The following is a 72,089-nucleotide window of genomic DNA, read 5'->3' on the forward strand; positions in this document are numbered from 1 at the left end:
ACACATGGGGTGGGCGGTATCCAACTCTGCCCAAGTTGACCAAGGCCTGAAGAACATTTGGGGTGTCCTGCTCTGTCCCTCTCTCATTCCTACAAACAGGCAACACTTCAGGTACTAGTGTGTCCTTCTTGCACAGGGGTCATGCTAATCTCCACTGTATCATCTTACTCTAGGGCACAGTCACAGTGTGTGAAAAGAAGAGTCCTTCAAAAGTACTTTCTTTAGTATGAAAATCAGAATTAAAAATGCATTTTTAAAAGATTTAACTTTGTGCATGAGGGATTTGTCTGCGTATATGTAGGTATACCACGTGCTTGCCTGGTACCAGGGGAAGCTGGAAGTGGATGTGGGATCCTCTGGAACTACAGTTAGGGTTGTAAGCCGCCATACTGTGTCAAGGAGCACACCCTTCCTCTGAAGAGCAACAAATGCTTCTGTTAAGCCATCTCTCTAGCCCCACATTTTGTTATTAATTGACAAGATCTTATTCATCAGTTAAAGACATCAGGGATTGACAATTTCAGATAAAAAAACAAAATTTCAACAAAAATATAATGTTGCATTTCTTCTAACCCATTGCTATTCAATAATATTTGAGGTTGGTCCTATAAGAAAACAACTCAAATCTTTCAAACCAAAATGTTGAAGGAACGGTTCTGCATCCCCAAACTGGAAATAATGTTCTACAATCCCAAAGTCTTTTAGAAATCTAAGTGGCTCACAAAAGTCAGATTGCCCTCTCTGAGTGTCCCAAAGCATCCTGTCCCGGGCTATGTTTAGGCCCTTCTATTAATGTATCCTAACTTGCCATGAGAGTGTCTCTACAGCAAAGACATGCAGATGAGACAGAGAAGAAACCAGGGACAGCAGCGTGGTGCTCTTGAGGTTTGATTACACCTAGGTTGAGTCCCGGCTTGGTCCCTTGCCCTTGAGTGCCCTTGGCAATGACTTAACTGAAGATTTCCACAATGAATAAGTTCAGTTTGAGAAAGAGAGAAGACAGCATGTACCTGGAGATAACTGAATCACAGGCTGGTTTTTATTTTCTTTTTAAGCTTTATAATTCTCCAAATTGTGACCCTTAGTACCTTAATTTTCCGGATGGCCACATTAATAGCTAAGGAAACTAACCAAGAATAGACAGCTTCTAAATAAATAACACTTCCTAAATTCAAACCCCCATTTTACCTTGCTAAAAATCAATGTCAATCTTCATAGTGCCATTTGTGAAGATTTCTTAAGTTCAGGTGGTACTCATTGTTTACAGAGAAATTTGGGGTTGTTTTATTTTATTTTTTAGTTCTCTTCTCTTTGTATTTGTCAGTAATTTTAGTTTTCCCAAAACAATTTAGACTTCTTTCTGTCGATTTTCAATGATATATAAACTGAGGAAATATAGTGTTGTGACAGCAACATGTTGCCATGGACCCTATTTCTAGGGTCTAGGCTGTCCCTCTTCATATTCTTAACCCTTTCTCTAGAGTCTTTCAACAAAATGCTTTAATAACAGACTCACATTTTACAGCTCCTCTGAGGTCCCCCCTTCCACTTCGGGTTCTCAGGAGACAGGCACATGTTTACTTTCATAAACAGTTTAGTGTCTAATGTTACAGAAGGTGGTGGTGACACACTTAAATCGGGTATTTTGTGAGCGAAAGATTGGACCCTCTCTGCCGGAAGGCCACTCACAACAGGACTTTCTCACCCACCCCTTGCCGTGACAAGCCTTAAAGGAATCTGGCCTGCGGAGTGTCTGGGTTCTGTGTGAGGCTGGTGTCAAAGCAAGTCCAAGCAAGTTCTCCGAAGTGCAGCCTTCACAACATCGATCAACTCAAAAACATTTCTTCAAGGCACCACCCATCGTTTCCGGTGGGAATCCAGGGAAACGATCCTCTTGGAATTAGCGTGTAAGTGGGAGAGGGTGTTAGATTTGTGCCATCAGAAGATTCATGGGGGAAGGGCAAGGCCAAGATGGGAAAATGAATGCCATTACCACCAAAATATTCTTTTCAAGGATGAGGGAGTATACCCTGCAGCTGCACTACTCAACATATTTTGCATATTTACATACACCAAGTATTTCCTCACAGGCCTATGTTTGTTTAAAATCCCCCACAGAGCTGTCTGGTAAATCTGTCATTGTAGAAAGTTATTTGCTTAGTGAAGTTTACAAAGCTGTTTTCAAAATCACACACATACACACACACACACACACACACACACACACACACACGCACACACATGCACATACACACACGTACACACATGCACACGTTTGTGCATAATCAAAAGCGTCACTGTCATTAACCACATTGTAAAGAGATCTGGATTAATCTTATTTTTCGTCTCATGCTTAGAAATAAAATGACAGAGCCTAAGATCAAAGAAATGGAGAAGAAAAACATTAGTTGAAGCTAAATTCTTTTTTCAAGTTAAAAATTCTGTACAAAACAAAATACAAATTAACATCATTCAGTAATCCTTGGTTAGTCCTACACTGTCAAAATTGAATTTTCTTAATTGCTATTATCTTTGATCTCTGACTTATAAATACTTTCACCCAACTTTAGTAAGATCTAATTGGCAAAACAAAAATTGTATATATTCAGTGTATACAGGATAATTTGATACACACACATTGAACAATAATTACTACAGTCAAATTCATTAACACATCTATCACTAAATGTGCTTTGGTTTTTGTAAGAAAACCCAGCACTACATAGATTTCTCATATAACTGATTTCTTTTGGAAACTTAAAACACCACAAAACCACACATAAACACATAACTCATTCGAAAAAGGCTAGGGAACTTTCAACAGAAGAGATTGGGTATTTTCCTTTTAGCAAGATCCACAAGAAAAGGATAGAGTATCATGCTTAAGAGGGAACAGATTTTGTGTTTTTTGGCAACATACTAAATCCTCTGTTGCTATATTTGGTTCTCTGTAAATAGTGGCTTGTACAAGTGCAAGGCAAGGATCAATGCTGGTGTTCTTCATTCAGCCACAGCCAAACTTGGTATGGAAAGTGGAGCTCTTGTGTTTGCCTGTTGATTCCAACAGGCTTGCAGCTCATTTATTGATCAGCAGCATTCCACAGTATGGATTCCTGCTTTGCTTTTTAAATCTATCAATTCATGCATGCTTTTCTATAATAGTTTTCCTCTGCTTAACTGACAGCAGATGGAATGATTCAATCTGGACAGAAGTGTTAAGACTTCACCACATCAATGTGGTTATCTTCCACTATTTAGTCAAATAGATGCTTGGAGAACTGGCACATCACAGGATGGGCATAAGCCCCAACCCCCAAGCAAAAGGCCTAAATGGTTGTTGGTTGTCCTCAGAGAAAACACTTCAGTAAGAAATCTAAGACTGTTGTCCACTCCTTTGAGTTCTGGTTGTGACCTCTTGGATTCTCCAGCTCCACAAAAAGTCCCAAACACTTCATGAGACATTTGAAGAAACAGCAGAAATGTCTTTGATGCCCAGTTATCTAAAGGGAAGACCCATACAAACACCTAAGCAAAGATAATTATCCGTTAATTTCTGATGAAGTTGTAAGTCTTCTCTGGTCATAAACTGACTTTAAGAAAACCACTAAAGGCGATAAATAATTGTGGTAGAATAAGATGTGTTTACATTCTTTCCCCCAAATTTGAGAACACATATCTCATACAGAAATAGGGATCTTACAGATGAGGGCTGTGAAATAACAAACACTAGTCTAAATTCTACAAGTAGAGCTAATTTGTAACCACAAAGGGGCCTTACCTATGCAAAGAGGAGGTGGAAGAGAATGGGAGAGTACCACCAGGTGAGGGGGACTGGTTTTGAATAAGGATGAAGGGACCAGTGCTGAAGGACTGTGGAAACTGAAATCAGAAAGGACACAGATGTTCTCTAGGAGCTTGTGAACAAGCTGCAGCCTGTGCTTTGTAGCCCACCATGACAAATCCTGTGCAAGATGCCCAACAGGTGCAGAACTGTAAAATAATCTGTTTGTGTTGTCTTAAGTCATTATATTTGTAGTAAATTTTTAGAGCAGCCATAAATCCCTCTTATACTACCCTAATCTACGTCGGACTGTAATGGCAGCTGTGCCAAGTTATTTCACCTGCATTGCTGGAGGATATTCTGATTTAAGACTGCTTTCCAAATTCACATTTCCATATTAAAGAACAATTAATAAGAAAAAAAGAGAGTCTACGTAGTGAGTATTATTCCTTCATAATAGAAACTCTTAAAAACATCTTCTCCAGGGCCACTTCTTTCACATCAGTCAATTGCACAAAAGTTCCCTTGTTTGTTGTTGATTTGTCTTTTGATATTGCTTATAGAAAATTCTATGCTGACAAATGTGGAGATAAAATTGTAAGGACATGTTCCCCAAAGGGTCAAACAAATACCTTAGAAGCATCATACTGAAAAACTTCTCAAGACTCCTGCTGTTATGTCATTAATCCATTTCACTTGCTCTTCCATTATAAACATCTGTTTCCTAATCCACTCCAAACTGTAACAAATAAATGTCATGGCTCTGGAAATTAACCTCATAGTTTATAAAATCTAAGATGTGATTTTCAAATGATATCTACAAGTATTTTAAACACAGAGGAAGCAGGTTTAGTTACTAGAAGTGCAGACCCAATCATTAAAGTCACATTAAATTATTTATTGAGCAAATTACAGAAAATGACATCTGTTTTCTCTTACAAAGGTTTCCATGATTTTATATGAGTGACACAGACAGGAGTCCTGCTTTTGAAGTATAACAATAAAAAAATCACATGATTTTACAATAATAAAGTCAAGATTTAAGAGATATACATTATTCATTAGTTAACAATGACAGCATAGTAGAGATTACTCGACTTCCCTTTCTGGACATGTGAAATCAAGGTGTGGTGATTTCTCACAGAACTAACAAACCTGGAATCTCACTGTATGTCAATGCTGTAAGATATGAGTCCTATTATTAGTTTTCAGTTTACCTTATTGAGTGATAAATATAAAGTTTATCATATTGTGTATCTTTCTCTTTACAAAAGCATTTCACCTTACCTAGCTGTACACAATGAAAACAAAAGGAATCCATGTTTCCCTTTAAATATATGCATTTTAAAATGAAACCAAGAACTCACATGAAGGTTTCCCTACATCATACATCTTGAAAAATACCTATATGGAATAGTGTTTGTAAATCGGATAGGATGTCCACAAGTATACATCTCCTACACATGAAACCAAGAGTGTACAAATCATTACCTTTGGCTCTAGCCACAGCACAGAACAAAACAAAACAAAACAAAATCTACCTCTATTGTATAAAGAGAAAAGTTCACATCTTAGGTAAAAAGGAAGAAAACCTAATTAAGAATTTTATATTCTAAAGGAACTAATCTTAGGCTAAAATTTAGTAGTCAGAAATCATTCAAAAAGAAACTTATTGGGGCTGGTGTGGCCCTTTCTAGTAGAGCAGGTGTCCCTGTTGACTTACACAACACAACAAAATTGGTAAATTACATTTAAATCTATTATAATTCCTTGTAGTTTAAAAGGCAAATGTAGAAAATGTCATTGGATCAATATAAACTGGTCAAAACTTCAAGAATATTTCCTTGATTAATCACTTCACATCACAAAATGTTTCAAGCAAATAAAAGCTCATAACAGAAATTTAAAAGTTAAGACATTTAACTATAATGACTAATTTTATAGTTTAAAAATTCCCAGAAAGCACTAAGAGTAAAAATGCTATGCAATATTCTACAAGTCTGACCTGTGACCTACTGCCATGACTACGTGACCATGGCAATTAGCATTGTGAAGCTCTCGAAACTGAGCTTGCCTGGCTGGCTCCATTCATCCCCCAAACACGAAAGCCATCCTTCTTTTATAGTTTATATATGAGTTTCAGCTAGTTTGTGACACAAGTGTTAGCCTATTCTTTCTGAAATCATTTTCATCAAAGGTTTCACGTTGGGATGGTGGATTTAAAGGATTCCTCAAACTGGAGATTTTTTTTTTTTAAAGAGATTTGGTTTTCACTTGTCCCTCTTGCCTTAATATTATCTGAAAGATGTCCATTATGCACTCTGCAGGAGAGGGTTAAAAAAAAAAAAAAGACACCAAACAAGCTTAGTCCTCGGTGTCTCTTACACATTGATATCCCAGGCTGACTTCAGTTTGGGTTCCATATAGCTTCTGCTGTCCTGCCACAGCTGGGAAGGAGATCCATCACAGGAACCCTGCCTGCCATCAATACCCCTTTGTAACTGCAGCGATTGAGTGAACTCTTTCCATCTTCAATAACCGACACAGTGTCGACATCTGCTTCCAATAAAGTTGTTTCTTTTTTTTTTTTTTCTCAAATAGAGTAAATCCGCTGACTGAGATCGTAAAGGGGGTGCTTCCCCCTCCCTTTCCATGCAAGCGATTTTTTTTTCCACCATATTGTGCAACTTTTCCTCCCAGGCAAGTCAAAACAAGGGGGAGGGGGAGCTGAAAAGGAACATTCTTAGTCCGGTGCCACGGAAACACAATGTATATCTGTCAAATACAAAGTTAGGTGGCTTGATGACACCGTCCTCCTAACTTCAGAGACAGCAATGTATAGAGTTGTGAATGAATATGACTCAGACTCAGCCTGCATACCACTAAATGTTGAATTAACTTTCCTTCAGAAACACCATGTTAAAAACTCAGAGTCAATTAAGAAGTTAATACTCCGCCCCCCCACACACACACCATAAGATGAGAGAGATGCATTCTCTTTGCAATGACTCCTTACAGAAAAGCCGTCACTGGTTTATTTGGCTGCTGAAGAATGACTATGCAACATGAAGAAAAAAGGATATTTGTGAGTTCAATTTAATAAGCAACTTGTTGAACTGATGGTCATTTGTGGAGGCTGTGAGTTATTTGAACATCTATACTGTAAGTCAGGTACATCTGTATGTTTTCAAACTTTCACAGTCTTTCTTATTAGGTAGGATTATCCCATTTTTATCATGAGGTAAATAAATGAAGTTCCAAATCACACAATAAACCATGGCTAAGTCAGCATTCAATGAAGAACCAAGCTTACACTAACCCTCCTGTTCCCCTCCTCTCCTATCAGTCAAAACATGTGTCCCTGCCTTGTCCATCACTACTGCCACTCCCACTGGCTAGTTCAGCAAACACTACTTCACACGGGACAGAAATCAATTTATAAAAATGTAGTCCCTGTCACTTGAATTACAGCTACCCCTGTCAGTCACATAGTGAGCCTAAAGCTGCTTCCTTTCTCATATTCTGCAAGCTTAGAAATGGACAAACACTATTTGTAAAATAAATGACAAGCTCATATAGGCATCCTCTAGAATATTCTTTTAATCCTCCAAAATCAAGGAATGTATTCTTCAGTATTTTGGGGGCAATATAACTATTTTGGGGAGTTAGGATAATGCAAATTTTAAAAAGAAGTGGCTAAGAGAAAAATTTGAAAAGTTAGCTAACTTTCTTGATTTATAAAAATGTTTAGAATCTAAACATTAGAAGTTCTTTACAAATTCACAAGGAAAGATCAAATATCCTGTGTGGACTCTGATAGTCAACACTATGCTGTTTCTTACTTTAGATAGTCCATTGGTGGAATAATAGATTACATACAGAATTATAAAGTTTTCCAGTGTCAAGTTTATAGGTTTTCAGACAGACTGAAAGAAATTGACACTGTAAAACAGGCAGAGGAAGAGTGGATCTAATGAAGTGAGTGTGGCAGGTGGTGGATCTAATGAAGTGAGTGAGGCAGGTGGTGGATCTAATGAAGTGAGTGTGGCAGGTGGTACCCACCCTGCAATATAGCAGTCATACTCTGAAGTGAGAAATCCAGGTCCAGAGTGTAATAGCACTTTACATGCACATGAATTCAGATTATTTATTATGCTATGTTTTAGCTCCCTTTATTATTTCTGCTTGTTACAGTAATGTCAAAACATTGAGTGATGCTGGACAGTAGACAGGTTACCTCTCCTTTTACTAGATTTTGATGTATTCCTTTGATGACAGTGTACCATTGATACCCATGCTTGTTCTCTAAGGAAGAGCATATGTCTATGTTGCGTGCAATAGAAGTCAGATTTTTCATTTTCCTTAGGCCTCATGCCAAATGTGTTGCCTGTAGTTATGAGGCGATAAGAGCAAAATCACTAAATTACCTGTTTTCTCTTTCAATCTAATTTGATGGCAAAGAAAGAAGCAGAGAGTTGGCTCTCTCAGCCTCATCTCAACTTGGAATAGCCAACAGAAGAAGCTCTTTGAGTTCTCACTGTGGCACTGTTCTAAGAGACTGCAGTGTAAGTCAGTATGTTCGAAGGCAAGACCAGATAACAGCCAGTGATTCTCCCCGCGGGAGTTGCTGAGAACTTGGTTCTCAAAACTTAGGAGGACTCAAGCCAAAATGAATTTGACAGATTCATTCAACTCTGTGGTCCACATATTTGTGCAGATAACAAATAAAACAATTTTTGTTATCAAAGTCCAGATAAAAATGCACAGAATTTAATTAGGCCACTGTCTGGAAATTTAAGTTTATATACCAGCGAGTGGAAGGTGCCATGAGTCTAGACTATATTGGGAAAAATATGAAGACTGTGTTAAGTAAAATCAAGATGAAGAAACGATGGAGTCTATGGAGACAAGCAAGGACATGGGTTTATAATGCAAACACAGCTGGAGGAGAAACTAATGTCCCCGATACAGCCAAGGAAAATGTCAGGAAACGAGCTGTGAGAATTCTGCCGAACCGCTTGTTTGGTCGTTAATGTGTAAAGTATTCACACCCATGACGTACTCAATTAAAACCAGAAAGGAGCACGTTTCTCAACATTCTGTTTCGTGTGGGTTGAGAGAGATGGGGAAATTTGTGGAACATTATCAAATGAGAGCATCAGCACTACAATCACTTCCAATGTCAACGATGGCTGGGAGCAACTGAAAGGAAGAACAGACTGTGTCTTTGATTTGGTAATCAGCACTCCTTCTTAATCCCAACCTTGGCTGAATCTCTTAAGGTTAATCCCAACATCACTTTCTTTTTATCTGTGTGCCATGCGAGGCTCACTCCTCAAGCTTCCCCTTTCTAATCCAGTTTCTGTAATTAAAGTATAAACTTACATCTATTGCCCCTTTTACTTTTCTGTAATTTTTGAGAAACTAATTACACTTAGAAGAAAATTAAAATATTGCCAAATCCTCCAATTATAACATTACATACAGAATACATGACTTGTCAGGTCACAATGGTGAGGGACAGTCAGCACTTTGTCACATGTCTACATCCTCTCCTAATATGGCTCATTTGAATTCATTCCAGGAAATGAATTCATTCAAAGTATGACTTCCAAAACTTCCACGAATGAGTGGTTAGAAATTAGAAAAAATCAGTTACTGGTATCCACAGGTATCATGGCTAAATGCATTGTCTTTCCTGTGTTGAGCTATGCATAACCTCTATTCTAAATTATTAAGATGGGATGGACTGTAAAGTTTGAGTTCATTAACCTAAACTTTCTTGTTAGCCAACCTCCTAGAACTCTTTGGGAGACATCAAAGTAATAAAATACCCTATCATTTGTGGCCCTTCCAAAGAAAGTGCCTTTTCAAGCTGCACATATGTGTCTGCAAACTAAGGGAGATAGCATGGAATTAAATCTTCACTGAGATTCAATATAAATGCATTGCTGCACTGGTTTGTCTATGGCAGTGCCCCTGTTACAGGCTGAAACCCTTGAGGTACCCTCGGAAGCACAGACCCAGCGCATCACCGACACTTGGAAGATCTGTGCTTCAACACGTTTTGGCCAGTGCTTTTCTGAGAGCAAGTTCTTTAAACAGAACTCAACAACTGTTACAATATTTAAAAAAAAATTACATCCCTCCAAAATATCCCCTCCATGCTCAACCAAAGTTTCTGTATTTCTACAAAAAAAAATAGATGAAGAGAGAGCTACAAAATGGTTTTCCTGAAAGAATGAGCATTTTCCTTTGGTGGCTCATCTTTTGACAAGGCGGCTGGTTCCAAAAGAAAAAAGAAGAAACAAACAAAAACTACCCAACGTACTGGTAAAAGGTGAGTAATGAGACGTCGCACAGCTGACAAAGGCTCAGATGAGGGAAAACAGACAAAATGCTTCTCCTCAATGACTAGGACCCACTCTGTTTTCTCCAGAAAAGGTTCAAATGGAAAGACAATGGCCTCATATGTCCTCTTCTCCATCCATGCTTCCTGTGTCCCATTGCTGGATAGGAAATCCCCATGGCATCTTTTCCCAGTGGGACCTGGGATTCAGGCTGCAACAGGGTCTGCTAATACCATGCTTCAGTACCAAGCTGATTCTTTGCTCTTGTCCTGATGCTGAAGACCTAAAAATGATGAGAATGGAAAATGATGAAGAACAAGCATACACATGTAGCAGTCACAAATGCTCATGACCTACAATACACTGACTACAGAAAGTGAAATCCTGGCAATCATGAGAAATGACCAAAGGATAACCTGGTCTCTAAAAAGGAACACAGAATATGAGAAGAATGCTGTACTAGAACAATGCTTTTAATACAATAGAAATTCTTTGCTGTGTTTTATTTTTTATTTTCTTGGATTAGGAGTGCATTAAAATTGGAAATTGTACCTTAACTTTAAGAGGAGATGATAGTGTAAAAGAAAACAGACATAAACAACTTGAACATTTGAACAATGCTTCAGTTAAAACTTCCAGCAATTAGACTTGTGGACTAATATATTCAGTTGTTTTAAAATGTATTTCATTCAGAGGAGCATCATTAAAATCACAGCAAGTGGTTAAATATGATTAAACATGGAGTTTAGCACTATTGATAAGCTAGTAGGCCATATTGTGACTAGTACAGACCGATATTATATTTATTAATTTCCTTCTTTTAACATCTTTCTCATCATGAATTCAAAGTGGGCTCAGGAAAGCCTGAGGGACATTGCAATCAAATGAGATTAAATTAAGTATAAAACGGATGTGTAAACACATCTAACGTACAACTGATAGGTAAAATAGAAAGTTGATTAAAGAGGGTATATATAAAATGTGATTCTGACTTAGGTCTACTACAGTCATTTAACTCATTTCTGATACAGGCAGTTTGCAGAAGAATTGTCCCTCAAACCCACCTGAAGTCAAGTTTTAGTTTTGGTAGATACTCCTTGCTTTTTTTTGAGATGTTACTGATAAACACACACATAGATATTGAATGCACATATTAAAATATTTTTACATACATATATATATTGAAACAATTACCACAGTCAGTTATGTCTACCACAGCTTTCAGTTTCCTTTATTTTTATATCAGAGGCATATAATTTGGAAGGGTAAACACTCTTGATGAATTCTTCAGTCATTCAGAACCAAATATCAAAATGTAAAGTGAGGCCTCCAAGTGTGGGTAGGAAGATATGACAATTGTTATATGGGTGTCAGGATATTAGGCTTTTTTCCTGACCCTTTATTTAAAAGTGGTATCAGTCTTTGTTGAATATTAGAAATCTAAAAAAAAATCAAAAAAGGATAGTTTTACATTTTGATTGTTACTATAACAGTATTTCTTGTCCTTCCAAATATCAAGGAATTTTTTTTTATCAAATAATGATATCATTACAAACACTGTCATTGGATGCAGATATTAAGACAACAACATAATATGACGGAGAATAAATAGAAGGAACACAGGAAGCACATCAGAATTGCAAGGACCAGTCTACCCAGAAGAAAGCACTAGAGTATGGACTAAAGGCAACATGGGTTTCAAAAGAATGGTCTATTATTTTCTAAGATTACTGGCATTTCACCTAGGGCAGAATGTCTACTCCAGTTTCCAAAAAGGGAAGAGGAGGATAAAAAAGATGGTGAGGGGAAAGGAAGAAAAATAAAGGATCAGGAATGTATCACGACACTTGTTTGCTTTACTCATTTTCAAATAACTGTGGGTAGAATAATTTGCAACCTGACGTAGTCTCTGTGGGGTGACTTGTATAATCTAAGCCACCTTTACTGACAATTTGCTGACTACATGAATATTTTTTTCATTATTAGTACTTCTCATCTTCGAGGTGACACAGTATTTCCAGCTGAAGACTGCATCAATCTATAGAATGTCAGCACTACAAGTCATGAATACCATTGTAATCATCAAATGGTTTGACTTTTTTTCCTTTTAAAATCAAGGCAATTCCTAGTTTGATGTGCAAAGATATATGACTCCTTCAGATCATGTGAGCATTTTGTCACAGCTAAGTATGGTATTACTTAAGATGGACCCCAAATTTTCAGCCAGAATAGCAGAAATCATTCTCTCATTATAAATGCATCTCTTCCATGTTTGATTCCATGTGTCAATGTCACTCCAGAGTATAGTTTAAAAAAAAACCAGTCCATCTGCCAATTCATCTATAACCTCACAGGCATTAAACAGCTATTGGATCCTGATGGTTTAGCTTCTTCTTGGTGGAAAGACATAAATAAAATCTTTGCTTTAATTTCCACGCATAATTTTCTGTAAATTTCAAAATAAATATAATTTTAAAAAGAACAGTGAGAAAAGACCTTACTAATACATTGATTGCATCATAAATGCAGGACTGCCATTTTTCTAGTAAAGACGATTGCAGGAGGTGATTCAGGATACTTAAGAACCAGTCACTTAGTTTTTACCCAACAAAATGAAGGGAGACAAAGTTGTTAATTATGATCCTTAGGTGGTCTACATATGTACCACCATTTTCCAAAACTTCTTGCAAGCTACAATCTTTGCTCCTATTTGGACTCCCTTTGCTTGTCCAATTCCAATCAAATCTATAGAAAATTAGGTCCTAACACATTCTGAAATGTGGTGGTATTCTAATTGTACTGAAATGTGATTTTGATTGTATGTTAATAAATAAAGTTGCCCGGGGGTCAGAGCTATTAGAGCCATAGACAGAGTGTGGAGGTGGTGGCGCACGCCTTTAATCCCATAGATCTCTGTGTGTTCAGGGATACAGCCAGCATTGGAGACATATGCCTTTAAGACCTGGGGGGCTGTACATACAGACAGTGACGAGGCAGTCACGTGTTTGGGTTTACAACCAATGAGAAGGCAGAATGACTATGAAACGACTTACACACAGGGAAATAGCTCTCTTTTGGAAAGCTGGAATCACGACAGGAGGAAGGGTGAGATTTTAGCTCTGAGCTCTGACCTCTTGGCTTTCTCTTTTACATTGGTTCTGTGTTTCTTATTTAATAAGACAGTTGGTTACATCTACACTGAAACTTCCACTGGCTATCAGGAATCCCCAGGTTTATTTTCCTTGTGATATCAATTCTACTTTGGTTTTATTCTTCAGTCCATAGGCTATTTTTGTAGGAAGGAGAATGAAAAGCATGAGGACAAGGCTAGCTAACATTCTTAGGATTTGCATATGCCAAGCTCTGTGCTAGGTATTTTACATGAAACGACTCAGTCATGCTTTGATATGCATCTTACTCAACAAGATTGTAGAAATCAGGGGAAGCGATGGCAGAGGCAGGTTAGTAAAGAGGCATTCTGATGTCAGAGACGATAGTCTTAATGACAGCATATATGTGCACCTTATATGAATGGTGTTGGTTGTAAGTATTGGCAGTATGACAGTACCCACACTCAACCTAACTCCTAAGTAAATAGCGTCTCACAAAATAAGAACACAAAATGCTAAGCGATTTTTATAATCCCCTTTCAACTCTTTAAATATACATATACCACATTTTTTCTGAACCGATATCAAGACTAGGATGAATCTCTTTTTAACAACTACATTAACTTGATGTTTGTTTCTCAAACATAATAAAGAATTACATTATAGTCGGTTTTGCTTTAGACCATTACATTGGTATAATAGGCTATGTCACATCAACTAATGGACTCTTCTGTGTTTATTTGTAATGTAATTGCTCCAGACCCATCCACTTCCCTAGTGTGAACTTTTTCAAAATAAAGGACATTTGATTCATGGCCTTTTGCTTGTTTATTATAAATCAGAAGTAAACAAGGAAACAAAATATCACATTATTGACTTTGGAGACTGAATGGGAGATGTACTTAGGAAAAGAGCCTGAAAGAAACTAAAAGCTCAGAAACACATTTCCTCATTTCAGTTCCAACACCAACACCACCTGATCACCACAGAAGAGAAGAAAATATCCATACCCAAGCAAACAAACTTGGAGTAATTAGGACGGGAGAGAAAAATGGTCACGGTAGAGGATCACAGTTTGCTTTCATTTCAACGTCTGTGAGTCTGGAAGTCTGTCTGCTCAGGGTCTTGAAACAAATGCTGCAAACCGGGAAGCTGATTGACAGCAGAGGTTGCTCCAATAGCATTCTAGAGGCTCAGATCTAAGATCAAGACACCAGAAGACTCTGTGTTGGATGAAAGTTTGCTTCCTGGTTCATAGTGGTTCCTTCTCACTGTATCCTAAAGGGGAAGTGTGTGTGTGTGTGTGTGTGTGTGTGTGTGTGTGTGTGTGTTTTCTCAAGCCCTTCAGAAGAGAATGGATCCCATTCCTAAGGACTCGGCCCCTGTCACTTATCTCATCCTCCAAAGGCCTCACTTAATACCAACAACATAGAAGTCAGGATTTCAACACAAACTTTGGAGAGGACACCAACATCCAGATCACAGCACTGACTGAATCTTACAAGGATGTTACTGGGACCAACTTTCCCACCCCTGGGGGGAAAGTCATACTCTAAATTTCAAGAGGCAACAGTTTCACAGGTTGGATGGTATCTGGCAAAGGCTGTGGACATAAGAATCAGAATAGCAACTATCTGTAGGTAAACATGAGAAGTCTAAAGTCTTCACCCTCCCTAACTTCTTTCAACTCCAAAGAATTTTGTGAAAATATACTGAAGCTCCCAAAAACTCCCATGGGGGACACAGGAATTGGCTCAGTGAGGATTCTGTTAAGTTTACAGGAACATCTGCACCCCACAGTGGAAAAGGTGGCATGGGCAACTCTGGATGAGCATCTTGGAGGGATCACAACTGCAAAGATGAGTTTGCTGCCAAGTTTAATAAGCAGTAGAGAATGCATAAAGAACAGGGGAGAGGAGGGAAAGATTTGAAATCAGGGGTAGAACAGGAATGAAACAGCAACACCAAAAGGCAGATTGCAAACTACTAATTAGGTGTTTGCATAACTGTCTAGAACTAAGAGCTAAATCCCATGGAGAGAATGAAAGAATAACTTGAAAAGTTTCAACTGTAAACGGGCTTTTTGTTTCAAAGTGGGAGCAATGGCAAATCACTAGATTAATTAAAGAATAGCTAGACTATCCAGCATGGAGGTTGGAGGTGGGCACAAAGTTCCACCCCTAGCTGAGGAGCTACTGGCGATTGATAGCAGCATGAAGAGTTAGCTTTCTTTAATGGTGTGTCCCTTGGTAGGTCTAACACACTCCAGAGGATGCCCATATTCTGAGGAGTGTAAAGGTAAAATAGGACTTGATAGGATTTTTAAAAATGAGAACACAAAGTTGGGTGGGTACTAAATGAGGTATGGACCTTGAAGGAGTTGGAGGAGGGAAATGAATATGATCAAAATACAATGTATGAAAGTATCAAAGAATTAACAAAATATTTAAAAGAAGAGCTGGACAAAAGAAGATATCATTTTTCTGCTATTAGGAAGATGTCATAAATAATAAACTGAAGTGAGCATTCCACACTGCTGCAGAGCTGGGTTTGGGGAACTCTCTGGTTGCCAGTCATATCCCGCTAGATGAACATGTTCAATGTATAAGGAAGCATGATCATTTGAAAATGCTATCCACCACACCTCTTTAAATAAAAAAAAAAAAGTTTCCAATTTTTTGTTGTTGTTTTTGCTAGAGATAAAAGAAGTAACTATACAATGGAAAACATACTATTGAAATAAGGAGAGAAATTATATATATAAAACACAAGAGTGGGGATGAAATATTATGACCTTAAAAGGAAACAAAGTAATTAGTAAGTATAAACTGTTCATCTCACAGACTTTAAGGGGTTACATGCAAGTCATTTACATAATAATGACACTTGCTATTAGATTAACAAGCTGGCAACTTATTCCTGTATTCAAAACTAAAATAAATACCCAGCTCTGCTATGCTAAAAGTAAATAGTACATATTACAAACTTAAATGCATACAACACTGTGTTGGATGCTGTGCCAAATATCCAACTTGCACCCACTTGACAAAATGACAAATGACTACAGAGACATTCAAGAGACAGTCATATGCATTTCTATGACTTTATAAAATTAGCACTGCAAATGATAATACAACTGCATCTGCTTGCCTGAGGCTGGGGTAATCAGGTTAAATGTAAGTTAAAGCTTCCTAAATAAGATCCATGTGAACATAGCACCTTACTATTAACTTTGAGGAGGGATGGAGAATACAAGCAAAAGCTACCCATCTGGTGAACTGTAATGTGATTTCAGGTGGATATCAAAACAGATGAAGTATAATCACCATACATCTTTTATAACTTCTTAAACAAATCACTTAAATCTCAGCGCATCTCAGAATTCTTATTTTTAAAACTATGATCAATAGTATTTAGAGAGTAAAAGGTCTAAGTAATAGTTTATTCCACCATTGTGCTCAATATCTTTAAGGTATGTTTAGATCTGTGAGTAATCACCAGTCTTTATACTGAAGAGCAGATCACAGCAGCATTATCTTTGGGAAACTGCATATGTACCTTTACTTTATTCCTTTGGGAGGCTTCCTAGCAATTATTCTTTAGTGAGACAATCCTCTGCAGATATATATCATTTGAGTGCAAATGGACATACATACACATATGCACATGCATTTACATAAACATATACATAAGCATGAATATGTTTGCTATCGGCATGAGTTCTTTAGGAGTTACAAACTTCTTTTTGAAAACTTACTTGTATTATTGCTGAAACCACATATACAGACACTTATAATTGCATATTTAATTGTGGTGTCCAAATGTGCTCAAGATGATTATAACACTCACTTTTTAAATATTTAATTTATTTTTATAATTATTATTATAGATTTAGCAAGTCTAATTGTATACATTATTTCACTGTTAATGAATATGGACACCACGTGATTATGACTTTCTCACCATTTTATCTTTAATCAAATTTTGTGCTTTTCAAAGATTAAAGTTCTCCTTGATTATTATGTGCTTTTTGAGCATTAGATAAGAGTACTTTTTCTCATATGTTATAAGTATTTTTGTCTATTTGATGATTTAACTCCGTACTTAATACATAAAAGATGCATTCTTGAACCAGATATAAAGTTAAATTCATTCCATATGACATTTCAATAACATTTATCAACTCAGTATTACAACTCTTGCACATGAACAATGAATGATAGCTCACTATGGACGTAAAGGACTTACTAGTGAAAGGAGACCTTTCTACTTATAGAGATATTTTCTGGAGGCACATTTACAACCTGCTTAAAAATCTCCACAGAAACAGTACTGTCAGGGACAATGAGGTGAAAACTGCCTGAACTTGTCAAAATGTCTTTAAGTTCAGATTCAAAAGAAGAGTAGAAATGTAAACCCCACCAAACTCAAAGTTGCTTTTAGACAATAATTCACTACGTTGTGGTAGGAAGGGCCGCACCTGTACACCTGAGGCAAATACTGTGGGTGACAAAGCCGTTTACTGCCAGGTGTTTCCAATTGCTCTTGTTTTCCCAGGCCCAGACAACAAGCCACAGTAGTCAGCCTCCACTCTTAGAGCCTTCCTTGCTCCAAAACCACAGACCCTGCTGCACAGGGGCCTCCAGCCTTTGCCTTTGGCATCTGTTCTGTGTCCACCTGGATGGGCATCTGGCAGGTACTGACAGCATTACAGATATGAGACAATCGCTACAAAACTGAACCTGTGGCTGATGTAAACTATACACAGTGACTGGTAGTCTCTTTCTTTCTTTTTTTTTTTTTAATTATCATAATGGGCATATACTGAGTTCTATGCCTGAATGTCAGTGTGACTGAGCACCTCCTGGGTGGTAAGATTGTAGGATCATGGGCAAGATAGGGAATGTAGACACTGCTTACCCATTCAGGAAACTCATTTCAAACACAGATAGGAAGACATCTTAAACATAGGGATAAAAATTAACAAAGAAAGAAAGAAATGAAATATATTCTTTTGTAAATTCCCTACAAGCTACAGACTTTCTCTCAGAACTGAGAAAAGCAAGACCAAAGAGAGGAAAAAGTTTGGATCACTTATTGTAACTAAAACCACACATTATAATGCTCTCAAGAGATTCTAACTATCCAGACATCTGTTGGATAACACATGCACATGCAGCCAAATATGCATCTTTAAAGAGATTTCTAGGTTATGCCATGACAGTTTTACGATTCAGAAAATAGATCATCCAACCAGAGAAAGAGCTAATCTGAGACCATTGCCCGAGGCCCCCACTCCCCCAAAAGAGAACACTTATATCTGGGAATATGAATTATTAAAAGATTCCAAATTTAAAAATGACTTCAAAACTGCTTAAATACCAGCATATTTTAATATGAATTTGGCTTAAGTCATCAATCTCTCCATTGAAGCAAAATGTATTAGAAGAGACTCGACCGTAGGATGCCCTGAATGTGTATAAATTCCTGTTGTGACATCAGTGGGGTTTTCTGTTGCCTTGTGACCTGGATGCAAACTTGCTCTCTGACATGTTCCAGAAAAGTCTATTCAATCCTAGTAAATGTAGATAGGGCTTCAGTGATACTAAAGATGCTAGGTGCCACTTGATATTCACAAGCAAAGCCAGCATGAAATACACTTTAGAACACATGCCTGTGGTTTAAAAAAAAAAATGAACTCAACTTTCTCACATATCAGGTTGTATCCACAAGAAAAAAATGGCACATTTTGCCTCTCATCAGTCCTTTGCAAGACTTTTTTTGGCATGTCATCCTTTCACCAAGGAATTCAGAACATATTGGCCACAGACAACTGTTTGTGAAACCTTATATTGTTGATAAATAGAACAATAAGAGGAAAGTACAGCAGCCTGAAAGGGAATAAAGATAACTGTAAATTCCTCAGGCCACGGAGAATTCTTTCCCAGAATCCTTGCAGCCTACTTGAAAGCTGATGCAAAATTGGCTGAGAATGAATTCTGAAACAGATTTCTTCATTCGAGCTGTTCCTTTAGATGGTTTCTAATGCAAGCTATTCACACAGCAGAACAATCGTGAAAGGATTATTTGCTGATACTCAAAAACCCTGACCCATGAAACACATTTCAGTGTCTGCACGTTCTCCACTGAAAGTCATGAATCATCATCTGGGTTTGTTTGTTTGTTTGTTTGTTTTTGTTTGGTTGGTGTTTTTTTTTTTCCTACACAGCTTCTTTTTGGTGAAGAAAAGATTTCCCCAAAGAACCAATAATATTATTTGAAAAGTTCCCAAATTCCCAGCTGCAGCTAGTAGAAAACACTGCCTTACAAAAACATTTGAAGAGTTTCTAAACATACAGAATTGATAAAATAATTTCATGATTGATTAGTGAATGTTGCTTGCCTGTCAAAATATCATATTGCAATCTGTAGATATGTATAATTATTTAAGCAAGCAAGAATTTTTTAATAATAAAAAGGTAAAAAGATAGTAGTGACTAATTTTGCTTGTAGCTTTGAGAAATTATGTTTCAAAAGCAAGTGATGCTATGCAATTTACACAGCAATCCTTAAGGTGAATGAGTTTTGAAACTCAATTACAAAATTAATGTTAAGGTGGAAAATGGATCAATGGACACAAAGTTAACACTTTCAAAGAACACTGTTAACCAGTGGGATTGTTTTGAGTTTAATTCATAGACTAACTTTCTTGCTACACATACAATTTTTGAGCTTTATGAATACATAGGATAAATATCCTCATTGTACACAAGTGCATATTGATGAGACCAGTGTGTTCATTCCTTCAGTCTATATGTAGAGTGTAGAGTACAGGAAAAAGCCATATCTTAAAACTCTCTTGCCCGGCGGTGGTGGTGCACACCTTTAATCCCAGCACTCGGGAGGCAGAGCCAGGCGGATCTCTGTGAGTTCGAGGCCAGCCTGGGCTACCAAGTGAGCTCCAGGAAAGGTGCAAAGCTACACAGAGAAACCCTGTCTCGAAAAACCAAAAAAAAAAAAAAAAGAAAACTCTCTTAAAATGTATGCACTGATAACCTCTCAAATTCTTTTGTTTCTTTTCCTTTTTTTTGTCTCACCATTTCCATTTTCAGCTCAATCAATAAAAAAAATTCACTTCTTCCTACTTTTGATGAATTTGGCTAATAAACATCACAGCTAATTTTCTAGAATATAAACAGATTTAGTTAGATAGCCCCAATGTGATAGAAGTATTGCAAGCTTGCATCAACTTCTCAAGATGACTCACACATTCAGTGTGAATTTTTTGGTTTGAAGTGTTTCATCTTTGATACAAGTCTTTATTACATAGAGCAGTTCATTTCATATCACAATTCTCCATCCAGAAACATTACCATGTTCGCTGAGTCACTGACTTTCACAATTGGGTCAGGTCAGAAAAAAAGGAAGAAGCAAAATGTTACTATCCCAGTACTCACTAGTGAGCAGTATTATTGCCATTGAAAAATCATACAGTCCTAGGGTTGGCTTCAACATCAGAATTTGGTTTATGCATTCTCTATGCTGAAATAGAATATTTAGAAATAGCTTCTATACTTTTGATACAAATACTGAAGACACTTTCAAAATTTCTAATTGTTTATAAAAATTATCATAACTGTCAACAAAAATGTCAATAAATTTCTAATCATCCAGAATCCAGATGGTTAATACACGTTTTGTGGGAAGAGGTGAAATAGAGTGAATACTTTGAATAAAACATCTACAATATTTGTCTCCTTGCTTTCTATGCTCTAGGGTGAAAATATCACAGTGCCTCTGTGTTTTAATTGAATTATAGTGCCTGTTACTCATGTGGCTCTTTGACAATTCCTCTCCAAACTAGTAATATCCCTCCTTTACTGTAAAGCCTTAAATTGAGCCACTATGATATCAATAAATATTCAAGGGTCATGGATGAGTAATGCTTGGTTTGCTTTAATTCTTTTTATGAATGAGAATGGTTTTTAAAAAGTCACTAGATATAAATTAGCTAATTTACAACTGAATTAGAGTTAATAATATGGCTAGGAGTAATCACTAAGTCATATAGAAAACATTTATCCAATCTTTGTAGCCTAGTTCTGCTAGCACATGACTACCAATTGCCAACAAGCAGGCACAGATTTCAGGATGTAATCTACAGATACGAAATTTACAGAATGAATTGGAAAAAGAAAAATGCAACCTGATCCCTAATTTTCTTCAATAGACAGAAGTTTTTTTCATTTGTTCTTATAAATGATTTTATAGTTTTCTGTCTTTTATGAAAACAAAGAAATGCTTCACCAATCCATTCCATTGCAAAGCAGCCTTGTAGTACTGACTACCAGAATCTTAACCAGGCACATAGTGTAGCCTATTAAAAGGGAACACTATACATTAAGTAGCAATTCAAAGCAGGACTGGAGGATTGGGAGGACACATTAGGTATTGAACCTAGGGTTTTACACACACTCAACACATAGTTTGTTACTGAGTTCTTCCCAGAGTTCCAGCATATTACAATTTTGAGCAACAATAATTCCAACCTGAATTATATTAAAAGACATTTCATCATTTGTGGACAAGACCCACTTTCATTAGATATTCAGATTACAAAATTCATCTTAAATTAGAATTTTGTCATCAAACTTCATAAAAATTTCAGAAAACTAATGTGACTGTGCTTGTATATTTTATGAGCTGTAGTACCTCTAAAGAGAAATAAATAGACAAATAAAGACATTGTCTACTGTTTTCCAGTGTTACTCAATACCTATCCTTTGAAAATTTATGTTCTCAAAGAAATTATTTCTTTTTTTGAACTAATTTGTCCTTGAGACAGGGCTCATTTTGTAGCCCTGGGTGACCTGGAGTGTACCATGTAGATGAAGCTAGTTTCAAACTCACAGAGATCCACGAGCTTTGCCTCCGGAGTGCTGGGATTAAAGACATGCACCTGGCAGATGCATTCTTTATGTGTATACATGTATGGCTGCATGTGGGTTTGTACATGTGGGTGCAGTGCCCATGGAGACCAAAAGAGAGCAGCAGAGAATGCATGTCATATGCAGAGGTAAACAGACTTTGAGGAGTTGATAGAGTCCTTCCATCATGTTGGCCATGGGGATCCAACTCAGATCATCAGACTCAGGTAAGCTGCCTTTACCCAAATGACTCATCACACTGGGCTCAAGAAAGCTTCTTTCAGAAATAATCTAGTTTATCCTTTAATATCTTGATGGAGTCATAGAAATGTAGTTTTCTGTGCTTGTGGAAACTTTACAGCCTTCATTTCTCAAGTAATCTATGTCTCTAATATCTAGAAAAATTCTGTTTCTCTACCTGGCCAAAACAAAAACAAAACAAACAAACAAACAAACAAAAACCCTGCCTTATGACACACAATCTTAATTTGGAAATCTGAAGATATATAACTTGGTTAGTGAGAGATGAACCATATTTTAGCTATCATTATATTTTGGGGAAGGCTCAACTAAAGATTCTCTCACCGACTCCAAATATTTAGTAGTAATTTATATAAATTTATATCTAATGATCTTTAGATGTATTTTTAAGAAGTCAGAATAATATCAACATGTTTTGTTATGAAAATATGATTTAGTACAAAATGTTCTTTATTTTCCTTTGAATTTCAATTTTTGATCATGTTCACACACACACACACACACACACACACACACACTTATATAAGGCATTATGACATTCATCACCAGAAAAAACAAAATCATAACAAACTTGTAGCAGAAATAACATGAGATCTTGTAAGAGAAATAAATCTGTGGATCTCCAGATGAATACAAGCTGACGCCAGGAACAGCTTGTGTTTATAGAGAAGCTACATCACAAAGTAAAACTCCTTCTAGTTGTGTTAAGTTCAAATGTAGTGAAGGATGTGAAAGCTACAAATGAAGTTAGCTGTGTATTTTAGTAAAGAAGCCTCATTAGCAAAGCTTTATTTGGAAAGTTAACAGAGAATGACTGAGAATTGCAAGATTATACATCTTACATTAGGTAAATTACGAACAAAAACTGTAAATTCAAATGTCAGGATTGCACTGAACTATGAGAATCATTGTGACCAGTAAAAGGTGAGCCTATGAGTATTACTCTGTGACATCCTATCTTATCTATGTCTAATAAAAAATACAATGCACACAGTTGCAAACACTCCCACATTTAACTCCTCCTTACATACAGAAACCCAGGCCAACAACTCTGAGTTTGCTTGAAGTTCACCCTCCTATCCTCTCTTGATCTTATCATTCTCCATATTATCTTCAGATAATATGGATATAATATGGAGCTTAGTGTAAGCTGATCATTATTCACGAAAATTGAAAACTAAGGTTTCTTATGAGGAAAAAGTTAAGGTAAGTGAAATTTTCAAAATACATTCAGAGAAAAGTGTGCTTAAAACACAGTATGGTCCTAAAAACACAAAGTGTGAAAATCTTCTCCTGCAAAAAACTTAAAATTTGCACTTGCTGAAGAATAAATAAAAGCTTTCAAAATGCTGAAATTAATGGTGATTGCTAAGAGAGTTACAAAGTATCCTGTGTCCAAAACTTCATTTGACCATAGATCTTGTTTTCAGGCAAATCCACACTTTGGAAGTACTGGTCCACAGGACTTGCCAAACCCAGTGTCTAAACTGCCAATCAAAAGGAAAAAGGCTAATGTGAGATTTATGATAACAGGCTTTGGGTAAAGGTGGGGATTTCTGTAAAGAGGGCAGACACAGGTGAGTGGTGATTGTATCAGTGTGTATGTATGTAAAACCTGTTCAACAGAGACAACAGTGGCCCGAAAGCAAGCTAAGCATGACAGCAGCGCAAACTTCAAGGATACGTGGTGTACACAACTCTAGCTTTGAGAACTTGAAATTGTGTGCACAAGTGACAGCACGCAGGGTAGTCCATTCCTTCAGAAAATATGGGGTCACCTCATTGCCTTCTTAGGGAATAACGTTATCTACCAACCTCAGAACTCTACTATTGTATGCTATAGTTAACTTAAAAACTGAGGAACAGTTGGAAACAAAAATTATTTCAAATATAGTAAATTATTTTTAAACCCCACAAATACAGAAGCACATAAAAAATTTTAAGTGAGGTTTTCTCAATATCACAAGATATACTCAAGATATTTTAAAAATATATTCATACGAACATTTGTACAGGATAACTCACAGCAGTATTAATCATATTAAATCAAATGTAGGATACATCAAACATCTACCAACTACGCCGGGCGGTGGTGGCGCACGCCTTTAATCCCAGCACTCGGGAGGCAGAGCCAGGCGGATCTCTGTGAGTTCGAGGCAGCCTGGCTACAAGTGAGCTCCAGGAAAGGCGCAAAGCTACACAGAGAAACCCTGTCTCGAAAAAAACAAAACAAAACAAAAAAAACATCTACCAACTAATGAACGGGAAAATAAAAATATGACCCTGTCATTCAATGAAGTAAGCTCAACTCCTGGAAAGAATGGAATTCTATTCACACATAAGATGGATGGATGACACTTGAAGCCACCAGGTTAAGTGAGAGAAAGCACATATTGTAGGATTCTATTTCTCTTCAGTGAACAGAAAGGGGTGAGACTCTGTAGCGGTTATCAAGTAAGTGAACAGTGACCAATAATGGAGAGTAGGAGGAAGAAGAGTGTAAACTCTAACAAGCAAACAGTTCCTTACTGAGGTGATGGAATGTTCTGGAACTAGACATTGCAGATTATTACACAAGATGGTGAATAACTGAAAACCACTGAGTCATACACACTAAAATAGAGCATATGTTATTCTAAATTATAACTGCACAATAACTTTTAAAGTTAAAAAGCAAGTTTGGTCATACATAAATAGAAAGTACAGAGTACCCTCTATGTGCTAGCACCGTTCTTACTGAACTGACTTGTTCTCCCCTCAAAATAATGCTATATATTTTATAGATGACAAAGCAGAGGCACCTTGCTCGATGTCCACCTTGTTTTATTTTGTAGACCAGGCTGAGTTAGAAAAGTAGGCACTCTGTCTCCATACTCGGGATATCCACTAACTTGCAGAGGCAATCCCCTTTAACAAGTTGGAGCTACTCAAATTTCCAGAAAATCTGAGTGATGACATCCTCCCTTAGGCTTTCTCTATAGTTGTTTGAGTGCCACCAAAGGAGAGCCAAGTAGTAGTGAAAGGGGTAAGAGACCCAGAAAAACATGAAACGTTTTTATTGGTACCTACACATAAAAAATTGTATCAACCCTCCAATTATACTGTATACAATGCTTTGAAATTCCTTTGTCAGTCAACATTATATCAAATTCAATCCTCCTCCTTAGAGCCCCTTAATTTCTCTACATTCTGCAAAATAGAATCGCAGCTGTAATTATCGTTTCACTGGCACTAATAGAATGTTTATGTTCTCTTCAGATTAATGTACTGAAATCCAAATCCCCAAAGTAATAGTATTAGGAGATGAGTCCATTACATCAAGAAGGAAACTCCCTTGTGAATGGGATTGGTGTCATATAAAAGCAGCTACAAGGCTAACACGGTCCTACCACCATGTGAACATGATACCAAAGGATAACCAATTGTGAACAAGGAGGCAGGTTTTCCTGTGACATGGATATTACCAATACTTTGACCTTGATCTCAGATGTCTTGGAAGTCTGACAATCAGTTATCTGCTGTCCAGGAGTCATCCTGCTTATGGTCTTTTGTGATGGCCACCCTAAATCTTGCCCTTTATGGGTCAAACTGCTACGTCCTTTACCAAAACATTCTCAAAGTAGTTAAATTAGATTATTTGTCATCTAATGAAACATGAAAATTATCTATATGAACCATCAGATACATGGATTTGGATAAAAGTTCTTACTGTCTCACCTGACTCATCTCACTTTTGGCTTGACTGTTCAGTGGTCTCTCAACATGGGGGGCTGCCTGCACAGTCAGGTCACTATGGCATGGATTTCAGAAAGAGACACTCCTCATCCCTAATCCAGCTACACAACTCATTCCTTGCTTTTAAATTTTACATGGAAACATCTGTTATCACATTCAGTCTGAGCAGGAGAAAAGTAGTTACTTCCTTCTCCTCTTACTGGTCTCATAGAACGAATGCTGTACCACTCAATTCCTTTCCCTTCATGATTGAAGCATCCATTTTCCTATTGTTACCTCAAGACTCTCTCAGGAACAGTTCTGTTTGAGAGTTAGCTTCAACTAAGCAAAGACACCTTTTCCAATGTTATGTCCCTTTTCCCAGAGGTAAGCCACAACCAAGAACTTGTAAATGCAGAAACATAAAAGCTAACCCCTTGGGCTCAAGGACTTTTCTCACACACTGGCTCAAAGGCTGTTTCCTGTAAAAATTGATCCCTGCCATGCTTTTCCAGTTGGAATTTAAATGTGTCATTTGATATTATGTCTGAATTTTGGAGTAGAAACTGACCGTATCTGACTCAGCATCTTCTACTCTATCATCATTGGCTTGGGCCAGAGGGGCTGGCTCCCTTCTACTGCAGTTTGCAGGGTAAACACACCATGTTGTGCCTTAAGCCATCCTTTTCAGAGGCAACTATAAAGCAAATAAAAAACAGCTCTTTTTATAGTCATGGCACTCTGAAATGTGACAGAGATGACTATGGGAAGATTCTCTGAAGTCCAGATTTCCCCTGGTGTAGGATATAAATTTAGTTCCAGCTAATAAAAAGTCCATTGTTGAAGGTGGTCAAATCAGAGATCTCAAATGATTATGCCAGTAAATGATCTTAATCTGTTAGGTTGCTTTGTTTTTCCAGTTGGGTGAAAACACAGACTAGGAATGAATCTTAATTACTATCTAATTACTTAGCTTTCACTAATTATGAATACCCTTTTGTATATCCAATAAGGAAACCTCCCTTTCATACTACTAATCATTATAATGTTATAATTTTTCACTTTGCTTCCTTACAGTACTGTTACTCTGACTGCACAGGGAACCACAGAACTTCTAGCTGAGAATTCTCTTGGAGCAAGTACAAAGATCAGTTTGGGAAATTGAAACACTACATAGGTGCATGAGAAACCTATCATATGTGTTATATACTGATATAAATATTATCTATAATATATAAATATACTAATTTGTTGACATACGTATATAAAGAAAAGGGAAGAAAAATTGCTAATAGCATATATAGTAAATGCTTAATAAATTAAATTAAATCATGGATTAATAAACCAAAGGAGATCCTCTCAAGATATCCTAGTGAACAAAACCTCTCTATTGTCTGCTTCTAAAAGCTAAAAGCATGGCTTTTAATATTGATGAGACTTTTTCAATCTGGAATTCTGAAGAAAAAAAAAATGCATGCACCAGACTCATTCCCAACTTCACAAGTGCAAAAATAAGCAAAAGTTAGCAGAGAATTAGAAACAGAAAGCAGCAAGGAATCGTGCCCATTTCCTCTTTATTGACAGAACATACAGAAAGCAAAGTCATCCCCTGCCTGTCAGGAGCACTGTTAGTCTGACCCCACAGAGCTACAGATATGAAACAGAGCAAGCTCCATCAGATACACAGCTCCAGGTGGGCAGCAACTGCATTGAGACCCCAACAGTATCTGTCCTCAGACACTAAAAATCGTAAGCTTCTTTCTTGTTAATTTATGACAGTGCACAAAGGGCAGCCTGTGGTGCTTAGCACTACAGATGCTCTTCAGCAGGAGAGAGAACCCAGTCCTCACCATAGACCCAACAGGAAAGTAAAACAGGTAGAGGAGGACAATGATGGCAGGAAGGCTAAACCATGATCTCCAGGACTAGGGACTCCAGAGACAAGTGCTCTATAAAGAAACGTTTTCATTACTATTTCTAAGTATGTTGAATATAAATTTACAGTACTCACTGATGTCCTCTGTTACTTAAATCAGACAGAATAGGAACAGGAAGGAAGGGGAAAGAAAACAAAGAGAGCAATGAAGGAACAAAAAAAAATTTAAAAAAACAAAAGAGAGAAAAGAATAGAAAAACATCTACTCCTCAAATATGGTCCCTATTTATTTTAAGTCTGGACTGTAGACCACATTCCAAAAGACAATCTGTTTTACAATGCATAACTGAAGCATACCACGACTTTTGAAATCTACTGGGCAGAACACATGGTGTAGAGTGCAGAGTCATGGGAGATTTAAAGAAGGGTTGAGTGATTTGTAAACATAAGGTATGAGAAATCCAGTTCAAAGGAACGGATCCCCCACATAGGCGATTCAAGAAAAGTGCTGAGACCTTTCTTAGGCAGAGCTTTCATGAGCTAGTCATTCAACTTTCCACAGGAATGCCGGAATTATTGCAAAATGCCTCTGTTCTACAAGCATATTAGCTTCAAGAGAAAACTTTGCAACAAGTATTTTCCAAAACCTATGTCTCAACTTTTTCTTGTTTACCTAGAAAGGAGGAAATCTATCAGCTCACCTGTATCAAAGCCCACACTTGGCATGATGTCCACTGTCCCGTGAAAGGCTCCAGCCCATGCTGAGGTAGCAGTGGTGACTGTGGTCGGATCTGTCTTTGTGATGTCACACTGGGGAGCAGGAATCCTGGCAGCACGCACTGATGGCATTAGCAGGGGCCCGTACGCGGGATCCAGGGCAGAACCAGCAGTTGGGTGGTGGTGGTGGTGATGGTGGTGGCGGTGATGCATGTGGGCGTGAGGGTGGTGATGCCGCATGTACATGTCATGCATGTGGCTGTAGGACGGGCTCACCTGAGATGCCAGAGGATAGTGCCAGGACTCGGACACAGTAGGGGGTGGGGCAGGGCCAGTCTGATGCAGACCATGTCCTGGCCAAGAGTTGGGGTCTGTTGTTGTAAAGGTGGCATGGGGTGCAGTGACTTGGAAGTCAGGATGAACTCCCCCCAAACAGGGTGCAGGTGGGGGCTGGTAAGAGCTGGTCCAAAAGGAAGTCGGAAAATTACTCCGCTGGCTTGAGAGAGCTGAGCTGTCTGAGAAGACAGAAAAAAACATTATTTACATAAGATAGAGTTCTGGGATAGATTTGCCTTTGCTTGTCCTGTAATGTTTAACAAGCAAGTGGATTACCACACACTTTGTTTCTCTACAAAGAGGAATTAGCTGATATGGGGTTTTAACTTCTGGGGTTCCATGCCAGGGCAACAGGGCAAAATTAAAAGCATGGAGTGAGCCCCTGTATTTGCTTGCTGGGCATCCTCTGTCCCAGTCTGAGCTGAGGTTTTTGCTTCAATTTCATGACTGAAAAGCTTCATTTCCTGTTGGGAGCCTTGTGGCTCTTAGTTCTAAACAGAGGTTATTACGATATATTTCTCTGGTGAACCTTTGTGCCCTTGATGGGGTGTGTGTAGACTGGAAATAATTCCTTTAACTTCAATGCCAACAAAATTTTTATTTAAAAATAACATTTCAATGTCAAAAGTAAGAAATGGCAGTCAGATCACATGTAATTGTCCCCACCAAATCATTGATCATTAAAAGGAATATATTTTATCTTTACTTTTGTGGAAACCTAGGAGTCTTGTGGTCTTGGCAATAACAATGGTTTACATTTAATGAGAAATGCCAAATGTCCAACATCAGCCCAAAAGCCACTCATGAGCACATAGAATTCTCACTCCAGTCCCATGAGAAAATGGGGGCAGGGCAAAAGTATAAGGTGTTGGCAAGTACAAGCCTACCCTTCAAACCCAGATACCCTGCCTCAATAGTCAAAGGATGGTAGACTTCATAATGGCCACTAGAGGGAACAATTATGACTGCAACCTGGCCGCCTGGATTTGAAGATTCTTTAGAATGATAACCAGCAAAGTTCAGGTTGAACTATACTTTTCAGGTCATACTAGGAAACTGTGGGAGACTATAGTGCACACTTGAAGACAAGGAAGGAAGAAGGAGCATCCTTCTCCATCAGCTCCCTCAATTCACTGTCGCATCTCAATGTTTACAGGTGACCTACATGGGTCAGACAGAAAGTCAGAGCTATGTAGACACCTGTCACTGTTAATCACACCAGGAGACACACAAGGGAGGAAGACATGCAAGCATCTTCAAGAGCAAGCCCACAAAATGAGCCAGAAAAGTGATAACCATGTCAAAATCGAATGGCTGAGGAAGAGCTAGGCTAATGAAGGGGTGAGGTGGAGTTCTAGACTGATGGAGCAGCAGGTGAAATATTAACACATCTATACAATCTACACAGATGCGCCAAACACAACAACAACAATACCACCAGCATCAGTAGCATTTAAGAGATAAAATTCAATAGGCAAAATTTGGTGAGAAAGAGAGAGTGGTGGGAGGCGGGAGGGAGGGTGACAGAATGGAGATATGAAGGACTCAGAAGAGTGTGGCCTTCCTGGTCAGAGAATTGAAATGAACTTTATCATAAGAGGCCTCCCACAGAGCATGGAAAGGTTTGAATCTAGGGAATGACAAGGTCAGATGTGTATGTAGAAAGGTCTCTGCCCACCCCATAGTCAGCTTCTTATAACAATGTGTATCTATAGAAGCTGTGCCCTGTGAATCTTCACTTCCATTACAGACATGTCTTTTCTCATTTTATAACTGTAAGTGGACTTCTTGATCTCCTTGTCACTTTCTTCCATTAAAAATAATAAAGCACTTTAATTCATACACTTGCAATTATATTGCTCAATATTTTTTATTCTGTCAAATATTCTATTGATGATTTCTGTTAATGTTTGACATAAGGTTGAACTGGCATTACTTATGTATATGCACTGTTGATATTTTTATGCCAGGTTCAACATAAAAAATAATCTAGATTTTTACCATTGAACAAAGGGTATCCTCTGAGGTGTTCATTATTAGAAATATTTAATCGAGCACATTTATCATTTCTTACACTTCCAGGGCATGAGCCTTAAAAAATAATTTGAATAAACTACCACATGCATCATGAGGTTAACCAAATCAGTCCATCTCTGCCATATTCTGACATCTTCTCTAAGTTCCCTAATGGTTTTGGTATTATCAGGGCATGAACATCCACTCTCTCCTCTTCAAGTCTGCACCAGTGTTGCCATGAATCACCCCCTCACCCTGTGGCCAGGGACCCACATTTTCATAATCATCTCTTTCTAAGCATTACTATGGATCCTCAAAACCCTTGAAGAAACCTATGATGCTCTTCAAGAAGGGAAGGATAGAAATTGTTGCTGAAGCCTTCATTCATTCCCAGTAATCTCTTCAATGAATGACTGTTTCTTGACAATCACCACTGATTAAAAGGTAGCACTTACAAGTAAGCCTTATGGACATTGTAGGGCAGCTTGCCAACCAGCAATCTTCCACTTTACTGGCACACCTCCCATCTTTGGTACCATTCTTCTCATAATTTGTATCTCCTGGCACAATCAGAACCTGAATATGAAAACTAACAATTCCTGATCTACATAGATGTGCCAGGGACAAAAGTTCCTCTTATTCAACCTCCTGAGGATAATGTCCAAAGTACAGAAATAATACCTAACTTATCTAATATCTATCTTCCTCTTGATTCTTACCAAGATGGAATCATTCTTATTTTTATAACTGTATAGACATTGTATATATGCACACACAAATTCTCATAATGAACACATTCCTTACTGAAGTATTATTGTCCTATTTATGAAGCACTATATTATGATGAGTGAACATATTATCATTTTTTAAAGGCACTCAATAAAAATTGAACCACTCTTTAAAATTCCCCAGGGAAAAATAAAATTAAAAGCAACTTAATATTTTCCCAGTCTATATAAGGTCTCCTGAGATTAATATAAAGTTTGTAGGGATCTAGGCAGCCCTTTTCCACAAACACCGTCGCGATATTGAATGGAAAATATGTTCATGAAGAAATCGTTGCTTCAGGATCGCTATTTGGTATCTTGCTTGTTAGAAAAAAAAATGTGACACAAAGAAACAGATGCTACAGAGGGGCTCTGAACTGGCAACAGCATGCTTATTTCATATGTATGTAAATTTTTTTCATTATCTGACTCTTTGCTTACGAGTACTTAATCACAGCCACATTTGGTGGATAAGAAAGCAGATGAAAAGCTGCGGGAGCTGTTTCCATGCAATGTTACCTTTAAGGTTAGTGGGAACGACTCAGAGCTGCATAATGTTAAGACTCAACTGGGATTCTGGAGTCATCATTATTCAACATTCATGCAATATTAGTATTCGGATGGTGCCAGCACTGATAGCTTCATACATAGAAATAATAATAATAAAAAAACTAAATATGATTTTTGTTGAGTTCACTTTTAGGAATACACACACTTTTTTTTTTTTTCTAAAAATTGAAAGACAGGGCAAATTGTGTTGTCCAATACCATCTTTCCAAAGCATGACAGTAACCTCATCATCTGACTTTCTGGGGAAAAAAATGTTTCATGGAGAAACAGAGGAGTTGAACATAGATCACAGAGGTCAAGCAGTTCTTTTAGAATGTCATAATACTGGGGTACTTTTTATAGCAACCCATCACACACACATACACACAAAAAGAAAGAAAGAAAGAAAGAAAGAAAGAAAGAAAGAAAGAAAGAAAGAAAGAAAGAAAGAAAGAAAGAAAGAAAGAAAGAAAGAAAGAAAAGAAAGAAAGAAAGAAGAGAAAAAGCAAGAACAAAAACTGTGAAACAGTCTAGGGAAGGCTCAAATTCTATTTTTCTTAGATAACAAAAACAATAGTAAATCAAAAATAAGGCAGAGAAATGCTATCATAAGTCATCTTTAATAATCTACTGCTGCCGGGCGGTGGTGGCGCACGCCTTTAATCCCAGCACTCGGGAGGCAGAGCCAGGCAGATCTCTGTGAGTTCGAGGCCAGCCTGGGCTACCAAGTGAGTTCCAGGAAAGGCGCAAAGCTACACAGAGAAACCCTGTCTCAAAAAACCAAAAAAAAAAAAAAAAAAATCTACTGCTGACACATTCTTAAAGTTAATACAGATGAAAAATATTAGTGTCCAACATAACATTTTCTTTTAAAATTCACAATATAGAAAAAAAAATACTTAGAGCATTGGGATGCATGCCTGTACAGGACTCAAAAAGAGAAAGAGGCAGGAGGAGTCTGCAAATTCACTGAAAACCTGGGCTAAAAGTATCTACCAGGTAAGGCAGACCTGGGAGCAAGACCCTGCCTCAGAAAGAAAAAGGAGGAGGAGGAAGAGGAAGAAAGAAGGGGGAAAAAAGCAAGAAGACTATTTAATCTCAACTCTTAACCTAAGGGTTCTTGACACCTTTTAAGGCCCTTTCCCTGGTTTCTTCTGATTCCTACAGAAACCAACTGTCAGGTCAGAAAAAGAATGACATGTGCTTCAATCTTTTCTGTCATCCAGGAATTGTGCATTGCCGTGGTATCCAAAGTCTGTCCTCCAGTTCCGGTTTTGTAGCATTACTCAAAAATCAGCCTCCTGACTGCAATGAGAGCTAACCCTTGAGGCACTATCAGGAGGTGAGTCAGGCCTCGCCTTCCCCTCTCTTGCTTTTAGCACTTCCTGGAAGAAGCAGCCTCCAGGGCCTCCTTGATAGTCTGCTCCGACCCCGCACTCCTTCAGGACATAGCCCTTTCTTCCCTTTCTCCTTGGCTCTGCTTGATCTGTACTGTTCATTCTGAGGGCTCATTCCCATGTGGCTGAGTTCCTAAGCAGACCCAAGCCGCATCAGCTAAGTGACAAACACTTAGTTTATTTTGAAGGTGCCAGAAAATTAAATGGCAGGAACTGCCGTAGAGCAAGGTTGTTAATTCAGAGGCCTACTCTGCTACATCTTACCTGACCACTGCCCTTCTTCACACACACACACACACACACACACACACACACACACACACAGAGAGAGAGAGAGAGAGAGAGAGAGAGAGAGAGAGGGAGAGGGAGAGAGAGAGAGAGAGTCATACACACTGATTCACACATTTTCTGTAAAACAAACGAAGCATGAGTGTATCTAAAACTGATGTTTCAGACTAGATGCTAAATGGGATGAAGGGGTAATCAGATTTATATTGTTTTCTTAGCTGAAATGCAAAGTGATGTGTGATATAACTCACAAGATGTTGTACCAAAATAAGGTACAAAAATTTCTTCACCTTAACTGTTTTTCTAACAGATGCACTTGTCACAACACATTTCCTAACCCTATCAAGAAGATATGAATTCGACTATGATTATTCTTCTCTTAGCTGATATATGTTCTTTGTCTAAAAATTTACTATGGAAATACATTGTTCACATATAATCCAGTTTCAAGTTCATATGTAGCACATCAGTAGGACTGTAATAACTCCATCCTACAAGCCAGAGTATTTAATGCAGGTGAGGTGGCCAGCACCTTCTTTCAAAACTATCCCTTATGGTTCCATTAACATTATCAATAGTCTTGAGTCCCTACTATATTGAAGATACTGCTTTGTGCTACAAATATGAGCTTCCAGAAAACAAAGCTCCTAGGTAAAGACTCAACACTGGTCTTTCTTCTGCAAGTAAGTGGAAATAGTTAAGGAAAAGAGAAGCATCTGCTTCACTTATTATGTTGGTTCAAGCTCTGCATGAAATCATTTATATATTCTTCGACACATTTTATGTAATAACATAAAATGAGTAGTAATGAAAATATGCTATTGTTGGAGAAGTTGGCCTCACAGAGATTTTTAAGCTGTTGGTCCAATACCACTTTGCAAACATCAAGGAATAAGGTGATGACCAGAATCCATAATGAGTAGGATCCAAAGACTGAATTGTCTAATCCTGTGTAGCTTTGTCAATTAATATTTATATTATGACCATTTCTCTTCATGGGATATGTGAATTTCATTCATTATACCTCCTCTTTAAGAAGGTTTCTATATCTTTAATATCATTTTGTGGCTTCCCCATGAATCCTAGTCAAGTGTTGTGTGCTGATTTGAAAGAAATTTGCTACTAGAAGCAGCAGTGGCACTATTCAGTTCACAAATGGAAAGTAAACAATGCATTTTTTGCCCAACCTTATATCAATAATTACTTGATCCTGTGCCTTAATTTTAAATAATAAAACTTCAATCAATATGCACACCTATAACCCCAGCACTATGGTCAGACAGAAGGATTCCTGGGGCTTGCTGGCTGCCAGCCCAGCTCCAGGTTTAAACAGTAGATCTGTCATAAGAGAATAAGACACAACTTGATAGAGCAGGGGACCCAAAGTCTACCTCTGACCATGAACCAACAGACATGTGTGCACATTTGCCTGGGAAACATATAACACACAGATGGAGAAAAGAAGGAAGGAAGGGAGGGAGGAGAGGAGGAGGGGAGAGGAGGAGGGGAGGGGAGGAGGAGGGGAGGGGAGGAGAGGATGGAAAAGGGAATGAAGGAAACTGTACCCAAAGATTTCATACAACTGATTAATAAAAAAATGTTTCTGTGAAGACTTTTTTAAAAATATTTGATACATAATATGAACTTTCTTCACACAATTCCATTCCTTAATCACTGAATTATATTTATCTTAGAATATTCACATAGAAAAGCATTACCTTGAGTTTTGAGGGAAGTGATGTAAGATAACTAGATACAGTATTTGTAGATTTGGTGGGAGAAGAGACAAAAAGACACGAGACATTGGTTGGGCATACTGCTCCACCTACATACGCATATGCTTCCTTCTCATTGAACATTCTGAGCTCCACTCATCTTTATGGGCTTTGCACTGGATAGTCCTGAGTAGATCCTTTTTTTCCAGAAATATTTACATGAGGAATGCCCTCATTTCCTTCAGGTCTATGCTCACATATAACTACCTTTGTGAAGGCTTTCATTATCACTTTCAGTAAAGTAACACCTTACATGTCACTCATTGTATCCTTGTGTATTACTTGTCTCTACTATTAAAATAGTAACTCCATGAATATAGAGCCCAGGACTTTGAAAATTACATAGTACATAGTAGAAGCTTAATAAACATTTGTGGCAATGTCAACTAATAAGTCACATACATGTGGGAAGGCCAAATTTAAGATGACATCAAGACAAGGCTAGCAATAGCTATTAAAACATGGCTCCCATTCTCCCCTTCTGTATAAAAATCAGACAGCTAGCCAAAGCTTTCCTTTGATTGATTCTAATTTCTACGTAGAATGGTTGAATTGTTTAAGAGTCAACACACAGGCTGGAGAGATGGCTCAGAGGTTAAGAGCACTGACTGCTCTTCCAGAGGTCCCGAGTTCAATTCCCAGCAACCACATGGTGGCTCACAACCATCTGTAATGAGATCTGGTGCCCTCTTCTGGTCTGCAGACATACATACAAACAGAACACTGTATACATAATAAATAAATAAATCTTTCAAAAAAAGAGTCAACACACACACACACACACACACACACACACACACACACACACTAAAAGTCTTCTGGCTTTGGCACTATAGTAGGCTTTATGCTCCAGGTAATGTGGCATCCTACTTTCTCCTTTCCAGACAAGATCATCACAGGATTACATATGCCATCATGCTGAAAGAAGGAACCACTGCATCATTACTCTCCTGGAACCAATTATGTTGGTGTGATTAATTACTGATATATAAAATTGTTTACCTAAAACCATCTGATTCATAGAAACTTTCTTCAAAATAGTCACATGATTTCTAGGGAACTAGCAAATAGAATATTGGCTCTATCTGTAAGTATTGGGAATTCTGAAGGGCTCTCTGTTCCTAAACGAAGTTCACAGCACATAGTTGTCACTTCAGCTGTAGTCATGTGGGTGACTACCCTAGCCAGCCTCTGTTATTTGAGTTTATATTCTATTGACCTCTTACAATGCCTGCTTCATGTTGAATACATTGGCTAGAATGGAAAAGAAATAAGGAAGAGGAAAAAAAGAAGTGAGGGAAAGGAAGAGGAAGAGAAAAAGAGAAGAATGAAGTGACAATAGGAAGGCAGGCAGGAGGGAGAGAATGACAAAATAGACTATGCGGAGGAAGAAGAACAGTGTATCTGTAGATAAGGGTCAGTGGTGCCAGCTGAGATCCTCTCCAGCAACAGCAGAGCCACGCCTGTGATGATATGAGCCAATAATCACCGATCACAAGACCCTATGGCAGGTGGACAGCCTTGCCTCCTCAAATACTACTTAAGAGCATAGTTACTGGTGATTCCCTCCACCTTCCTGCTGATGTTCTGACCCTATAGAATGCTCACAAACAGGGACTTCAGGTCACTAATTCCCAAACTTAAGCCTGGTTCTCATTCCCTGGCAGGGCTGGGTAAACACAAATTAACCCACACCGGTTTCTCATCCCACAAGGCTTGGATGAGGCGCCAGAACATTGCTTTCTAAAAGGTTCCCTGGTGAGGACAGCAGTTTACAACAATTCTATTAGACCCTTCTTGGAGTCAGGTGAGTTTGGAACAAAATACTGGCACGTAAAACTTTTCTCTGAAACTGTCTTTAGAGTGTGCACCATTTATCCTCTCCAGCCCTGTCAATCACTATTTCGAACATGCCACTCACCCACTGACTTTTTAAAAGTAGAGCATAGAACTAAGCACATCACTGTGCTCGTCGAAAAGAAGGAAATAGAAAAGTTCATTCAGTCCGAAACTTTTTGTTTACTGAGGTAAAACAATGGATTAAGTCATCAAGACGCTACCTGAGAGGACCATACCCTGTTCACAGCAAGTCAGTAGAGAGAAAGCCACCAAGAGAACACAGGCAGCTGTCTTTCAAAGTCTGTGTTCCTGGATCACAGTCAGAACTCAGCTATGTCACCACGTAACACCTAGTGGGTGAGCAAGAATATGTTTTTTAGAAGCTGGTTCCGGCACGCCTATTTTTTAGAGCTCCGCTCTGGGCCAAGGGGGCTTTAGGAATGGAGCTCTGGGCTCAGTCTGGCCACTATAAACTGGGGCCACTTGTATCGCTGCTTTTTCCATGAGGAATTTAAGGGGTGTGAGAGCATCCTTCCCAACCCTGCATTCCACATGTGACAAAACTGATCCAGCTGTTTGTCTGAAAGAAATTCCTTGCTGTCCTTAAAAATTAAAAAGCAAGTGGATATCCGTTCTCCAGGGGCAAGCCTCCAGCTGGAGCCTGGTAGAGGCCAGTTGCGAAACAGCGTGCTCCGAAGGGCATCTGCTCTCGAATTCTTACCTCGCCATAGGGGGGTTAGCCCCATCTTGCTTTTTGAAATGGCAGATTCTGGATGCAAGGTGCTGGCTTGGCCCAAAGCTCTTGAGAAGTGTTCATCCACTACTGACCCAATGTCTCCCTGGAAATAATTGAAAAGGACACAGCGAGAGTTAAGGTACTCCATCTCGGCAGGCTGGTCTTTCTCCTCCTCCTCCTCCTCATCCTCATCCTCCTCCTCCTCCTCTTGTTTGCTGGGAAGCGTGACTTCCAGTGAGTCCTGCATCTTGCTGTATACCGCTAACTTCTGGGATAGAATAAACAAAACATAGTATCAAAGACAGTTTGTGGAAAAGCGTTAACTAGTTAACTTTTTACTTTAAAAAAAAAGAATCTAAATATTAACATATGTTTGCAAACTGATTCTCCGTCATCTGCTGTATTCCATCTTTTCCCTCCCCAAACCAGTTGCCTCCCTCCCACACTAAGAAAAAAGTCTGTTATTCCACATTTGGCAAAGAAAGGGGGCTATTATCAAATTGTATAATTTCAGCATGTCAGACAGATTTTTTCCTTTTTTATTCTTTTGTTTTTGTTTTAAACCAAGCTATACTAAATGAATTTTTTTTAAGTGACAGATTCTTTCCAGATTTTTTAATGCTCATTTTTTATTTACATTTAAAGATTTAATGTACAGGAACATTCTACTTTAGGGCAGTAGAGGAGACAGGAAAGCTAACTGTCTAGGGCAGGGTGGAGAAGAAAAACAGCTTTTCATAAATGAAATAAACTAAAATAAAAACAGGAATGCACCATCTTCTAAAAGTACTTGGCAGATGTGCTGAACTCATTTCTTAAAACTCAAACTGAAATGACAGAGTGAGCCTGTGTGAAGATCCATTTTACACGGACCATGTTTTTCATATGTTCCACTCACTACTATTATCACACAGGGGGAGAAAGAGTTTATTGTGGCTTACTGAAAATAAAATAAAATACTAGCAAGGATTAACTCTTCAAATGAAAATGATCAGAATTTGATATCTTAAAATATGTCAAGATACAGTCATACCTACAGTAATCATAAATATATATTATCCAAGAATCTCTCCTAAAACCTCACATACGTGACCTGAGGTGAATTTTGCATTCCTATAACATGGTTATTGTTGCTGTGTGTATCTTAAAGAACCGAAGGGACCAAGAAGCTAAGTAAGCTGCCAACAGTCACAGAGTATATGACTGACAGAGACAATGTATAGGAAAGTAAGCAGGTGTAGGTGTTCATGTACAAGCCATACTGGGAGGTAAGGAAGCAATATCTACTATAGGGAAAAAGTCACAGAGTAATTACGACCAATATTGTTTTACTGAATGGAAACTTGGTAGCTAATAGTTATTTTCCTCACACCTGCTTTTCAACCTTTCAAAATATTTTCACTGAACATGTATGACTTAAAGATGACCAACAACTTCACTGTAAATGATACATAAGAATACACTCCTGGAGGCCACATAAACATTCAATATGAGTAGCACAACAGCAAAATTCAATTTCTTATCATATCATTTGTCTTATTTCAGGAGAAATTATGCATGCTGGCAAAATGAGCATGAATAGCAAATACAGATAATTCCAGAATCCTCAGTAGTTTTGTATGTGTTAGCAACATATAACTCAGATTTTATGTTTCTAATATAATTACTAGTTTGGAAACCAATAAGCACCAATTATAAGCACACCTTCAATTAATCAATTATTTTCTTCTAGCAACAAATATACTGTTCTTATTCCAGGTGGTTTCTGAAATGGGCATATGATGAGGGGCTGATTATTATTTGGGAAATATTAATTACAAACATATGTGGCATTTTTATTTAAAATTTGCATCAATGTAGTTAGTATTTTCTTATGAATAGATAATTTATTCCATGTGAATACATGTATCTTATTGATGAATAGGTAGTTATAATGCTATCGGGTTGCATTGCTTATGATCTGGTTTTGTTCAAATTTGACTTCAAAAGTAAAACACTGCATTACAAGGGGTTATACAAAATGCAGGGATTTAGTTCAATGACCTCTAGTTTTAAATTTCATTATAAAATCAAAAAAATGCTATGATTTATTGGTCACATCACAGTGCTACTTTTCTGGGTGAATGCATATATACTAGAAACCTGCATGGTTATAACTATACATAACTCTGTCCTGGCTATTCTAGCTTATTTGGAATACCACCTTTATACTGAAAGGAAATTAAAACTGATCCACAGAGCAGTTTCTCTCTCTGTTCAGAGTGTTCACAATCACCCATGAAAATGATTTATTTTTCCTATCAATGTCCTTCACAGCTTCAGTTTGTGAGTTGTGCTTTGCATATATCTCTTCCATTTCCTTGGTTTTTAAATTATGTTAATTAGCCAAATAAACAAAAGAAATTGTTTCACTGCTAGCTATCAGCAACTACCTCTTAAATTAAATAAATAAAATACAAGCAAACTATTTTAAAAAACTATGAAACAACATAAATTTAAAAATGCTTTGTTGTAAGTGATAGCAGTCATAAACTATCTCAAGATCAATTGCTGGCAGTTGAATTGAAACTATAGCTTTTCAATCTAAGGTTGCACAGCTTTGTTAATGCTGCATAACTCACGGGGGATTTTTCTATCAGCTGTGGAATGGCTAACTACAAATAAATTAATATTTCAAATCCTGTCCTTATCCATAGGCAATGAGGTAAGAAGTAAGCTAAGTCTTACGCCAAAATAACCATCATTAGTCTAATTTGTAAAAATTATTCTTTTGTCGGTGCATTTACTAATTGATTCTCTGCATTTTTATATCCATACATAAACAACATGTCTCTGCATGTATCACTATGCATGACAAAATATACCCTTTTGACATTGTGGATGCCTGTAGTTCAATCAAAAGTGAGCCTATGATATACCAACAATCAGAACACACAAACGTGTATGATTCTACTTGTACTTTCTCCCCATAGTTTGCCGAAACTTTCATAATCTGCAGTGAAACTATTACATTTCCAACACATATGTAATCTCAAGATAATCCCTGGTTAAAGGAAGAGTCTCCAAATATCCAAATCCAAACTGCTAAGCTTGAATTTGCTGAAGTATTTTTAACTTAAGTGACGGCGGGAAGGACATAGAAATACATCAATTAAACATCATGGGGCTTACATGCCACCATCCCACCACCTAACTTCTCAGACTCGAACACCAGCCACTTTCAGACACTAGTTCTTTGTGCCTTTTCTTACAACATATTCCTCACCACGCACACTTTAGCTATGTGTGATTTGCACTTGCTCTTTATCCCTGCATGCTATTTCTCCCAGTGATGCATGTTTTTGTTGGGGAAGTATATATAAATCTTAAGGCTGAGATGAAATCTCAAGGTGTCAGAGCACAGATTTGCAGAATCAAGATCAAGATGTCACCCAATGTATTTTTCAAAATACAATCCCTTTTCAGGATATATCTGAATATCTGATAAGTGTCTGTACTCTTCTCATGAGATTGCAAAAAAAAAAAAAAAAAAAAAAAAATGGGCTGGAGAGATGGAGAGATTACTCAATAAGTAAACAATTGCCAAGCAAGCCTAAAGAGCTGAGTCTGGATCCCCAGTATCTGTGTAAAAGCTAGGTGGGCTTAGTAACTAACCTATAATCTCAGCACGAGGGAGGCAGTAACAGAAGATCTTTGGAGCAAGTTGGCTGAGCTAGAGCAGCCAAACACCAAATACATGAGCTCGGTCTCATGCAATAGACCCCACCTCATCATTTAAGGTGGGGGAAAGAAATGGAGGAAGACACTCAAATTTAACCTCTGGCCTCCTCACACACTTGTGTGTGCACGCAAGCACCCACTTACACACGTGTATATCAACAATCACTGGAACACATACACACATGCACATTTGTATAACACACACACACACACACACACACACACACACACACAGACACACACACACAAGAAAGTTGGTTTAGGCAATACACAAGTAAGTGTTTCGGTGCCGCTGCACAGTAGAAACCATTTTCCCCAGGTAATAGGATTCCAGTTTGGTGAAACAATGAAGGTTTTAATGGCCAGAGTTGAGGCCAGCTCACAAAGCAGAAAGGTAAAAAAGGGAAGGGAAGTTGGCTTGGGCAGTGCGAACCCTAGTGATCACCTCAGAGCCTGCCATCATGCACATCAGAAACAAACTTCAACAGGAATGTGCAGGGGAAGGATTTTGTCTGACGGGAGAACGACTTCCAGGTCAGGAGCCAAACACCACTAACTCCCCAAGGCTAAGCCGCAAAATGCCAAGCACTTATGATGCATGTGTGGAAAGTTTCTTCCTAAGGAAACAAAACTATTTTAATGAATCACTGAAATCACTGGATATTTAGAAAAAAGTTTCAAAAAAAAACAAAAAACAAAAATTCTACTGACTATCTCTTTTAAATGAAGTGACTGTTTTGTGTTAAAAGAAAGGGAAAGGTTAGAATTTGTAGAAAAAAAATTAGTCTATTTCAAAAGCATTAAGTCCATAAAATCACCCACTGATCTTTTATCATTTTTTTAAAAATTTACTTGTAAAACATATCTTTAAAATATCTCAGAGATTTGTGGGTACACCAGGAAATATGTGGTTCGATTGGCTTAAAGAAAATATGACAGAGAACTTCTCTTTTAGATTTTTTTCAACCAACATTTATTCATTTGTGTGTGTCTAAGTGTGGGAATGTGTGTGTGTGTGTGTGTGTGTGTGTGTGCATGTGTGTATATATGTGTATGTGTTTGTATTCTCATGAATGTGTGCCATACTTTGTATATGAAGATCTGGGGATGTCTTGTAAGAGTTGGAGGAAGTATACTATGGATGGAATTTAGGTCATGAAGCTTGGAGGTAAATACCTTTAGATGCTAAGCCATCTCTTGTCCCATCTATCATTTGTTTCACTTAATTTCCTCACATTTGCAAATATTTCACAGTGTCATTATTTACAATATACAAATGCAAAAACTTCTTTCCATATCTAGGATCACCTGACTAGTAACGGTCATGGGATTAGAACCAATTTCTATCTGTCCCCAAATCGTGTGCTGAGAAAACATGCCAATGTGCATGAGTCTCTATAGGACATTTATTTTGACTGAGGAAATAAATAGAAGTGAACAACATGACATCACATGCTGACTAAGACAGTCTACAGTTATGTACGACATCAAGAAATGAGAACTAGAAACATCAACAAGCTGGAAATGTAACTGGAGCACTTTGCCTAGAATGCATGAAGCCCTAGATTTGATCCCTGATACCACAAAAAAAATTAATTTTTGATAAAAGTGGAAACGTATCAGAGATATAACTACTAATTAATACAAATGACACACACACACATATGTGTGTGTGTGTGTGTGTGTGTGTGTGTGTGTGTGTGCATATATATTCCTAGATGACAATTAACTTCTATGCCTATATAGGCCATCTCTTTGGATACATTTATACTACATTTGTTTCCAGTTTTTCTGAAAATCCTATTTTGGAAATGTGAACAGAGTCAGCCAGTCATGCTTCAGGATTCTGTGTCTGTTGTATTTGCTTATTTTCTTTTTCAATTATTTTCTTAATAGCAGAAAAGCAACCCCAAGACATCATTACTCAACCTGATAAGAGCTGGAACCCATAACGCCCAAATAAATCTAGTCATTATCAAAAATCTAACCTACCCACTCTAAGAATGGAAATTTTCTAGCTTTTACAATGTTTAAAAAAAAAAATGTGCCACAGGCTTAGAAGCAATTTCAAAATTTGCATTCCCAAAATGTTTTAAACTATGATCACATCATTAGGGAATGTGTTCTTTCTCAAGGCAACTACTTTGAATGAAACAAGTTTCCGATGTGGAATTTCTGCTATATTTGTATAAACCTTTAACTAAGCTTAGGATGCAATCCCTATTACAATCATTATCATTCATTCATTCAATTATTCCTACATTGTGTCAGTAACTTTGCACGTACTAAGATATGCAAACTGAAAAGCTCAGCCAGGGCCAGAGCTGAATTGGCTCACACAGTGGGACAAGCCTTGCTAGGGAAGCAATAGAGACTGGCCCTGTGTTTATCCCTGAGGTAAACTGTATTATTTTTGCAAGTATCTACTATTCCAAAATTTGAAAGTAAGACAAGCAAGGCAATAGCATTAGGCTAGCTATGAATTGTTTTCAACTTTTTATGGAGGTTCATTTAGAAAAACAACACTAGAAACCAAAATCACCAAGATGACTTGACCAAAAGTAATTCCACAAGTCTGAGCAAGTAACTGAACCTGGTAGCCCTAGGCTGCCACTTCTGAAGATGAGGAATTCTGATGTGAATATTAGGTCTATAGGTCTCATATAATATATATACACATATAATTAGAATATATATTATAATCAGCAACATGTTGGCTCTTTAGGCACATTCACACTTGATTTTGTTTCCTATATTGGCTATGTCTTCTGAATTTACAGGATACTAGCCAAAACGCAAAATCTACAAGCCATGGAAGCCTCATTTGTTTCCAGCTGTCACCTAGCTCAGATCCTAGGAATTAGCTAGGATTCTTCTTTTATCTATCATCACATAAACAAGAAAGGATGAATATATCTTTTCAGCCCTCCTCCAGCTCTCAAGAAAAAGTGATTTGGCATTAAAAAAAAAAAAAAAAGATATATGGAAAAAGAAAAGTTACCTGTTGAGTTTGGATCATCTTCTCTTTCTGCTAATTTTGGGAGATGGGTAAAAATAGTTGAGTTTCCCCAGACTATACTTGTAAATTAATGGCATAAGTCTAGAATCCACTAAACTATCTACAAATATGGCATTTATGAGTTGATCTAACAACAGCTGTGTGGGTCTAGTAGTTCAAGGCACTTTCTGACTCTGCCTAAATGAGTCGCCAAAGCACAAAACCAGCTGTTTGAAGAGGTGCATTTTGAAAAACTCAAAACAGAGCCTTGACCAAAATGACTGCCTTTGCTGGATCTCATCTACTACAGAATGCTAGTTTTTCAAGTGAAAATATTTAGAACCTTCTTCTAGAGACAATGTTGTATGCTTTCTGAGACTTAAAAATAAAGAAATTCACTTGGAAACAGGGCTCGTGGGGGATGAGATCCAGCTCAGCAACACCTTTTAGAATGGCATTCCTCTACCTGACAATTGCACTGCAGGACCTGCCCCAGGCATCACGTGCATAATTGCTTTTATCTCTTGGAAAATTCTCTTTGCACAGATGGTCTGGCAGGGTTAGTTTAGTGTCTCACCTGCAGTACTGGGAGAGAAGTCAAGCAAAGGAGCAGGGCTTTTTCTCTGATTTCCCTTGATGGGCATCCTTTGCACCACTTCAAGCTTTGTGGAGTGTCTACCAAATGCTAAGTGAAGTGGTGCTCTTTGCATATTGGGCAAATACTTTTTTTTTTTTTTTAATTTCTAGCTGTACCATCTCCTAGTGGTTGATTCTAGGTGAATACATCCTCACTCTGTGAGACTTTTGTGGCTTTTAATCCCACCCTCTCTGGTATCATTGTAATCTCCATTCTGAATCACTGCCCTGTGGATACTTTGGTTACTTAAATGCTTAACTGTTTCTGTCTCTGACTTCCTTCTGCTGGGAAGTTACTAGGAACATGAAACTCTGGACAACTTAAGCTTTTAAAGCTTTGCTGTCAAGTTAATTTGTGTATCATGGGATTATAGAGGCTGCTCTTTTTCAAAGAAGTCCTGTAGAAATCCTTGCAAATATACTTAAGTCCTTGCTTACAGTTACAAGAAAATTAAATCCCCAGCCTTAAATAATTTGACTGTGTAAATGAAACTATTTAGGTTAAAATTGAGTTCTTTCCTCTGATTGAATCTAATATTATGTTTGAGTACCAATAAAATTGAGGCACCTAAATGTGATCGTTAATGTCATTGCTTGCATTTTATTTTAAATAAACAAATGTTCAGTTGCTAAGTAGGTACACATTTTTTTCAAAAAGTATGTAACATGGAGAGCAAGAGTCATTAGCACACTACAACAGTTTGCACAAAGGCTTTGACATTTCTAAACTTTAAAAAGTACACTACCAAGGACTCGGAAAGAATATCAAGCTCCAAGGCCCAAGAATCTATTGCATATTAATCTTCTTTATCAAAAAATTTGATTGGGGTACTAAAGACAAAAATTAACCTGTTGTGTAATAAGGAGGGGAAAATGGTTGGGAAACTGCATGACACGGTAGAAGGATGCTCTTCCAAGAAAAGAGATCTGCTGGTCCTGATTCTGTTACCAATGAGCATGGAAATTTTAGCCAGGAATTCCAACCCCATGGGCCTGAATTTTCCCATTTATAATACGTTCCCCACCCTCTAGGATTTTCCCATGTGGGAAACAGAATCTCAGGGTCGTTTTGTAACTTAACCAAGGTAGCAGCAGGCATACAATGAGTTTCAAAAACTCCTTATAAACATTACTGAAGTCTCCCCTCCCAAAGAAACTTTTTTTTTAAGAGATGGCCTGTGGGCATTTTCACCCAGCTGCTATCCTTGAAGAAGAGAGAGTAAACTGGTTCTAACTTACCAGAAGCCAAAAACGACCATTAAAAAAATCTATATAGATGTGGAAGTTTCAGCTACTGCTGTCTGTGTTTGTCCTTTCATCCAGAAGCCTGACTTTAAGTGTACTTCTAATTTAACATTCTTAATATGGGAGAGGATTTAGACAACAGACTGTCTGCCTTTAAGATGAGAAGTCCACTGGGTATGAAGGGAATCTCTGAGTTCATATCGTTGCCCTCAATTTTTCCTGACACGCATTTCGAAACCTTGTGCTGTTTCCTACTGTCACTGGTCGACTACAAGCGCATTCCTTTCTGTTCACGTTCTGCAGTGTCATCAGCCTCCGAGCATGTGCTGAGACTGAGTCAAGGCTTCTCCCAGGGAGATAGGGAGGAGGGCTGTCTGGAGGCTATGGAGAGCTGGTGAGGCTGGGGATGAGGCTGCTCAGAATCTCTCAGAAAGTTCTGCCTCTGTAAAGTTCACTGGAAGACTCGAGCCCAGCACACAGTGTCGAGGAATTAACTCCATGGATTTACTTTTCAGACACGTGCAGAATAGTTTGATTGGTTTAACTGGAATAAGACCCTGTAGTGCGGCAATTGTATGTAGATTACTGGGTTTTTAAACACTCATCTACTACCTACCTACCCCTACAATATGTTCAATGAAAAACTTAAGCTTAAAACTTTCAGATTTTAGAGGGAAAGCTGGTAGTATATATGGATGGAAAATGAGGGTCTTTCATTTCTAAAAAGAATTTTCAGACAATGAAAATGCACCCATGCTTAAGATCAATCATAATGAACTATTTTGATACACTAATTTGCAAGAACTTCAGAGGTAGGGTTGTGTGTAGTTCAGTGATATACTGCTTGCCTAGCACGTGTGAGACTCTGCATTTGATTCCTTTTCCTTCCAGAAAAATAAAAAATAAAAACAAATGTACAAGAACTCTAGACAGCCAGTTTTGAAGAGAGACAACTAAGGACACATTACGACAACTGAATGCAGAAGCAGTACTAAATGTCAAAATCTCACATCCGGCACTTACTTCATAAATGACCATTACGTTTTTTGATTACACTCTCATTTTTTTTATGTTCCTTTTCTTTTTTTTTTCTTTTCTCCTCCTCAACAAATCAAGTGTGTTTTGTTTGTGTTTGTTTTGCTATTGTTTTAAAGCAGCAAGAGTTGCAGTCCTCATTTTTGCCTTCCAAGCAAGATGTTATTAGGGGTCAAATCCCATGTAGGGAGAAAACAACCTTCGTGGACAATAATGATAAAACCTTATGGAATGCAAAAACAACCAAAATATGTATTCTCAGATGACTGTGTGAGGGCCAAGTCAATATTAGTCCCACTTCACCCACGCACTGCATAGTCTAAAAATGTTGTCAGGCTGATAAGAATTTCCTGACTTACTCTTTCTTCCAATAGAAAATATAGGTCATCAAAATAAACTCCGACAGTAAGAGAAAAGTGACACTGTCAAGTCTCTTTAGCCCATCAACCAATAACAGTCCAACCGTTTATTTACTAGGGGAAAATTTAAGTACCAAATAAGCCAATTAGCCAGAGAAGTATGAAAGTTTCCATACACACCTCTCAACTAAATCCTTCCAAGAAACTCAGCCAACCATCTACTTAAAAGAAGTCTACAGAATATAGTTCAGAATATAGCAGAAGCTGGGCATTGTGTCATTTCTCAACACAGACAGTTTAGACTCTTCTGGTGTTTTATTTTTTAATTCATCTGTCAGCTTGTTGATAGTTTTAGCAAAAGAATGGAATTTGGGGTTGAAACTTTGGGCTATCACAAAATAAGATAAAGTACCTGTAGTCGGTTCTCACTGAAAACTAGCTTTCCTGACGACTGATTTTTGATTTGTCTAAAACAGCCTTTGATTGTTTTAGCTGAAAGAGTACTACAATGATGCTGTCTACCATAGACACCTATTTCAATGGATTTAATTTCATAACTCCATAAGCAACAACCTTATTCACAACTTCTACTACTCTTTACATTTCAGAAGAGAAAGTTATCTTTCTTAATATTTAGAAACATCTCAGCCTGTTGCTCATCCACATTCCAACTGATAATTGAAGGCCTCTACAGCATCAGAGATGGAGCAAAGGGTGTTTCATACAGAGCTAGGTGTTAGTAATATCCAAGGTCTTTTTGCCTCCCTTGAATTTACAATACTTCTGTTTTGTATATGTCAGAGAAAACATCAGCAGCCAAAACATTTTCAATTATCACCCTTGACCACCAACTAGAAAAATGCTTGCCATCTCTCCCAACAAACGTCATTTCACTTTGAAATGGTAAAGTTGTCAAATATTAAAGTAAATAAATAAAGACGAGCGAGAAGGTGGGCTCTTCTCTCATGTGCCCTGTTGGTCTTCATTAAGACGGGGCTGTTTAATGGAGAATCCTGAATTTGTACCCTTTCAGAGTCAGCTGAATTTAACAGCCAGTACATTTTAATCAGAGAGCAATAGTCTCTTTCCCAACGAGTAGCCCTGTACTTGTAGAAAAGGGACAGAGGCAAAGGAAAAATAGGAATTCAAAGGTCAGATTCCTCCAAGGGCCAAACCCTGAAGGCCAGAATAAAACATACAGTTCCTAAGAAATGAAAACAAGTCAATAAATTCTGTAATTCATTATTTTCTAACTCTATCTAGCTGTAGTTTTTAAGTTTCAATGAAATTACCCCTACTCTAATCCTTGGAGTCCAAGAACTCTGTTTCAGTACCGTCTCTTGCCACATGCACGTTTTCCTGATTTTAAGATAGTGCTAACTACATTTCTGTGCGCTCGCTATGTGGCCACAAAGTGCTGCTCAAGGATCCCCAGTGTCGAGTTTTCCGGTGTCTACTCTTTCTTATCATCTCCTAGATGTTCGGCCCTTTTTACTGACATTTTCAATGTCTTGGCTGGGTGCGGCCCAGGCATGCTGACACTCAAGGCTACCTCTGGGCTGAGAAACACGGGTCCCCTGATGGACACAGACAAGCTCTGTGCTTTGTTGGGGACAGAAAATGAATGAAGAGTCTTTTGGGCAACCCCGTCATCTAAATCACAGCCCCGGACAGAAAGGCAATGGATAAGTTCTAACTCTGAATGTGTCTTCCATCAGAGCAGAGTTCCACCCTAAAAGTCCCTGAACGGTCATTTCATGAAGCTCACTGATCAGGTAACCCCTGTTACCTCCGTGGCACACTTTCCTCCTCTTAATCCAGAAAACGCTGAAAAACCCTACTTGCCCAAGGAAACAAAGTATTCGAGTTAAAAGTTTACTCACACAATCCTAAGACAGATGCCTTTGGTGAGCTTCAGAGAACTGAATCCCAACGACCAGCGCAGCTAGGAGTTAACAGCCTCTGTGTCCAGGTGACACAGCTCAAAGAAGCCCCGGGCCAGGTAAAGCCACTCCAGGGATCCCAGCCCCGCCACCTGCAGCCCTGCCCTTTGGTCTTTTTTCTTTCTGTGACTCCCTGCAGGTCCCAGAGCATCCTCCGCGCCTCGGGTCCGGGCGGGACACGGCTAGAGACCCACACCGATACCGGGTGCCCCTCGTCCCCGCCCCCGGAAGGCTGCCCGGCTGGTGACTCACCTGCTGGCCAGGTTGGGGCGCCGGATGATAGCAGGCTGTGGGGCAGGTTGCAGCTGCCACGGGGTTGGGCAGATACTGGGGCGCTCCATACGGCTGGGGGTGATACATCACCTCCGCACAACTCATGGCAGCGGGGCCAGCGGCGGCCCCGGAGTCGCCGCCGCTCTACGCGCTGGCGGGAGGGGCGCCACCGCCACCGCCGCCGCAGCTGCTGCTGTCCGCGTCGCTGCTCCTGCTGCTACTGCGGCGAAGGCGGGTCCTCGGCGGCCTCGGGCTCCACGCCGGGAGCGAGCTCGGGAGGGGTTGGCAATCAGCGGCGGCCCATGCGCGGGCACCTTCATTTTCAGCCCCTCCGGGTGGCCCCTCCGCTCGCGCTTATATAGCGACAGGACGACGCTGCCGCCCGCCCCGCGGCAGGAGCATGACAGCGCTGGGCTCAGTCTCGGGCGGTGGCACCCGTGCCGGCAGCAGCAGCGGCAGCATATATACACCCCAGCGCCAGCCGCAGCCGCCGCAGCAGCCGCCGAGTCCCCGGCTCGAGCTGCCCCGGGAGCCCGGCGATGCTTTGCATACACACAATGCACGCCCGGGGCTCGTCCTATCACCGGAGCGGGCGGCTGGGCGAGGACTGGGAGGCGGGGGCCGGGGAGCCGGAATGTGGGGAGGCGGGGAGCTTCCCTCCCCAGCTCTCAGGAGCAGTTTATCTGCAAAGTTCCATCAACTCTAGTCCACGGCGGGCGGGTCGCCCAGCAGGGGGACCCTGGGGAGAGCGGCAGCGGATTGGAGCGAAGTTTTGCAGCCCTCTCCGCCTCCCGGCGAGCGATGATGGTGGGAGGAGATTGGTATGCGAGAGGCTCCGCGCCCAAAAAACTCTGCGGGTCCCCACCCAGTCTCGGTCACCTGGCCGCTGGGCCAAAGTTGCCCAAGTCCTAGGAGCTTTTTTCACGGAGCATCAACCCCGATGATGATTGGACAAGATCAAAGGGAGGCCAAGTGTAAAGAGAGTTATGAAACAGGCCAGGGTTAAAATACACAATTAGTTCCTACATTAAAAATAAGCCAAAGTGAAAGTTAACATTGCCATGAGTGCCCACAGGCCAACAATATGGAATTCCCTTGCAGCGTCTTCACTTGAAAGGCACATCTTGGTGGCTTGTCATCTTGGCAGGATGTATGTCCTTTTCTGGCATTTACCAACCGGTGTGAAGGCAGCAGGAGAAGATAATTGGCTACTTACTTGGCTACAGCTTAAAGGTGTTGCTTATGTGCAAACGGACTAAAATCTCCAAAATGAAATAAAAACTCTATTTTCAAGAATATTATTATACTCCAGTATAATCATGAAATCTAACTCAACCTTTGCCTCTCTGACAAACGGAAAAATTTGTAACAAGAGACCAAAAGGCTTAGTCTTTCTCAAAGGAAATGCCACTTTGGATGTCAAATGTATTAGTGTTGCCATAGAGTTAAACACACACACACACACACACACACACACACACACACACACACACACACCACACACACACCGCCGCCGCCGCCGCCGCCGCCGCCACCACCACCACCACCACCACCACCACCCCCTCTGTTTCTGGAGACAGTTCTTTAAAGAGGTGATATGTGTGATCACATGTGTATACAAAGCTGTACAACACATACACTCACACAAACTATAAGGATTGTGTTGGGTACTTTTGCTATCCCATAATGAGTTTTCTTCATCTATTCATTATTTTATTAACTGAATCTCAAAGTACAATTTTTTTAAGGGTTTATGTAGTTGGGACTTTCAAACTGTGTTCTTTCTGGTGGGAGACTACCCCTATCGAGGAGATATAGAAGAACTTGCTTTATATGTTTGTAACTCCTTTGTGTCAAGTTGACAGAACCTTGGTTAAACCCTGTCCAGGCAGCTCCACATGGTACAGAGTCATAAGAGCATCCACCTACCCATATCCCAATCTAAGCTTCTTTTTTCGTGTCTTCTAAGCTTCTTTTTTTGTGTCTACTGTAGATAATGAAACTCCTACCTCTCAGTTGAACTGGCACTACCTGGGAATCTCCCAACATTCCCTCTTCTCACAGTGCCTCCTCACAGGGCCTTAGCCTTTAGTACTTCCTAAATTTTATACTTCTTCTAATGCTCTTGCTCTCCTGCTTTTATATCTGTTGCTATAACCCTTATTTCAATTAGTCCCTCTTGTTCAGACTCTTGGATGAGGCCCATTACAGTTTTCCTAGGCCCGTGGTCAAACATCTTCTGACCTATTGTTCGGGACCCATACTCCAAGAATGATTTAGCCACAGTAAACCCAATGGAGCCTTGATGCTTTTCCTCATGTTTTAAACGTAGTTTTTCACATTCCGTAGTATAGAATTGGGCTATAACACTCCAACTCTGACTCCTACTCATACCTCCCTCTCCTGCCTTCATACAGATTTCTGAATGGATGAAACTCTTATTTTAAGGAAGAGCATGGCTCTTCCAACCCTGCATTTATATTGGTTGTGATTTTCTGTAGTTGTCTCCATGTATTTCAAAAGGAAGTTTCCTTGAGAGATAAAGACTATTCTTGTCTGTGTGTATAAGGACACATTTTTCTAGACTGTTGCTAGCTGTATGCTGGTTTAGTAAAGTAGTGGTTGTAGATTCTTCTCCAATAACCATGGCTACATCCACAAAACACTCCCACAACTAGAGTTCAGGGAAAATTTCAGAAGAAGGAGCAGAGAGATTGTAAGAGTATGAAGATCAGAGAGTTTGCAACCATAAAGTCTCACCAATATGATTTTTCTAAGCAAGAGCTGAACATGGGTGACAACGATAGATACGCCACATAGAAAGTCCACAAGGCTTCGACTTTACACAAAGAACTATAGGTAACTGAGGAAAGTGGGGAGCAGGAGAGGTGGACTTCCCCAGGGAAAGGCATACAGATTGGTTATCCAGTACCAAATGATCAGCCCTGAAAACATGCGAACAAGTAAAGTTCTAAGGACTGAGTGGAAAGGGCATATGAGAGATATCGGAGGGAGAAAAGGGAAGGGGAAATATTGTAATTATGTTATAACCTCAGAAAAAGGAGGTGGGATGGAGAGGAAGAAAGAGCCTGGTATTTCCTACTATGATTTCTTTTCAAAAGTCAACAGCTGTCCACCCCCATCTTCTACACTTGCTAACTCTTTGTAGTTCATAAAGGATTCCTATCTTAAAATAGTCAATGCTGACCAGTTGTTTGTTTGTTTGTTTTAATTCACATCAAAATGTTATCTACTGTGCAAAGAGAGGATCATGAGCCAGCAGGAAGGTCTGGGCCCCATTTGGACAGACAGTCCACTTTACGAGGCCACTTCCAGTTGTCACACATTACAAGAGCTCCAAGGCCTGTGAACACACCCGTGAGAGCCATGCATTCTCTAGCTCCTGTTAAGTCTTTGGCATTTGAACCCTGTGGGAGCCTGTGGAGCCTTGCTTCCTGATTATGGTGCAGGTTCTGCTACAGTCCCAGTAGCAGCTGGTTTAGGAGAGTGAGGTTGCTGTCTCTGTGAGGCAGAGGCAGGGGAGGGAGGCAGTTCCTTTATATTTCACTACCATCTTGGCCTGGTCTTGTTCTTTCAGCTGACTCGGGATCTGCAACATCCTTACGTAGCTCCCATCCTCACCCCAGAACCAAGGCACTAGTGCTTTAAACTGCTTTGAGATCAAGTCCTTCTCAGTGAGCCAGAAGTCAATTGCTGACCAGTTTTTAAGTCTGCCCATCACAACCATGGCTGTTTCAGTGCAGGAACATGTGACTTTTATGTCTGAATCCCAAAAATGTAACGGTTGGCTTAATAGGTATCTATTGTATACGGTATTTAAAACAGAACAACAAAAATAACTCAGAATAATTATAAATTAGTGAGAGATGAGAGGGCATATGGGATCAGTGAAAATTATGATGAGGAACATGGTTTCAGATTGTTTGAGTTTTCTATTATGTGAAAAAATGAGAAATTTGCCGGGCGGTGGTGGCGCACGCCTTTAATCCCAGCACTTGGGAGGCAGAGCCAGGTGGATCTCTGTGAGTTCGAGGCCAGCCTGGGCTACCAAGTGAGCTCCAGGAAAGGCGCAAAGCTACACAGAGAAACCCTGTCTCGAAAAGAACCAAAAAAAAAGAGAGAGAGAGAGAAATTCCTTATATTGTGAGAAATTTTAAGGCCAATAGAACCAAGTGACTGAAATGGAGCTTGCATTCAAGGGCATCTTTCCCTCCGGGTCAGACATCCTGCCCAACCATCTTAACAGCTCCAACTTTCACTTCAATTCCATGGTGTATCTTAGTTAATTAGTTTTGGCAAAATAATGTGCTAAATATCTGTTTCTTCCACAGGGCGACTGTGTTTAGTCCGTGTTTAGTATGTGTGTTACTAATAATGTGAAATGAGCATATATTCCAAACTGCTATGTCTCCCATGTGCTTTAGTGTGTGTGTTGGTTACAATAAGAGTGGCCACCATATGCTCTTAGGTTTGAATGTTTAGTCACCAGGGAGTAGAACTCCTTGAAAGGATTAGAAGGATTAAGAGAAGTGGCCTTTTGGAGGGAAGTATTTCACTTGAATTGGGCTTTGAGATTTCAAAATCCATACCAGGTCCAGTAGCTCTATAGGCCTGCAGATCTGGATGTAACTCTCAGATACTGCTCCAGCACTATGTGTGCCTGCATGCTTCTGTGCTCCCCACCTTGATGATAGTGGACTAAACTTCTGAAACTAGGTAAGCTCCCAGTCAAATACTTTCTTTTTCAAGAGTTGCCATGGTCATGTGTCTCTTCACAGCGATAGAACACTGACTCAAGACAGTGTGCTATAAATATTCACCACAGGAAAGGATACCCATTGGTACTAAAAAAGGCCACGTGCTGGATGTGCTTGCCAAATGTTCTTACAAAATAACATTTTGGTGATATTTTATTTCTATTTTCTAGTTATAGCAGAGAAAATGAGTATAAAAGTGAATTATGTCCAGAATTAGAATCTAGACAAAGAATGGACCAAGAAGTGAGGGAAAAAAAAAAAAAAAAAAAAAAAACTTAAGCAAAACTGTAGTCTTCACTGGCTTGTTAATAAAAAAAAAAGGGAGGGGGTAAGTCTTGTTAAGGAGTCATCAGTTTATAAATTTGTTTCATAGATGGACAAGCATGTGCTCTGATGGAGCTCTCCTAGGGGGCTGGGGGCAGAGCTGACACTGGAAGAGGCCTGAAACTCCGAGTGCTTGGTTCAACTGCTTCCCATCATCCTACAGTGAGGCACTGAAATAAATAAAACATGTATAATTTATATGTCTGTGGTCATTACAGATGACCACACATATTCAGACATGTTAATACGTGCAAACACATGAAGGAATAAATATATATAAATCAGGCTTATGATATGCACAGGCCAATGGCCATGTAGCATTAGAGAGTCGTTTAGACAAGAGAATTCAACCTGGTCACTGGGGCACAGATTTTCATCACTGTTACATACAGGTGTCATAATTAGATAAAGAGCACTGGATAGAATGTGATCCTATATATTCTTAGCTAATTATGTTCCACACAGTTTACCTTTCTGTCTTTTTATCTTCTGTGGGCGTTACTACCCACTCTTCGTCTTGAGTCCTGATGAAGAATCTGAACCCAGCTATCTGAATCTCTCCAGCCTTTCTATATCCTAGTCCCTGCAGTGCTCACAAAAGATAAATGATTATAAATGTTTCTAACTTTTCTGACTTGGGGTCCATACACTTTTAAGCTTCATCAAATTTCTAGGAATTTTTTTAGCTGGATTGTAGTAAGACAAATCCCCAAACAAATTTGGGGAGAAGAGGTAAGTTGTAATGGATTTTCTCATTATCTCTTGGGATAGATTAGCTTAAAGAGCAGGGGAACATTTTGTCTGAGTAATGACAACCAAGTCTGCCTTGCTTGATAGCTCACAAGGCTTGGAACATGAGCTCCTCCTGCCTTGGTCTCCAGGCTTGTCAACACCATGCCTAACTAGAGTATATTATTTTATGTAGCAAAGGGGAGTTAAGATTGTAGGGATATTAGTCTGCTAATGAGTAGATCCTAGAATAAGGAAATAACCCTCAACATCTGTTGTAGAGCCAATATAATTACCAGGGGCCTCAAAAGATGGAGGCAGGAGATAGGCAGAGTTAATGTCATATCCATAAAAAGTAAGAAAAAAAAACACTCTATGTGCAGCCACTGACTTTGAAGATGGAATGGACTCAAAAACCAAAGATTATACAAGTCCTGTAGAAGTTGAAAAGGCAAAAAAATGGACTCCCCTAAGTACTCCAGAAGGAATAAAGCCATGCTGACACCAATGGTGAGCAGAAGCTCTGGACTTCTAATCTTTGAAATAGGAAATAATAAGCATGCATTATTTGAGGTTACTGTGTTCATAGTAATTGGTTATAGCAGCAATGGGAAATAATATTATAATTTCATGTGGCAGGAGATGCTTAAAGAGATGACCATGGATAGGCGCAATAAGAAAAGGACTTTTAAGGGGAACTCTAAAGCTTAGAGGGCAGGGAGGCACTGCCTTTGCCTGGTCTAACATTGGTGAAATCACAACAGTGGCAAAGAGATAACAATTCACAGGTGAAACAATAAGACTATTTTTTCCATTGTCCTTCATACCAAATGCCTTAAGTGATCTCTGTAACATTCAGCAACTAAAACAATTCTCCATTGATTTCTGCCCCTTTTCAAGGATTGTCTCTGTCTTTTTCACCATTCTCTTATTATTCAAGTCCAGTTTTCTTTGTGTTCTCTAGTTCCATGGACTCTTCTACAGTTTCTCACTCCCAAATGTGCAGTATTATCAGTAATGGACACATTGACAAACACAGAGTCCGCTGTTAGAACCTCATCTAAGCTGGTGCTTCATAAATACTGATATCGAAAGTCATCCGTCCTTGCTTATCTTTCCCTCGTGTACATGTACAGGACCATGACCATGCTCCTGTCTTACTGTTTTCTTACATGTTAGCCAGTCTTCCTCGATTTCCTGTTAAATTTCCATGTATTTAAACTTTAAACGTTGAGTTTCTTAGTGTTCCATCCTTTCTCGTATTTTTTTATATTCTTAAGAGATTACAGTCATCGTAAAACCTCTATTCCACTCAAATAACATATAAAATGTTCCTCGTGTCCAGAATGTTTCTCATAGTCGATGACTTGTAAGGATACATTTTACATGTTTCCACAAATTAATCACTAAAGCAAGTGAACCCGTACATATTATAAATTACTACTTTAATTTCTTCAGATTACTGTTTTATTTTAAATATTTAATCTGTATTTGTTTTAAATTAACTATGAAATCTTCCTCAGTTTCTAAAAATGAACTGAATATACATTTACTGTATTCCCACAAGTACCGAACATTGTTTAACATCTAGTATTGCAACAAACAAACCAAAAAATGTACTGTTGGGTTGATTACCAGATGAAGTGTCTATTCATGTTAAGGAACCATGTGCTAATTTAATATGAAAATTACAAAAAATCACACCAGATTTGCAAGATCAAAGCATAATGTAAGTAAGAGAGCCACAGAGGAATTCAGGTCTTTCATTTTGTTATTTAATATTTACCAATCTACAGATTTTAATGCTATTAAAAATAATATTTCTTGTCATTTACAATACATTCTCATATACCTAAGTGGTCACAGTAATATTATGAAGGCCTCAGTGTGGATTAATACACAATATTAACAAAACTCATAGAGCAGAATCTAACCCAGCTTGAACATCAAAATATCAGGGTACTTCCCTGTCACAAGTCTATCTTAGAAATTTTTAAAATACACAAAAGTCTAAACTAAGATCTATCCTAGGACAACTAAAAACTACTTTTAAAGGTAATTTTCAAACCTTTTTCAATGTTCTGAATTGAAAATCCATGAGTCAATCACACAGCTCAGTGATTTGAAGGACATTCCAAGGTGTAGAGTATGGAAGAATCAGTGTGGACCACACCTGCTTTGCTCTGCATTATTCTGGTCTCTCCCTCCCAGTAAAATTTAACATTTCAACCTGTACTATTTTGGGTCATTTTATACATATGTGTGTAGCAGGAATCTTAAAAGTTCTTATTAATAAAATCAAACCCAAGGCCAGTTATTGGGGTCCATGCTGGTAGATCAGAGAGACAGAACAAGCCTCAGCTATCTCACCTTGCCAGTTCCTCAGCTGGTCCTGTTTCCTCAGACTGGAAGCTTCTATGTCCTCATCCCAATGGCTCTCAGCTGAACTGCTGCTCGAAAGCCTGAAGCTTAACCAGCCACATGCTTAACCAGCCAAATGCCTAACCAGCCAAATGCTGCTAGTTTCTGGTCCTCACGCCTTATATATCTTTCTGCTTTCTACCACCACTCCCTGGGATTAAAGGTTGGCTTTCTGGGATTAAAGGTGTGTGTCACCATGCTTGGCTATTTCCAATGTGGCCTTGAACTCACAGAGATCCAGAGGGATTTCTATCTCTGGAATGCTAGGATTAAAGGTGTGAGTGCCACCATTTTCTAACCTTTGTATCTAGTGGCTGTCTGTTCTCTGACCCCAGATAAATTTATTAGAGTACACAATATTTTGGGGAACACAATACCACCGTGTGTGTGTGTGTGTGTGTGTGTGTGTGTGTGTGTAAATTTGACTGGAGTTGAATGATACATAGCCCTTTTGGTCTGACATGCTTTGCAGATATTTAGAAATAGAAGATGCCAAGATGGAAAATATTATCTGAGATGAATGAATATCAAGATACTGCTTAGCCTGTGTATGAAAAGGCAAGCAAATGGTAAGAGGATTAACCTGGTTAGATAATTCCACAATTAAAACACATTTAATATCTCAAATCCATCTAGTAAATATTTAGATGTCTTCATTTTCCCATGTGCTGTCAAAAGTTACATGTGAATCAAGATTAGTAAAAACAAGTATTTCTTAGCTCCATAACAAATCCTTTGTTCCATGCCCACCTTGAGATCGTTGCTTGTTCCTTTGGTAGTGATGACAAATCTAGGCTAATTCGGTGACATTCTTGATGTCTACCTCTGACGAGTGGATGTATTCACATGAGGCCAAGCTGGTTATGAGCCTGGTTCTGCCTGTGGAATGGAACATGGCTAAGTAGGCCAGGGAGGATTAAACCCTTGATCTTGGCATCATTAACACCGTGTTCTAATCCACAAGACTAACTAGCCACAGACAAAGACCAATTGAACTAATAAATCGCAGCAGCCAGAGGGATCTGGTTTGAATTTATTTCTCATTTTTAATACATTAGTTTTATAATTTGATTTAAATATTTTAGAATAAATGAAGCCAAAGGTCTGTGCTGCTGTCATTCACAAGAGAGACAGCAGAGCGAAAAACTATCCAGACAGATTTTCACCAGGCCAGCGGACAAGGTGACATTGGGGGCTTGCTCTCTCTTTGCATAAAAGATGTCAGCAGTGAACAGAGAAAAATCATAATCTCTAAAAAAAAAATGTTTAGGAAGCACAAAAGAAACCTTTGTCTTTCTAAATCCACTCTGAAGTCTAGTAACTTTTAAGGATATGAAATAACTTGTCTAGCAAACTCCAGATTTTCCTGTTTTGTGTTTTTTGTTTGTTTGTTTCATAAAATGAAGTGCGTATGAATCTTCAAATCCTAAAACTTAATTTCATACCAGCTACTCATTTCGTTCTCAGTATAAAAATAGGCTCCAGGGAAGGAGGTTTTAACCCTACTGTCCCACTGCCTTTAGGTACTTGGTAGATATTCACAACCCATCCACTTCCAGTGGCCCATTTAAAGTTGTCCCTTCTGTAGCAGTGAGTTTTGACGTTGGAAAATAGACTCCCTCTCTATCATCATATGCTGTGTTGCCTGCACCTTACATTAGACACTTCATTCTTTGAAATTAGTGTTATTGTTCTTTCTGTTGCTCTGATCATTTCAATGATGACAATTGCTTCCCTTATGAAAATATAAATTCCAGGAGGGAAAAGGCAGAGTTAGATACTTTGTTAGTGACTCGCACAGCACTGGAGGTAGGTAAAGAGTGTAAACCTGACAAGTTTAATTTGAATTTACTATGATGTCTAATCTGTGGAATTGTTAGTCCATAGATGGCTGTAGAAGGCTCTTGGCTTGGTCTCTTTCAGCCAAATAAGATCATGGATTCCAAGCACTTTTTATGTCTACTTTACCTGATATTATATTCAGAGTAATTTCAGTCTTTGGTAAGGAAATTTTATAGAACATTAGATGGATACATTTTTTTTCTTGAGAATAATGTCAACATTAGGATATTTGGGATAATTAGTCTGAATTCTGTTATGCCCTAGGCAGTTATGACAGTAACCTCTTTAATATAATGCAGTTCAGAGCACAACACGAAGAGAGAACATTTACTAGAATTATAGAAAGCATACATGAATGATCACAGTTCATCATTCAGCAGGTAGCATCTTGTTGATTGTAAATTCAAGTTCTTGCTGATGGCACAATAAAGAGAAAGCTCGTTGAGATTATCTGACTGTCATATTAACTTGAGCAAGACAAGGGAACAAAGTGAAAACATTAATAATGAGGCTTAAAATGAATCATAATTGACCCTTAAAGTGCCTACAATTAATCCAGGTAAGTCTTACATGATTTGCACAGATTAACTCATTTCCTCTGCACAGCATCTCATTAAATGAAAGCAGTAATTATGACCATTATACAGACTAGAAAATAGGGGCACTATATAATCTTTCACCATCATTCACCATTATCCACTCAGGAAATGATTTGTCCGCCATCATCCACTCAGGAAATCCGTTTCCCCAGCACAGCTTGTATCCTGTATGCATGTTTCTCCTAAGGAGAGGAGAACTGATGTATAGCCGGGGCTGATCCAGGTCATTTTGCCTATTGTACATTAGAACCCACACGTTCTTATCTGTAACTAATTGTTTCTCCTACTCAAGAGACAAAGTCACCTCTAAAGTCTGCAGTGGTTTTTCATACTCTGGATGACAATGGGCTTTACCAGAGGGACAAGGCAATAATACCCTGCAATATCACATCTTGCAATCCCAAAGAGACACACAGTAACTACTTATCTCGCTTAAAGATAGTAAAAAGCACGGTACTTCTCCTGCTTCAATATTTGCCTAGTTCTTTCATTTATAGTATCCAAATAAAAATTTCATTCTTTCTTTTAAAAAAAAAAGAAAAAAAGGATACTAAAATAATGGCATGTTGATACCAACGCCACAGAATTAAAGTTTTATAAATTCTAAAAAACAGAACTGTTTGTTTATATTTTTCCTGAAAGCACACCATGTTCTGTATGGATAATAACCAATGTATTTTTAAAAACCTAGTTATTTCAGATATTTGATAATCAGGTCATAATCCTGCAGATAGGCTGAGAATATGAGATACTTGGTGGGAACAGATGGGAGACAAGAAATGGGGAAGCTATTCTTGGGCAATGTGAGATACTATATTAAATATTAATTGTTACTTCAAGCTCCATAAATATATAAAAACTAATCATTAACTAAAGCATTACTGCTCAAAGTGTGGTCTGTGGTCTTACAGGATTGTTATCCTGTATGTTAGAAGTAGATAATCTCAGGGCTGATGACTCAGCAGCTAAGAGCACTGGCTGTTTTTCCAGAGGACCTAGCACCCACATGGCAGCTCACAACTGTCTGTAACTCAAGCTCCAGAGAATCCAACACCCTGACACAAACACACATGCAGGAAAAAACAACAATCTACATAAAACAAAAATAAGTTAATCATTAAAAAAAAGAAGTAGATCATCTCAGACCAAACTTGGCAAATAAGCATCTGCATTTAAGAAAGTTTTCTACATGTTTCTTATGCACATTAAAACTGGAGAACCCCCAATGCCTCTTATTTACATCTAGAATCATAATGGAGTTTCAAATAATTTATTCTAAAGTTTTTGGTCATGCTATTTGATAAACTATCATAAGGTCAAATAAGATGGTCATTTAAATCTAGATAATTAAGTTAATGTCTTTTCTATCCATGGGTAAATCACCAGTTGTCAGAATATTGTTCATCTGTGTCCTCAAAAGAAGAAACTGACATTTAAGTATTCTCTATTATAAAATCTATACTTCCTGAAAACATAAAAAGCAATTTTAGCAAAGTGCTAATTAACTCAGTCAACTCAAAGTTTTCTCAATTTACTCGGGTAAACTTAAAGATTTAGCACTAACCTAGACAGTATTGTTTTTCCTTGCTTCTGGGTCTTCATAGGCTGCTACCACTCAGGGACCAGGGCACAGAAGGCAGATAGTGTATCCCATCAAACCTCTTCTAGAAAAAGCTTCTAATGCTCCTGGTTACCTCTGAGAAAGCTGACTCTTCCAAGGAGAAGCCTGAGAGGAGACTACTTCCTAAGCCAAGCACCAAGACTCTACTTCCCCTCTTAGGCTCTGGAAAGAGATACAGATCTTCAGGCCCCATCGAATTCTTATCTCTTTAAGGCAAGAGAGGCAAAGAAAACCTGATTTTCAAGTAACCTTTTACATTGTTTTTTTTTTTAAGCTTAGAAACCAGGAATTTGGTGTTTTTATTCTCCAGCTTCCAGCTGTCACTTTGCCCTGAGGGAAGGCCTGTTTGAAGCCTGGAAGACTAAGTGGAGGAGAAGTAACAGGGTGAGATGGAATGAAGAGAGGCTAGCGTGGATGAATACAGCAAGTTCCTTCCTGGTGACTTATAATTCTCATTAGATAATATGAAGGCCCAGAGGAACTAAACTCTAGAGTTTTAATCCTGAGAAATTAAGGTCACATTGCCTTCTTCATCTGACATAATGCGAGGTGCGAAATTCCATGCATATTGCTGTCTTTCACATGCCATCAAAAACTGACCTGATGGTCAAAATGGCGTGGCCACTGTCATAGTTCAATGAGGTCTTCATAGTTGATGTATGGTTATTCACCTTAGAAAATAAAGGGGGCGGGTAAATACATAAGCATTTGGAGAGGGAGTGTCAGATTTTTTTTAAGGATATGGCCGCTGATAGGTCAATCCTGCTCCAGAGGAAGTCCATTCATCTAAGAGCACATGGATAGCACAGATTGGACTTAACGGGTTTACAAACCAAAAAGAAGAAACAAAGTTGGGTGGGTAGGGAAGCAGGAGTGGAGCTATAGTGTTGGGGAAGAGGGGTAATTATTATCAAGATACATTGTACGTAATTCTCAAGGAACTAATAAAATATTTTTCCATCATAAACACTTATCAAACATGGAAAAGCTACTGTCAATGTTGTCTCAATGGAGGGATGGGAATGAAAGGATTAACATTAATGAACCAAACTTTAGTTGATTAAGTAGGGTGGAGATGATGCTGCCATATTCATTTTACTTCTCTAGAGTGCAACAGTATGATAGTACCCAGATTGCTGAGCCATCTCTTGAAGGAAAGACATGAGAGATGTGTTGTGGTATTGTGTTCCCCAAAATATTGTGTACTCTAATAAATTTATCTAGGGTCAGAGAACAGACAGCCACTAGATACAAAGGCTAGAAAATGGTGGCACTCACACCTTTAATCCTAGCATTCCAGAGATAGAAATCCCTCTGGATCTCTGAGTTCAAGGCCACATTGGAAAAAGCCAAGCATGGTGACACACGCCTTTAATCCCAGAAAGCCAGCCTTTAATCCCAGGGAGTGGTGGTAGAAAGCAAAAAGATATATAAGGCGTGAGGACCAAAAACTAGAAGATTTGGGCTGGTTAAGCATGTGGCTGGTTAAGCATTCAGGCTTTTGAGCAGTAATTCAGCTGAGACCCATTCCGGATGAGGACTCAGAGGCCTCCAGTCTGAGGAGACAAGACCAGCTGAGGAATTGGCAAGGTGAGATAGCTGTGGCTTGTTCTGTCTCTCTGATCTACCAGCATGGACCCCAATAACTCGCTTCGGATTTGATTTTATTAATAAGAACTTTTAAGATTCATGCTACAGAGATGAGATTCCTAAGATATCAAATTGTCATTCACTAACACTTTATGGTTTTTATTTTCTCAGAGCATACTCTTACCTTTAGTTATATATTAAACAGGACTTTTCTAAAACAAGTGCTCAGCCAATGACGAGGCTTCCCATGTAGATGTAGTCAGAAGATTTCCTGTGTCCCAGCCTGCCGGTGGTCAGGACAAATCTCTCCCACTTGCGTCCCCCAAGTAAACACACAGAGGCTTATATTAATTGTAACTGCATGGGCCTGGCTCAAGCTTTTGCTAGTTAGCTCTTATATCTTAAATTAGCCCATAACTTAATAGTATCTATGTATCACCACACATTCTGTGGCTTTATCTGACTCCTATTATATATTACTCTTTGGGTGGCTTACTGGCATCTCCCTCTACCTTCTTCTTGTCTCTCTCTTTGAATTTCCTGCCTGACTCTAAGCTGCCTTGCCATAGGCCAAACAACTTTATTTATCAGCCAATCAGAGCAATAAATATTCACATTGTATGGAAAGACATTCCCCCACCACTTCCCCTCTTCTATCTAAACAAAAGGAAGGTTTTAACTTTAACCTATTAACTTTCTATGGAAAATTTCAGCCAACAGAACACATTTGTTAGATGTATTCAAAAGCTTCTGAATATGTTTGTTTAAATCTATGTAGACCTGGGTATATATTCATGGAGAATATACTACATGCTAGTTGCTCTACTATGTGCAGGAGAAAAAATGGTAGGGAAAATTTCCATGACCTTCCAACATAGCCTCACATTTTATATCAGATGATTGATCCTCATTCACTTTTGATTTTAAATGGTTAGGGCCAATGCAATAATTTAATATAATATTCCTAATACTACATTTCTATACAATGAACCACCTAAAGCATCCTATTGTTCCTATATTCATCAGTATGTATACACATATATATGTTTTCATGAGTTCATACAAACATGCTTTATGTTTCTCATTATTCACTTAATGGGTTGTCAAAAATTGTAAATGACCCGAGACTTCTATCCTGATAGCAAACAAGAAATCAGCCTGCCCAAATCACAGGCACTTGGAAAAGCAAAATCTAAGCTATATTCAGGACAAAAACAATGTTTTTTGTATCTGTAGACATATCAGTATTCAAAATATCCGTATTTGCATGGGCTGGCTGAGTTTCACTCTCATCAAAGGAATGTGACAAGGGACAGATAACACCTGCTCAGGCAACAGGATAATATTGCAAGAAGGAATACCAAATTTAAAATACCTCAGTCTGTTGAAATGGGCTGCAAGCAAACCTGCATACATACTCTTCCTGGGGAAGACACTACTGTCATTTGTACTTTTAAATATGTGTGTGAAAAAGTATGTGCCTGGATCTATGTAATAACAAGCACACCCATCTTTGTGGATAAAGAAGACATTATCTTCGAAGATTACTCTCTACCTTGACCTTACTGTTGTCTGAAAAAGTTGTGCTACTACTGTCAGTGTAGCTGCTCATGAGGCATGCAGAAATGTGAGTGATCCCTAGAGAACTGGCTAGAAGTAGTGCTACCCACTACTGAACTAGGTCCTACCTTTATCATCACCACACATTCAATTCCTGGTCCACAGCCCAGGCAGTTAAGAAGCTTAACACTTACTAAGGTTGTATCTTATGCCAGGACTTTAAAACACCACATGTGTTAATTTACTTAACTCTAGCAGCTATTCTGAGACAGTCAGAGACATTACTTGCATTTTATATATGAGGACATTGAAGTAAAAAAGAATTTAGAAACTCATCCAAGATCATAGAATTCATAAGTGATAGAACCCAAATATGTTTTACTTGAGCACATAATTGAGTGAATTGGTTCATGGATAATTATAAACAGAAAGACACAACTGTGAATATAAATGCATAAGGCTGAAATTAAGAGTTTGAACAGGGTCTGGAGAATTGATTCAGTGGTTAAGAGCATTTGTTGCTCTTGCAGATGACCCAGATTTGATTCCCAGCATCCACAGGGCAGCTCACAACTGTCTGTAACTCCAAAAGGACCTGATGTTCTCTTCTGATCTCCATGAGTACCAGCAACACACATAGTACATGTTCATATAAGCAGGTAAAGCCGTCACACACGTAAAAAAATAAAATAAATAAATCCGAAAATAAAAATTTTAGAGAGTTTGACTGTCGTGTATTCCATCTATAGACCTCACCTGATTCTAAAAGCAGATTGAGATCTGAGGTCAACTTATACAACATAGTATCTATTGATGTGAAGGTGTGTATGTGTGTGTGTGTGTGTGTGTGTGTGTGCGCGCGCGCACGCGCGCGCGCAAAACTTATGTGCATGCTTGTTTTCATGTGTGTTACTGCACATGTATGCATTTGTATGTTGAAGTCTGAGGGTGATGTCAAGTGTCTTCTTTATTTGCTTTCCCAGTCTTACATATTAAGGTAGGGTCTTTGAGTCGAACCCAGAACCCACCAATTTGCCTTGTCTAATTAACTAAATGACTAGGAATCTCCTATCTCCACCTTCTTCGCTCTCTGGCTATGCTCAGGTCAGTATACCCACCCAGCATTCACATGGATGCTGGGAACCCACACTCATTTCCTCATGCTTGGGTAGCATATACTTTATCCACTGAGCCACGTATTGATTTCTGAAATAGCAATCTGCTTAGAGACTCTACAAGGACATCTATGTTCCATTGTACCAAATCGAGGCTTTCAGTGTAAGCTTAATTGACCTAACTTGGCTAAACTTCACGGTTAAAAACTAATTCTCTCTGAAAAAAAAATTATTTCATACTTATTGTTCTTAGCAGTATGTTCACTGGCAGAACATTAAAAAAAAGTGAAGCTGCCCTATTTTATTAGCTGCGGAATAAATGTACAATGGAAAATCTAGCTCACAACTAACAGAAAGAAGTCATTCCTGGGCGATGTTGCTGTCCCTGGACAGAGACAGGACTGTAGCTGTGCAAAATGCATCCTGTCTTATGTCTTAAATTTTGTTTTCAATAAGTGCTGTCTGGTTCCTTGTCTTGTATAATCTACATATTCATCAAATGATATATTTTGCCAAGTTTCCAAAAATAAGCTGGCATACACTTAGGTAGAATGAGATTGAAAATGAATGCTGCTCTGTACTCATAGAAAATATATGTAAGGAGATGTGAGGCAGGAAGTAAAATTTCAAAAACTAAGAACGAATGCATGTATGCATAATTCTACATGGGGGCATAAAACCACACTCTCATTGACTTGTGCACTTCAGTTTAATGCTTATTTTGTGATTAGTCAATACATCATAGATATGTATTGAGTGTTTGTTAGGACAGTGGGCAAAGGGTATATGGTGGTGAGCAGATTGAGATAAATGCTCAGATAAACAACATCTTAGACATGCCTTTTTAGACAGTGCATGTCACATTCTCGGTCTTTATACTTGTAGTCATTTCCTAGGTTACTCTTGGCTTTATAATCATTACTTTTAAGGAGTGATTTCTCTTAGCTGAGTTGCTAGGGATTTAAGCCAGTCTACCATGGTTACTATATTTGTTACCAATTATCTTTTCTTTCTTGCTTTTTTATCTCCTCTGGCCCCACTCCATTTTTTCCTTCTTTCCTTCCTTCTCTTTCCAAAAGCACTCATACTAAACATCTTGAGAGATTAAATTTTTCTTCATGTTTTAGGAAAGTGTGTTTTCAGCTCATATTTCCTCTGGAATTGTGTAGATAGCCTTGGGACACACTTCTTCTCTGACACTGGGAAGAGTCACATTACAGAATCTGAATGTTAATGCTGAATTTTTTTGCCAGTGTAATCTTCTTTGAATAATTTCAGAAGTGCCTTAGAGTGATTTTCCCAGAATCTGCATCTTTAGATTAGATTCAAAATTTGAAAGTTAGAATTCAATCTTAATTCTTTTTTGAAATTTACATACCATTACAGTGCTAGAGTCTTGCATTGTTATGTGACCTGTACCTTTATAAGAACCAAAAAGTCTACCGTCACAATTAGGGCATGAGAGGGAAGCAGTAGATTATAGGTATCCTGTAAAAAAAAAAAGTCACTATAAAATATCTAAGTCTATATATTCAATACATTGAATATATATATAATGTTTTAGGGGGCTGACCACTTAGTATAAAATAGACAATTGGAAGGTCTCTTCCTTGTGAAAGACTTTTTCTTCTCTCAACACTCATTAACCAGTTATAGCCCTTTGTCTAATGTTGGGACTTTTTGAAATTGCTCCCTTCCATATTATATATCTATAGGCCTTCTACTTGATCAGGTCTTGTTTCTGTGGCCATAATGCTGTAATGTGATAGCTGTAGCTTCTTTGTCTGATCTAGAAGACACAAAGTTATATCAGACTTCCTGAACTTCTAGCTTTCACATTTTTTCTACCTCTTCATCTGTGACATTTCCTGAGGCTTAAGTACAGTACTTATGTACAGATCAGTTGGGCTGGGCTGCTGTGGATGTTCTGTATGCTGTGAATATGTGTTACTCTGATTGGCTGATAAATAAAATGCTGATTGGCTAGTAGTCAGGCAGGAAGTATAGGCAGGATAAGCAGACAAGGACAACCCTGGGAAAAAGAAGGCTGAGTCAGGAGATGTCAACCTGCCATCCAGGGTACAGCATGTAATGGCACACAGGTAAAGCCAAGGAAAATGTGCCAACATATAGATTAACAGAAATGGGCTGAGTTTAAATGTAAGAGCTAGTCTGTGGAAAGCCTGAGCTAATGAATGGCCAAACAGTTTTAATTAATATAAACCTCTGTGTGTTTACTTGGGTCTGAGCAGCTGCAGACTAGGCAGGACACAAGAAAACTCCAGCTATACTGGGCAACCAGTGGCCAGTTGTTCTCTGCATATTGACCAGTTGTGACTTTCTATAGTTGTCTTTCTGTTGCAAAGACAAGCTTCTTTGATAAGGAGTAAGATCTGCACCTGTCTATGAATACAAGGATGCATATTTAGAATGTAATTAGAAATTATACTACTTTAGGAAAATAATAGCCTTATGTTCTCCTCTAAGATCCATGTCCTCACTGGTAATGGGTAGTTGTGTAGGTTTACAGTGCCAGGCATGATTTCCCTCCTGTTGAGTGGGCTTCAAGGTCAATTAGACACCAAGATATACATGCTACTATTAAACCTTCAGGATATCTTGCTATGATGGTCATTGTCGTGGTTCATAAGCATCATAGCTGGGTAGGGCTATTGATTGTTTTCTGTTACTGATAGCTTGCATAGCATCTTCCAGTACTATGAAATCTAGTCTTCAGGGAGAGGTCAGATTTAGCTCCATTCCTCCAAATTAAGATGTATTTTTGTTTTTTGCTATGAATATTTTGGTGGTGATCACTAAATGAAAGATCTTTGATGACATTTATTATTATTTCCTATAGTTCTCTAAGCTTTTGCAACTTAGGAGGTGAATAATTTGAAAGCCTTGGATACCTACATAATAGAGCACTATCAGACATGGAGCTGTTGGTGAGGTTCTTCATCAAGGCTGCCTAGGGAAAGTTTAATGGCATTGTAGGAAGGGTCTTAATATTACACATGACTCTTATTAAATTTTAAACATCAAAACTATTGTCCCAAAATATTCTGAATCCCTAGGAAACACTACAGAATCAAGACAGGAACTTCAGTGCACAGGACAGAGGCACTTTGGTAGCTCATCGTCATTAGAAAGCAAGACAGGCAGAGCTGTAGTGTGTCTCTCTCATCCTGGGATTTATATAGAAAATAGGAGCTTTGAACAGTAAGTTCTTCACAATGACACAGAGATGGATAGCCCACAGGAATGTATCTATATGGAGTCTTAGAAATATCTAATCCTGCATCATAGCCTTGTTAATTTTTACCTCTACCCTACCTTCTTAGAAAATACACAAAATAAAGATTAATATTTGCTCTTGAATAATGTATGTCAGTTGAAATTATTGTACGTGCATATAAGTTATAAACTTCCAGAACACAGTTTTGCAAAATTGCCAAATTAAAATACTATGCCCATCAAGCACAGCATTCTTTATTTAGATTATGCAGTATTTCATATGGAACGAGAATGACTCAAAAGTGTTTTGTATTTACTGATGCCAACTTCTTTTGTAAAATACACAGACCATAAAATTTCTAGTAGTCATGACATACTCAGGATTATTTTCTTAAAAAGAATATTAGAACTAAATTTCTCCATTGTAAGATTTCATATAGAAGTGATACTTATCATAAACTATATCTAGATTCATAAATAGTTTCTCCCTCATAAAAAAGCTATATATAAACTAATGTATGGTTTTCTTTGTCTCTAGTGATCTGGCTACTTATTCAAAAGTATATACTATCTCTTTACTTATATGTAAAATAATTTAAATATGAAGTAATTATTTATAGAAGTAAATATGACTTCTTACTTTAAGGTTATACAAAAAGGAAAACTGCATGAAATAATGTTTGTAAAATTGTTTTATGATGCTTAATTTAAAAATGCACCCAGCTGTTTTATCATGCTCAGCATTAAGATTTAAAAGTTTTCCATCACCCCCTCTGAAATTCTTTTGTTTCTACTTACTGTCCTCTCTGACAAACATGGATATGTTCTTATTTTCTGTTTGTCCTTTCTACACTATCATAAACACAGAATTGCATGTTCTGTAGCAATGTAGGTATGACTCTCTCATGGAGCATAATGTCTCTGAAGTTTGCTTTTTTCCTGTGTCACTGCTAGTTTGTTGTGTGTTTTTCTTGATGAGTATTATTCCACTGTACCAGTCCCCTAACATTGACCTTTCCATCCCGAGGTGATATCAAGTTTGGTAGTTTCTATTCCTAGTGATTAGGATGAGGCTGCTATGAACATCAGCACATAGGTTTTTGTGCAGCATTGCATCTTCATTTCTCCTGGTGTCAATAAACAGAGGTAGGATTGCAGAGTCATGCTTGTCCAAATTTATCAGTATTTTCTCTCCTCTTTCATGTCAAGATTCACCATGCAACTTCCTTTAGCCATTAAATGTAAGTAAGTATTCCCACCATGCTCCTGGGTGAAAGCAAAAGCAAAAGCAAAACAAAATAACTGAAGATAGTAGTTATACCTCTTTTGGATACAAACCCAGTGAAATCAAGGCAGCATTACAATATAGCCACCTATGTATATTGCCATGCTCACTGTGGCTCTAATTACAGTAGTCAGAATGGCATCAGCCTTGGAACCCATCAATGGATGAGTAGATCCCCATCCCCCATTTTTTTAGTTCTTTGAGAATTCCTTAAAATGCATTTTTATCATATTTGCTATTCTCCCTACTCCTCACAGATTCATCTCCCCTTCCATACACACCCAACTTTGTGTCATTAAAAAAAAATAAACATCAAGTACAGTTTATGCTGTCCATATAT

General features: G+C 38.5%; 1 protein-coding gene and 1 non-coding gene across 6 annotated transcripts; both read right to left on the minus strand.

Moving 5' to 3' along the window:
* Window positions 1–91: 91 nt before the first annotated feature.
* On the minus strand, window positions 92–193 carry LOC114709055. Its single transcript, XR_003736879.1, has one exon. It is a non-coding gene; the product is annotated as a U6 spliceosomal RNA (small nuclear RNA).
* A 4,465-nt stretch (window positions 194–4,658) lies between these two features.
* Vgll3 (vestigial like family member 3) lies at window positions 4,659–51,424 on the minus strand. Of its 5 annotated transcripts, none has more exons than XM_028892674.2 (4): window positions 50,628–51,424; window positions 38,425–38,704; window positions 28,721–29,251; window positions 4,659–10,414 (listed from the first exon to the last, which is right to left on the minus strand). In XM_028892674.2, exons 1-4 carry the CDS (start codon window positions 50,751–50,753, stop codon window positions 10,371–10,373), a joined length of 981 nt encoding a protein of 326 aa, XP_028748507.1. In that variant the 5' UTR covers window positions 50,754–51,424; the 3' UTR covers window positions 4,659–10,370. The 5 variants fall into 5 exon arrangements, with proteins under 5 accessions (XP_028748507.1, XP_028748505.1, XP_028748508.1 ...); XM_028892672.2 differs by having other exon boundaries at window positions 38,425–38,707; window positions 50,628–51,423; XM_028892675.2 differs by having other exon boundaries at window positions 38,425–38,542; window positions 50,628–51,422.
* Window positions 51,425–72,089: the final 20,665 nt, after the last annotated feature.

Source organism: Peromyscus leucopus, chromosome 12, assembly GCF_004664715.2.
Source record: "Peromyscus leucopus breed LL Stock chromosome 12, UCI_PerLeu_2.1, whole genome shotgun sequence".
In the NCBI taxonomy this organism is placed as follows: domain Eukaryota; kingdom Metazoa; phylum Chordata; class Mammalia; order Rodentia; family Cricetidae; genus Peromyscus; species Peromyscus leucopus.

What these genes read in the sequence shown, in the direction of transcription:
- Vgll3 (XM_028892672.2), bottom strand. Translation starts at nt 50,753, where the DNA reads ATGAGTTGTGCGGAGGTGATGTATCACCCCCAGCCGTATGGAGCGCCC. An exon ending in GCTAACCCCCCTATGGCGAG is followed by an intron (nt 29,252 to 38,424) that starts GTAAGAATTCGA and finishes CTGTCTTCTCAG; the next exon opens with ACAGCTCAGCTCTCTCAAGC. An exon ending in AAGTGTGGGCTTTGATACAG is followed by an intron (nt 10,415 to 28,720) that starts GTGAGCTGATAG and finishes CATCATTTTTAG; the next exon opens with GTCTTCAGCATCAGGACAAG.